At 39.6% G+C, this 72,089-nt stretch overlaps 1 protein-coding gene across 1 annotated transcript; it reads left to right on the forward strand.

The window, feature by feature from the left end:
* Positions 1-23,488: 23,488 nt before the first annotated feature.
* Positions 23,489-37,101, forward strand: LOC124113464 (myomodulin neuropeptides 2-like). Its single transcript, XM_046473818.2, has 2 exons — positions 23,489-23,808; positions 36,176-37,101. The coding sequence occupies exons 1-2, from the start codon at positions 23,754-23,756 to the stop codon at positions 36,721-36,723; spliced, it is 603 nt and encodes a 200-aa protein (XP_046329774.1). The 5' UTR covers positions 23,489-23,753; the 3' UTR covers positions 36,724-37,101.
* The last annotated feature ends 34,988 nt before the right edge of the window (positions 37,102-72,089 follow it).

Consider the following 72,089-nt stretch of genomic DNA (forward strand, 5'->3'; position numbering starts at 1 on the left):
ACGTCTCGATTATCTGGCGAAACAGAAACATTAAGGCGTAAAAGGCAAACTAGCAGTGGAAATAATATGACTGGATCACTGGAAATCAGTGACGACACTAGGTGTTCAAATAGCCCCATCTTCCCTAGGTTATGTCCATAAATTCAGTATATCGCTTTATTCGATGTCGCCTTTGGGTATCGAAGATATATAACCACTTCGCTTTCGTTAACTACGGATAGGATTATTTAAGCATTTTACGCCAATCGTGAACATAGAGTATGAACTTTAACCACGCCATTAGATGAGACAAACAGTCTACTCGTGACCACTTTACATACCTTCTACGTATGTCCAATAATCTCAAGTTGATATTTGAATAAATACGTCACAGAAAGTTATTGAGTAAACATTTGGCCAAAAATTTTAAAAAATATTATAGGATGTTCTGAAAGAGTTGTGATGTGCCCTCCCCCCAACAAAAACAAAATAAACAACATCAAAGAAACAAAATAACAATAAATAAAAACATAAAACCAAACAAAAAAAACAAACCAAAGTCACTGCTTTAATTCAATAAGTAGCACCTTATGGTTCTTTCTTCCAGACAAAAGAACAATATTGTATGTCACGAAGGACTGTAAAAAAGACTGTTCCACACCCCAGCCCTAAACCCTCAGCTAGCCCCCCCCCCCCTCCCCCCCCCCCCCCCCCCCCCCCATCAAAATAAAACAAACAAAATCACCAACACTCACCCCATAAAAATAGCAACAACACCACCACCCCCCTCAAAAAAAATATTGAATGTCATGGAGGAATGTAAAAATGATATTCTAATCCCCAGCCCCAACCCTGAGCCACCCCCAACAAATATTAAACAATTGTATGAACAAGATTGCAGATAGAGATTTGCGTACATTAGAACTAACTGCGTGTCTCGAGTTAGCCATCCTTTACTTCTAAATACCATTTAGGAGGGCTGTGCAAATAGTCCTGTAATACTACAAGCCCTGTGCCCCAAATATAGCATCGACCCATCGAGAGTACTCTACCCAGTGTATTAATAGACAAATACCCCCAGAATGGTATTTCTCATGCTTCATTTAAGATTGTCGTTACACAGCTTTTAATAGACTTGGCGCATTAACCACCCTTAACATCCGATATCCAGTAACGATTCACTGATTGTGTTAGAGCGAAGGCATCTAGCAATATAGGGCTATTAACTCGAACCATAATCAATTGTTTGTACTGGGTTTCGATGGGCTGACCTTTCGTGGGTCGTGATGACTAGGTGCGACAGGTGACTAATCGCTTGGAAAATAAGACCATTTCATATGTTTGCTGGCGAGCCTTTTTATTGAAATATGATACTAAGTGACATATTGACTACAGCGAAATCGGGTGACGCGAAGCTACACGAGTGGTGAAGGAGTTATTCGATATGGGTTTATTGACAATGGTGTTGGAGTTGAGGAGGAACACGTTCACAGACGTTATGGTCGTGGGATGAACAGATGCAGAAATCCCTCTATTCCGGGTCTTCAAGTGAGGGCTTGTCTTCCCCTAAAATAGCACGACGATTGTGAAAGAAAGTGCTCCTGCCATAGGTTACAGAAACATTTGGTTCTGTCATTTCTATTTTTTCTGAGTACCCAGACAAACAAACTAAAAACAGAATTAAAAAATATATATTAAATAAATGAATTATGTTTATTGTTTGTAACTGAAGAACAAGGAAAGAGTGAGTGAGTGAGTGAGTATGGTTTTACGCCGCTTTTTAGCAATATTCCAGCAATATCACGGCGGGGGACACCAGAAATGGGCTTCACACAATGTACCCATGTCGGGAATCGAACCCGGGTCTTCGGCGTGACGAGCGAACGCTTTAACCACTAGGCTACCCGACCACCCCTTAACAAGGAAAGAACCAGTGCAAGGGAACACTGGGCCCCTCGTCTCCCACTAAAGGCCTAGGTAAATGTTCGTTGTATTGAACATAACTGACAGATCTATCTAACGTATTAAATGTTCAAAGACAGCAGTTTCTGATTGCAGGCTTCTGAGAAAGTCTCAAACAAGAAAATTATCAACGCTGAAAAACTCAGATTTATTTAAGTCGCCAATGTTCTGTATGTGTCTGTGCGCGCGAGTGTGTGTGTGTGCGTGAGTGTGTGCGCCTGCGAATGTGTGTGCATGTGTGTGTGCGTGCGTGTGAGTGTGTGTGCGAGCATGTGTGTGTGTGCGTGCGCGTGCGCGTGAGCGTGTGTGTTTGTGCTAGTGTATGTCGGCGCGAATGTGTGTTTGCGTGTGAGTGTGTGTATGTGGGTGGTGTGAGTGAGTATGGTCCACGAGTGTGTGTTTTTGAGTGCGTGAGTGCGTGATTGCGTGTGTGTGAGTGTGTGCACGAGTGTGCGTGCGTGCTTGCGTGCTTTTGTGTGTGTGTGTGTGTGTGTGTGTGTGTGTGTGTGTGTGTGTGTGTGTGTGTGTGTGTGTGTGTGTGTGTGTGTGTGTGTGTGTGTGTGTGTGTGCGCGCGCGTGGGAGTGGTAGTCCAGCATGATTTTATTTACTGTGCCTTACTGGACGTTAAACTGTCGAAACAAGTACACCCCAAAGCAGTTCGTACGTCCCGGTAAAGCTACGATACTTGCCTCAGTGAGATAACTATCATGATACCTGACATTGCACTGACGACATGGCAATAAATGACATTCCACTAACGACATGGCGACACCTGACATTGCACTAACGACATGGCAGTAAATGACATTGCACTAACGACATTGTGATACCTGACATTGCACTAACGACATTGTGATACCTGACATTGCACTAACGACATGGTGATACCTGACATTGCACTAGCGACATGGCAATAAATGACATTGCACTAACGACATGGCGATACCTGACATTGCACTAATGACATTGTGATACCAGACATTGCACTAATGACATTGTGATACCTGACATTGCACTAGCGACAAGGCAATAAATGACATTCCACTAACGACATGGCGATACCTGACATTGCACTAACGACATTGTGATACCAGACATTGCACTAATGACATAGTGATACCTGACATTGCACTAACGACATGGTGATACCTGACATTGCACTAACGACATTGGGATACCTGACATTGCACTAACGACATGGTGATACCTGAAATTTTACTAACGACATGGTGATACCTGACATTGCACTAACTACATGGCGATACCTGACATTGCACTAACTACATGGCGATACCTGACATTGCACTAACGACATTGTAATACCTGACATAGCACTAGCGACATGGTGATACCTGACATTGCACTAACGACATTGTGATACCTGACATTGCACTAACTACATGGCGATACCTGACATTGCACTAACGACATTGTGATACCTGACATTGCACTAACGACATTGTGATACCTGACATTGCACTAACGACATTGTGATACCTGACATTGCACTAACGACATGGTGATACCTGACATTGCACTAACGACATGATGATACCTGACATTGCACTAACGACATGGCGATACCTGACATTGCACTAACGACATGGCGATACCTGACATTGCACTAACGACATTGTGATACCTGACATTGCACTAACGACATTGTGATACCTGACATTGCACTAACGACATTGTGATACCTGACATAGCACTAACGATATGGTGATACCTGACATTGCACTAACGACATGATGATACCTGACATTGCACTAACGACATGGTAATACCTGACATTGCACTAACGACATGGTGATACCTGACATTGCACTAACGACATTGTGATACCTGACATTGCACTAACGACATGGTGATACCTGACATTGCACTAACGACATTGTGATACCTGACATTGCACTAACGACATTGTGATACCTGACATTGCACTAACGACATTGTGATACCTGACATTGCACTAACGACATTGTGATACCTGACATTGCACTAACGACATTGTGATACCTGACATTGCACTAGCGACATGGTGATACCTGACATTGCACTAACGACATTGTGATACCTGACATTGCACTAACGACATGGTGAAACTTGACATTGGACTAGCGACATTGTGATACCTGACATTGCACTAACGACATTGTGATACCTGACATTGCACTGACGACATGGTGAAACCTGACATTGCACTAACGACATGGTGATACCTGACATTGCACTAACGACATGGTGAAACTTGACATTGGACTAGCGACATTGTGATACCTGACATTGCACTTACGACATCGTGATACCTGACATTGCACTGACGACATGGTGATACCTGACATTGCACTAACGACATTGTGATACCTGACATTGCACTGACGACATGGTGATACCTGACATTGCACTAACGACATGGTGATACCTGACATTGCACTAACGACATGGTGAAACCTGACATTGCACTGACGACATTGTGATACCTGACATTGCACTGACGACATGGTGATACCTGACATTGCACTAACGACGCGGTGATACCTGATACAGCCCTTACATTGCACTATCTGACATTGCACTGACATCGTGATATCTGACAATGCACTAACGGCATGACAATACATGACAGGAGGTCTCACTGTGCACCAGAGAGATATTTGTTTGGCGGTCACTGTCATTACATTAAACGCATTATGTCAATGATTTGCCTAGAGGTGACAAAAATATTTGTCAAGTATAATACCCAACATGAACCATCTATTAATATAATTAAGCAATACATTAGACATTTGCGCTTTGAAATGCTCCCCTGCAGAGGACGGGCATCGAATCAGAAAAATGTATGTGTGTTAATAGGCAGTAAACCTGATCATTCAACACTCTTAACGGGCATTTATAAGCAGTACATGCTTTAAACCAATCGATTTCTTTGTCTAGGATTGCCACCCCATTTCTATCGATTTCCCTAATTCTTTACAGGGGAAATAAGACCAGTCACCCCCAGTAATCATGCTAGTTTTTCCCCAATTGCCATTGATGTGTTTGACATAATCTTTGCATCAATCAGTGGTAATCTGTGTTTGCGAAATTGTGCTAAAATCACACAAAAAGTCGATAAATGTCGAACTCTTTGTTCGCCATACCAGCTGTTTGACACACCGTTATAGATAAGTTAGGCAAGATTACTGCAACAATCATTTACATGTAATACATAATGACGATTTGACTATATAGTGTGTATATCCAGAGAAATGATGTTAAGTTGATTTACATTTGTCCTCGCAAGTTCTGCATGCATTTCTGCATTTGTTCGGTTGGGTTTTGAATCCTTACCATCAGGGTGATGGGTGATGCGTCACATTTTGAATCCTTACGATTGGGATGATGGTTGATGGCTGAAGGGTCATATATTGAATCCTTACGATCGGGGTGATGGGTGAAGGGTCACATGTTAGGTGATTGTTAATGGGTGAAGGGTCCCATTTTGAATCCTTACTATCAGGGTGACGGTTAGTGGGTGAAGAGTCATATTTGAATACTTACTCTCAGGGTGATGGTTGAATGGTGAAGGGTCCCATTTTGAATCCTTACTATGAGGATGACGGTTGCTGGGTGAAGGGTCATATTTTGAATCCTTACTATCAGGGTGACGGTTGATGGGTGAAGGGTCATATTTTGAATCCTTACTATCAGGGTGACGGTTGATGGGTGAAGGGTCATATTTTGAATCCTTACTATCAGGGTGACGGTTAGTGGGTGAAGAGTCATATTTGAATTCTTACTTTCAGGGTGATGGTTGAATGGTGAAGGGTCCCATTTTGAATCCTTACTATGAGGATGACGGTTGCTGGGTGAAGGGTCATATTTTGAATCCTTACTATCAGGGTGACGGTTAGTGGGTGAAGAGTCATATTTGAATTCTTACTTTCAGGGTGATGGTTGAATGGTGAAGGGTCCCATTTTGAATCCTTACTATGAGGATGACGGTTGCTGGGTGAAGGGTCATATTTTGAATCCTTACTATCAGGGTGACGGTTGATGGGTGAAGGGTCATATTTTGAATTCTTACTATGAGGATGACGGTTGCTGGGTGAAGGGTCATATTTTGAATTCTTACTATGAGGATTACGTTTGCTTGGTGAAGGGTCATATTTTGAATTCTTACTATGAGGCTGACGGTTGATGAGTGAAGGGTCATATTTTGAATTCTTACTATCGGGGTGATGGTTGATGGGTGAAGGGTCATATTTTGATTCTTAATATCAGGGTGACGGTTGGTGGATGAAGGGTCATATTTTAAATCCTTAATATCAGCGTGACGGTTGGTGGGTGAAGGGTCATATTTTGAATTCTTACTATTAGGGGGGTGCTTAATGGTTAAATGGTCACATTTTGAATTCCTAACTTCAGTGGGGTCAACCAGACAACCACACAATGATGACGGCGTATACTGATGTGCTTGTGTGATTGACGTTGTATATGTCATTGGGGTCTATATGTTGCGGTGGGGAGGGGGATGGGGGACTCCATCACACCCCCTCCCGGGTCCGCCACTGCATGATTACTAATCGTCGCTATATTTTCAGTTGGCTGACCTGTAATTCTTATTAAAGTTTAAATTAAAGGTGAATTTTAATGGATAAACTATTCAAAAGTAGTTTAATGTGAGCTACATCATTACTTGGTCATGTTTGGATCCTTGTGTTTAACCCCATGGGGACGTTGTCACCATAATGTGGATCGAACCTAGAATACTGGGCGTGACAAGCGGACCAAAAGCCTATCCCTTTGTCCACGATAGTATAGCTTGAAACGTTTCTAATTTGGTACGAGTGACTGAGTTTGCTTTAATGCCGCTTTGAACAGTATTTCAGCTTATAACAGTGTGTCAGCTTCATGTGGGATGAAATCCCGAAGTTATGCAGGCCTTAGACGTCTACCACTTTGGTGAAACCCACAAGCTCGGGTTTTGTGCTGACAAATCTACAAATATAATCAGAGGAAATTTATTTGGTACGAATATTTACGGTTGAGTATGTCATATCACGTATACGAAAATATTTTATATTGACAATTTGTGCAAATATCAGTGATTATTTTAATCTTAATTTGATCCCGTTGAGGTAATCCTTCCTGTACACTGTATTATCGGATACCAGTGAGACCAAAAATCGATCAGAACCACGTTAGCACATACATTTAGCAATAGATGCTAAATGAAAATATAAAGTTTTTTATATTAACATTTGTTTGTACTGTGAGGTGGATTTACCCTGATTGTGATCTGTGGTTTGTCAACACAATACCCCTGCTCGTGAGTCACGTAGCAAACGCCTACGACATGCGTGCCTTCGGGCTCAACAATATTTCTGCCAACTTAATATTGGATGGGATCCCGAGGTGGTTCATGACACACACGTGTACTGCTTCGGTGAAACCCATGATGGTACTGCAAACCAAGGTTCATAAGCGGAACGAATATGGGACTCGAACCCAGGATCAGCTGATCCAGTACCGGATTAGGGATTCAACTGGGGCAATTGGTACTGATCCAGTTACCAATGTGACCACGACCACGTCACACTCATTCTCGTTAGATACCATTTTTACGAAACGAGTGGACTTTCATAAAAATGGTATCTAACGAGAATGAGTTTGGTATTTTATTTATTACCCACGTCAAAATATGTATTTAAGTTTAAATACCGGTTGCAAATCTGGTTGCGCATGGATATTGATAAATCCCCAAATATGGGCATTGTTGACATTTCTATGCATACGCATTAACAACATGTTCCTGCTGTTGTGTGTGCAAACATGACAGCATCAACGCTCAAGATCTTATTTTATCTAATTTATTCAATTTATGGTAATTCAAGCGCATTGTTGTTAGTACGCAAGACACCTATAAGAAAATCTAAAAATTCAATTTGTGCCGCGCTTTGAATATCGGACAGTCAGTCGGTAACTAGCACGAGTTCCCGGCTGTGCAATCAAACTTTTTCGGTTTCCTTGATCTGTCAGGTGAATTTATATCCTGTCTGTACCATTTTGGAATAGGGAAATCAGAGTGCTCACCAAAGACATTCATGTTAACTATACGACCCGATAGTGAAGACGAACTTCGAACGAAGGGCAAGGTCACCATCGGAATAAGAAAAGACAACCGTGATCTACTCACAGCGTTTTACGCTAGGGAATGTTATTGTTCGTATTTGGGATGTCCTAAGCCATAAAATCAGAAGCCAGACACAATTCAACAAATACACAATGCAAAGCAAAGCAAAGTTGATGCGTGTGACTATCTTGTTTGGTTTAATAAAGTGTTTGTAAATGTCGCTCGCTTTCATGAGATTGCTTCAGTTCTGCATTATAGTTGCAAATGGATTGACGTCTCGCGATTTTTTGTGAATGAAAAAAGTAGTTCCGGTGTGACAGAGGTCACGGTTATCCAATCAAAACGAATAAAACGAGGTCAACCTTGTACGACACACGTGTGACGTACGGATTTAGTATCTTACCACCTGTGTACGTGGGTAATAAACGGCAATATATTGTAACATAATGGCTGTCCATGCACATGTTATTTGACCCGTGAAAAGCCAGGTGAGAATTGTTCTTCAGCAACCCATCCTTGTCGTAAGAGGTCACTAACGGAATCGGGTTGTCAGGGTCATTGACTTGGTTGATACATATCATCGTATCCCAATGACGTAGATCTATGCTCGTGATGTCAATCCCTGGATTGCCTGGTCCAGACTCGATTATTTACAGACCGCCGTCATATATGAATATTGCTGAGTGCGACGTTAAACAACAATCATACAAAACATGTTATTTGGAACCAAAGTGATGTCACTCCAGGGTCACGACATGATGTCATGTACGCCCACCACAACAAACATAAAGAGACACCAACACCCTACCCTGACCCCACTCAAACTCCGCACGGACCCCTCTAATGACACACCCATACCTATATCCACACCCACATTCAAACATCCATACACTCTACACCCACACCTATACCTACATTCACACCTACAAATACAGAAAGAAAGAAGAAGAAGAAAAATAGTTTATTTAAGTGTCCAGCGGTGTATACATAAAATTACATCAATTTATACAAGAGGTAAAATATATTAAAAGATATACATCGCCCGGCCAGCGTGGACCTATTAGACACTAATGTTCTTAAAAGCACCGCAAGTGCTAAAATAGTTATAGTGGACAGTGGTTTATTTGTTAATGGTGCACAAAATACGAGATAAAAGTATAATGCTCGTACATTTATGACAAGCATTGCCATACAATGACATGTTTTATAAAATATAAAATATACAGAGGCATACAATACTGGAATGGATTTATGACAAGTTGTTATATAACCTACGTTTGTACATGGATTTAATTAGTGCAGCTACAGAATAGGATAAATTATCGCACTTCATAAGGAATGTGGTTTGTTCTATAGTGGTCATGAGACAAAAACTTGGGCAAAGAGACGACAATACATCCACGCCCACGCCCACGCCCACGCCCACGCCCACGCCCCCACAGAGTGAAGCAGGACTCAGTATAGAACTGACGTTAACGTCAGATTTGTTCCAGTTACTGGTCACTTCTTCAGCTGAAGGTCGAATCTGCTTGAGAATAGTTCATGATTTATACAGAACCAAAATGTCAACGTCCAAACCATATATTTGAATAGAGCGTAATATCTGTACCCGAAATAAACATATGATATAATAGCCCGATGATATTATCACTTGATGTTCGTTACGTTCAATACAGACGTTTAGCCAATTACCGACAGCACAATACGCGTTATCCATTTCGTGGTACCGCAGTGGATGCATAAGTAATATGTCCCATACAACAACCTCCCTATCTCTGTAGTAGTTACTAATGTAAGAATGGCGCACGGCGAAACTGTATCCAAGTGAACAAGCTATTATGTCCGAAACGATTGATAATTACTTAATGAATATTTATTAAAAGAAAGCGCTACACGCAACCTCGCACTATTTTCTACTAACTTTGTGTAATCAATCTGCATAATTCAATTAAATGGCTAAATTTACCACCAACTGAAATCCATCCCTTTCTTTCCTCTCATCCACAACAACCTTCTCGTTCTACCTGATAGTTTATTCAACCGTTTCATCTTTATAAGCAAAGCTTGGGTTCCTTTACACGGAAACTAATTTCTGTTGCAACGGAACATTTCTTATAATCGCATCACCACACATACAGTTTATGCTTTGAAGTGTTTTGTTGACGCAGGACAGAGGCAGCTGGTTGGTACCTTTGTGGTCCTCCCTTGGTGTCTACCTGCCAGGTAACCTGCTGAAGAAGTTAGTTTGTTTCAAGTATTTATCAATGTATAAACCTATATCAGATTATTGCTCTTTCATTATTTACACTGCAATAGTATTATGTAAGACTAACCCCGAAAAGGAGCGGTGGGGTAGTCTAGTGGTTAGGTTCCCTCCCATAACGTAGACCTCCAAAATGCAGACCTCCCAAAAAGCAGTTAAAATTAGCTCACTAATTAATTGGGCCATGCTGGTCACACCTAATTAATGAATGGACTGGTCCCCTTCCCCTGCTATGAGGGATTATCAATATGTTGAGACAATAAGCAGTAGTGGACAACAACAACAACATTGTCTTAAAAAAACTCCTCCTTTCTTTAATCTGCTCCCGGTACATCACAAATCTTATTCAAACATTACCTTTAAACAAGTTGTGGGATTTGTCTAAGAAAATACCAAATGTTCTCAATCACTAATACTTCCTTCTCTTGTGTATGGTATAACATATAAATATATTTGAACATGAGCTTCAACCTCGTCCAATTCAGCTATTCATAAATAACAATGAAATAACATTTGAATAAAAAATCTGTCTTGTTACATGGGTGATACCATTTTACTTAATCAAGGGTACAGGGTACTAATTACTGATGCAACCAGCCATAACGAGTGTTGTTTTAACGGGTCTGCGTTTTGGCAGGTCTAAGTTTTGGGAGGATACCAGTGGTTAAAGCATTCGCTTGTCACGCCGATGACCCGGGTCCGATTCCCCACATGGGTACAATGCGTGAAGCCCATTTCTGGTGTCCCCGCCGTGATATTGCTGGAATATTGCTAAAAACGCCATAAAACAATACTAATTCACTAACCCCGAAAAACGCTGTCCCAGACTTAACGTTCGACTTTAGTGCTATAAATATGTTAACTCATATCGTATGTCCATGTCTATAAATAACGATTCATTTATCATGCATGCTCCCGAAACAGTCATAACCATCCTTATACCTTTCATTTATAACATCAATCTTTCTATCATCCCTCGATATATCGCCTTTAATTATCCACCATCTGTTATATGAATCCATCTACCATGCGTTACATCCATCGTCCATCATCCTCCCATCTGTCACAAATTACCATCCATCTGTCACCATTATCTCCATCTTCTACCATCCATCCATCTCCCATCCATCCATATATCACATATTCACCATCAATCACATATCTACCATCTACCATCATCCATATATCACCCATCTACTATCCATCATCTACCAGTCATCCATATATCCCATAGCTACCATCCATCTATACATCCACCTTCTGCCATCCACCATCTACAGGGGCGGTCGGGTAGCCTAGCCCAGCATCCCGACATGGGTACAATGTGTGACGCCGTGATATTGCTGGAATATTGCTAAAAGCGGCGTAAAACCATACTCACTCGCTCACTCCATCATCTACAGTCCATTCTATATATCACGTTTCTCCTATCCATCTATCCATATATCACACTATCTTTAATCAATCCATCTATGTATCACCCTTCTACCATCCATCATTCTACCATCCACCACCCATCCTTATATCACATATCTACCATGATCTATATACCACCCATCTACCATCCATCCATATGTCACCCATCTACCATCCATCCATCTACCATTATCCTTTGTTGCTTGTAATCGAACACTATTTTCTTACGAGTATACAAATATATATTTTCGATTATTATTTCTTTCGGGGAAAACAGTACGTTTTCTTTTTTGTAATGTATCGTCAATTTTGTTTCTTTGAGCATCCTTTACATTCTAGAAACAGATGTTAGAGTTTCTTTTTTTGACAAATATCACATTCCTCATGACATAGCCCATTTTCAGATAGTGTTATGTACAAGTACTGTGAGCCTATGGTTTCTTTACCAAGGTTGAATAGAGTGGATGGGGAGATTGGTGACTTCGATTTGTCATCAATTCTAATATTTGGAAAGGATTGGTAATATATTTTAACAGGTCGTGTAACTCTCGAAACTCAATAAATTAGTATTAACTTCATAAGATGCTTTTGATTTCGTAAAAGTTAGAAACTATTCAAGTTCATAAATCAAATCATCAAGGACGCTGTGAATTGTATCTAAGTTATGTCACGGCGTCTCAGTTTGGTGTGGGCGCGATAGCGACGAGCCGAAAACTAGGTGCTTTTCAGCGTGAAAACGACATTATTAACTCATACAAGGTACTTTTGTGTCACTTTTAGCTTGATAATGCCATTTTAGGTTTTCTATCAATGTATAACCTTTGCGTGGTGACTATATTCTGATATATGTAACCAAAACAAATTTGTATATCGCGCCAGATGACACCAAAATTAAAGATACAAATATCGAACTTTATATTGAGTGTCGTATACAAATACTACATCGGTTGCGGTTCGGAGGACCTTCAGTGCAAGAGATAAGTTCTATTTAGTTCAAAATATTAATTAAAAGGGATCATGCGTCATGTGCTCGGGTGAATTCATATTTTTTACTGTCCACCGAGAAAATGGTAGTTGCTATCTACCAACTTGGCATGGGCAACGCTTACCCTTGGTGCCTTATATCATGGCATTATTAACGTATAAGCACCGCATCTGTTTGAGTCAACATGATCGTAGACGTTGATCAGGTTTTCATGAAGTCAATTCCGTTTACCAACACGATTTTCGTGAAGTATTGATGAGACCATGGATTTCATGAAAATGTCATTACGTTCAGGGCGGAGATACGCTGAAGTGTGTACAATGAAGGAGAATGTTTGTCCACAGACACTCCCAGCAACGGAGTTTCCAAGCTTGAGACAAGAAAAAAACACACTCGACTAACCTTCAAAACCATCCACAAAGCAGCCTGTTTAAAAGGGAATACCTCAATTAAGCAGTAGACATTCGTATGTGAAACCCCACGGGATCTCAGAGCCGACTAGAGACAGACTAGATGCAGATTAGATGCAGCATACTACGGTTATAACGAACTCAAAGGGACCACTAATAATAGTTCGTTATAACTGTAATTCGTTATAAGCATATATACAACATATATGCAGCAAATGGCCGGGGATAAAATACACAGTTCGTTATATCCGTGAATTCGTTATAAGCGTGTTCGTTATAAACGTAGTTTACTGTAAACGCTTCTCGCAAAAGCTGACTGAAATAAAGATCAGCTTGTTACCATATGTGATCAGGCGATTGTGTCATCGTTGTTCGTGCTATTAATATATGTCATGTCTAATCGAGATTCGTTTATCCACATGCAGTCACGCTACAGGTTGAATAGTATTTACTACGGCGTAAAACAACATTCACCCCCTCACTTTTACACAAAAACCTAAAGCAGTTACGTTCGAATGTAACTGATTTTCCGTTTGTTTAAATGGCCACGGACGGAGCACAAAGTGTCTTGTTTCACAAAACACGTATTGTTTTCAATAGCTGAAACTGGTTCCTGTTCCTGAAAATAATGAGAAAATTGTTTGAGCTAACAAACACCAGAGTGTTGATCAGGTGGCCACAGCGGTTGATGGGTATTTGCAGTACCTGTCGGCGACCGACAGGAAAGCCTTTCTTTTTGAGACCTGTCTGATTGTGTGTACTCGTTGTCCTACTGGTCGGACTGTAGATACATTGAAATTGTTCATGACGACAATCTATCCTTGGCTAACTGCGAGACCACGCTATACTATCGATAGTTTCGATAACCGTAATAAAGTTGTTATTTACTAGTGATATTTAGTTGTACGAGGGGTGTTCATTAATGATTTCCCCTGACCAACTTCCGATGGACCTAGTGGAATAGAACTTGGCATAGGTATTAGTCTTTCTCCACATAGGAACCACCAAGAGTTACACACTTCTCCCATCGTTTTATGCAACTATGGAGACCTCGCTTGTAAAAGCCCTTATTTTGCGTCTCAAACCAGGACTTGACTTCAGAAATCAGTGTTACATCATCTGTGAAACGTTTTCCCTTCAAAAATGACTTCATGGTTGGAAGAAAGAGGTGGAAGTCAGATGGTGCAAGGTCAGGAGAGTAAGGAGGATGTGGAAGGATTTCATAGCCACTGGACCGCGCTTCTGTCTGGGCAACATGAGAGTTGTGTACTGGAGCATTGTCTTGCAGGAGACGGACACCCTTGGTCAGCAGGCCACGCCTCTTAAGCTTGATAGCGTCCCGCAATTTCCGCAGCAGTGAAGCATAATAAGCTCCTGTAATTGTGGTACCCTTTGCCAAGAAATCCACCATCACTACACCGTGCTGGTCCCAAAACACCGTGAGCATGACCTTGCCTGCAGAGGGTTGGACACGTGCATTCTTTGGGGGTGGTGACTCCACATGCTTCCATTGCATCGACTGAACTTTAGTCTCAGGATCATAGTGATGGACCCATGTTTCATCCTGTGTGATAAGTCTGTCAAAAAAGTTTGCCTGGATTTTTTTGCACACGTCCAAAAGATCCTTTGAGCAATTGACTCGTTCCTGCTTTTGGAAAGGTGTGAGCAACCTTGGAATCCATCGTGCAGACACCTTATGCATGTTCAAATTGTCATGGATGATTTTTTCCACAGACCCTGCACTGATCTTGACATCTTGTGCTAACTGGCGAACAGTTATACGTCGGTCTGCCAAAATGGCGGTCTCCACTTGATGGATAGTGTCCTCATCAATGGCTGAATGGGGGCGACCAGCTGTTTCCACAGATGTCCGACCACACTTAAACTGGCGATGCCAGTGTTACAACGTCATATGATGGGGCATCTTCCTCATAAGTTGCTTTCATTTCATCGAAAGTTTACTTTGGTGTGCGACCTTTCAAATATCAAAACCTAATCACTGCTCGGTATTCTACTGTCTCCATTGTCACACCCTACTCGATCATAACACCTGTAAAAGTGGTAAGATTAACAGTTCGGTGCTGCAAATTCAGACATAACCCATAGATACATGTATCATTACACATGTGAAATTTTAAACAAATATGATAACCCTAAGTGGTTTAGGGGAAATCTTTAATGAACACCCCTCGTATATCATGTTACACTAACCTCTCACTAAAACGGTCATGACATTTTTCTAATTTCGGCACGGGTGGCCAGTCGTCTATAACAACGCAGAGTTGCCTCCCTGTGCTTGTCAGAAACCTATGATTGTGGGTTCGAATCCTGGTTTTCACTGATTATGTTTCAAGGTTTATCAGTATCATACATGTGCTCGTTGGTTTCACCAAAGTGATACTCGTCTAAGACCTGCTTCACCAAGGGCTTCCCCTCAAGACAAGCTGACACGCGTGATAATCTACGTTTATAACGAACGCGCTTTTAACGAATTCACGGATATAACGAACTCTTTATTATTCCCGGCCATTTGCTGTATATATGATGTACACTTGCTTATAACGAATTACAGTTAAAACGAAATTAAATTAGTGGTCCCTTTGAGTTCATTATAACCGTAGTTTACTGTAACAGACATACTGTTTAAAGCGGCGTTAAACCCAAATCATTCACTAATCGTAATAAACAGAATCATTAAACTTAGCCTGTGGTATTGGCATCTCGGAGACAGGCGCTCTGAAAGCATATTTCTTTACTTCAATCTTCAGTCTATATATAAAATTCTGCTGAGGAAAGATAAGAAATCTGGATTCACTTAACCGCTAAGTGGGGCCACTGTTATGATTGATTGCGACTCGTGTGGCAGTGGAAGAAATGTCTGTGTCGACATGAAACCGTAACTGATGCATTAAGTTGGAGCATATTGCTTGTAGAAAATAGCTCCGGCAGACCAGCGACTCGCAACCAAATCTAAATAAAGTCTCACAAATTGGGAAGGGTCGACTTAGGTTAAGGGTGTATTCTGATAGTCTACGTGTTCCCGAGTGAGTCATGGAGATAATAAGCTCCTCACTATCGAAATAGACGTTTGGAGTTGATGCTTTAATGGACTGATTTCCTGAGGGTTGGTGGTGGAGAAGACAATTGATGAAATGCATCCCTGTGTCGTTCATTCACATATCTCTCATCTGGCTTCTTTATAATCTGAATTCTCACTGTCTGTCGTTCTTTCTTTTCACAACCTGACACCTCACTATGTGCCGTCTAACTTTCACTATCTGACACCTCACTATCTGCCGTCTTACCGCCACAATATGACACCTCACTATCTGACATCTCACTATTTGACACCTCACTATCTAACATCTCACTATCTGACACCTCACTATCTGACACCTCACTATTTAAACATCACTATCTCAAAACTCACTATCTGACACCTCATAATTTGACATCTCACTATCTGACATCTCACTATGTGACAACTCACTATCTGACACCTAACTATTTGACACCTCACTATTTGACACCTTACTATCTGATGTCTCACTATCTGATCTCTCATTAACTCACATCGGACTATCTGATACCTCACTATCTGACACCTCATTATATGACACCTCACTGACACCTCACTATCTGACATCTCTCTATCTGATGTCTCACTATGTGACATCACACTATCTGACACCTCACTATTTGACGTCTGTAATGTCGCTATCTGACATCTCACTATCTCACAACTCACTATCTGACACCTAATTATCTGACACCTTTCCTTTGCAACACATCGCTATTTGACATCTCACTATCTGACAAATCACTATTTGACATCTCACTATCTGACATTTCACTATCTGACAACTCACTATTTGACACCCCATTATTTGACACCTCACGATCTGACACCTCACTAATAGACTTCACACTCTCTGACTTCTCACTATCTGAAGTCTCACTATCTGACAACTCACTATCTGACACCTAATTATCTGACACCTTTCCTTTGCAACACATCACTATTTGACATCTCACTATCTGATAAATCACTCTTTGACATCTCACTATCTGACAACTCACTATCTGACACCTTACTATTTGGACACATCACTATCTGACAACTCACTATCTGACAAATCACTATTTGACATCTCACTATCTGACATCTCACTATCTGACAACTCACTATCTGACACCTCATTATTTGACACCTCACGATCTGACACCTCACTAATAGACTTCACACTCTCTGACTTCTCACTATCTGAAGTCTCACTATCTGACAACTCACTATCTGACACCTCATTATTTGACACCTCACGATCTGACACCTCACTAATAGACTTCACACTCTCTGACTTCTCACTATCTGAAGTCTTACTATCTGACAACTCACTATCTGACACCTCATTATTTGACACCTCACGATCTGACACCTCACTAATAGACTTCACACTATCTGATATCTCACTTTCTGATGTCTCACTATCTGACACCTCACTATTAGACTTCGGCCTCTCTGATTTCTCATTATCTGACACATCACTATCTGACACCTCACTATTTCACACCTCACTATCTGATACCTCACTATCTGACACCTTACTTTCCGAAACCTCACAATTTGACACTTCACTGTATGACACCTCACTATCTGACACCTCACTATCTGACCTCTTACTATGTGACATCTCACTATCTGACGTTTTCCCTTCTTGACATCTCCTTATCTCAAATGTCATAACTGATATATTTCAACTCTTTAACTCTAATCTCCCTATCTGACATATACATACTAGTATATGGTGCATCGTTATCTCACATCTCCCTATCTGACATATACATACTAGTATATGGTACATCGTTATCTCACATCTCCCTATCTGACATATACATACTAGTATATGGTACATCGTTATCTCACATCTCCCTATCTGACATATACATACTAGTATATGGTACATCGTTATCTCACATCTCCCTATCTGACATATATATACTAGTATATGGTACATCGTTATCTCACATCTCCCTATCTGACATATACATACTGGTATATGGTACATCGTTATCTCACATCTCCCTATCTGACATATATATACATACTGGTATATGGTACATCGTTATCTCACATCTCACTATCTGACATATACATACTGGTATATGGTACATCGTTATCTCACATCTCCCTATCTGACATATACATACTGGTATATGGTACCTCGTTATCTCACATCTCACTATCTGACATATACATACTGGTATATGGTACATCGTTATCTCACATCTCCCTATCTGACATATACATACTAGTATATGGTACATCGTTATCTCACATCTCCCTATCTGACATATACATACTGGTATATGGTACATCGTTATCTCACATCTCCCTATCTGACATATACATACTGGTATATGGTACATCGTTATCTCACATCTCCCTATCTGACATATACATACTAGTATATGGTACACCGTTATCTCACATCTCCCTATCTGACATATACATACTGGTATATGGTACATCGTTATCTCACATCTCCCTATCTGACATATACATACTAGTATATGGTACACCGTTATCTCACATCTCCCTATCTGACTTATACATACTAGCATATGGTACATCGTTATCTCACATCTCCCTATCTGACATATACATACTGGTATATGGTACATCGTTATCTCACATCTCACTTTCTGACATATACATACTGGTATATGGTACATCGTTATCTCACATCTCACTATCTGACCACTCACTATCGTGTGTTTATCTATCATCTCACTTCCCCGCATCTCCCTATCGGACATCTCTGTATACTGTGCATGTGACCAGTGTATGGCTAAAATATTGCCGATGCGATGATGCAACCAACTTACTCATCTCACTCTCTCACTATTCCTTATCTTACTACCTCAAATCTTACAACCGCCATGATTCGTATGACAGAGATTCCGTGCCAGAAACCACTGCCTGTGCGTTCGAATCTCAGACTCGATCTGAACACCATTCTAAGTTTGTCAACACCATACCTATGCTAGTCAGCGTTAAACGTCTACTACTTACGTCATATCAGGCTTTCTCCCACCATCACAGGGCGGTGGAGTAGCCTGGCTGTTAAAGCGTTCGATCGTCACGCCGGTTCGATTTTCTACATGGGTACAATTTATGAAGCCCATTTCTGGTCTCCCCTGCAGCTCATTAAGAAGAGCTGCGTAAAACCCATACCCACTCGCTCATTTCCAACATCACACTGGCTCGGTGTCAAAGGAGTCAAATCCAACTTTGTCTTGCTATGGTCTACTTAACTTATATTTATTACATCGCACACTCTCCTCACCCCTCACATTTCACGACACATAAGTCACACGTTGATATTTGTCCGGTCCTTTCTTTCTGGCAGCCGTCCGAAGAACATGGCTGTTTTTAATCTCACCTGTCCGCAGGAGCATCATATCTGAAAAACGATCAATCTCATTCAAATCAAATATTGTACTCCTACACGATACCTCTCTGCGTGAAAATCTCAGGACACCCTCCAAAGGTCGCGAACTTTGACTCCCCAATCAAACTGAAGGATGTGTGCTTCCTTGAGCCAATCAGATGTCGCCCTTCTAAAACGATACTGCTTCATTTCTCTACCACGTCGATTAGAAAGTTTGTATTTTAACGAAAGAAAACCTACACAGAGCAGACATTGTCCTTCGTTGGTACTCCCTGTTGGGTTTAGATGCCTTAAAACTAAAACCCGGCAGAGTGTATACAATGTCCGCAACTATAATGGCTAAGCCTATATAAGTTACATTCAGAATAGTCCGATTAACTTCGTTTCCGCGATACAGACATCAGGTATATATGTTGGCCTAATGCTTCGCTAGGAAATAACCAAAAACAAGGAGGCACGGGTTGTCTAGAGGTCTATGGAACCACAATTCACCGTGCAGAGTTGCTCCCTTTACCCAGGGTTCATGCCGATTATAACCCTGTAAGTCATCACAATATCCGTTCTCGTAGGATTACTAACAGTGATAAACGCAAAGACTAGCTCAATTACTGGCGTTTTAGAAAATTTTGTCTTTCGTCTCACATCAGTAAACCATGCCAAGACAAATAGGGACCGCCTCCGTGGTCTAGTGGTAGAGCGCCCGCCCGGAGAGCGGAAGGCCCGGGTTTCGATCCCCGGCCGCATCATACCAACAGACGTTAAAGATGGTACATATTGTTACCCTGTCTGGCGCTCGGCTTTAAGGTGCCAAAACAAGGACTGGTCGGCTCGGAGTCAGTAATGTGTTTGAGTGGGGTATTCATGTTAAACTGCAACATGGTATCTCAGTGTGCTAGCACTATAAATCGGCATCAGTCCGGACTAGTACAAGCAGCCACACACACACACACACACACACACACACACACACACATTTGGACTCGACGTTAAACCCAATTTCACCTCACCTCACCAAGACAAATAATTGAAGTAATTTTCGACACGATGTCAGACACAGCACAATCCCACCGCCTGTTGACGGTCAGCCACCCAAGAATGTAATTGAAAATGTACGCGTGTTCATACGTTTTACGACCGCCTCCGTGGTCTAGTGGTAGAGAGTCCGTCCGGAGCGCGGAAGGTCCGGGGTTCGATCCCCGGCCGCGTCATACCAAAAGTAGTTATAAGATGGTACTTGTTGTTACCCTGTCTGGCGCTTGGCATTAAGGGGCTAAAACAAGGACTGGTCGGCTCGGACTCAGTATGCTGTGTTTGAGTGGGATATTCATGTTAAACTACAACATGGTATCTCAGTGTGCTAGCACTATAAATCGGCATCAGTCCGGACTAGTACAAGCAGCCACACAAACACACACACGTACATGCACGTCGCTATATAAGTGCAATAATCTTGGACGCGACGTTAAACCCCATTTCACCTCACCTCATCTCACTTCATACGTGTTACATGTGCACGAACCTGCATTCCTTTGCATCATCCGTATGGGGATTTCGGATTATATTGCTAAAAACAAGTTAAAGAACACCCACAACTGGAAGGCTGTGTGTTTCAATAACCACCAGCAATGACAGATTAACTCAAGTCATGTGAACAAAATCGGGTGTTCCTCTTTTGAGTACTCTACTAATGGAGCTCGGCTGGCTAGGCTCTGATACGTGGGAGGTAGTGTGTTATGGTAACCCAACAGATTGGGGCGGTGATCTTGCTATCACCCATCAGATTGACGCAGCAATATTACTGACAGCGGCGTAAAATAACATACAAGTGACGAACGACACGCTGAAAAGAGAACTCTAAAACGAGTATTAGACTTTGTGTATTTCTACCTTTGCAACTTTGGGACCACACACTAAATGCGACACGTGTGATCCAAGTGAGATCTAAGTGTCGACTTGTTCATCAGACAAAAAACTCAGACACCCCCTCTCTGTTGAATTTCCATGACGGTTCCTGTAACCACTATTACGTAATAGAGAAATCACTCGTTGTATCTGTATACTTTCAGAATCATGAGATTCGAGTGATTTCTCCATGTTATGGTTGATGTATAATTTCTCTTTCATTTGGAGTAAACCTATGGTTTACCTGTTGTTTACCTGTTTAAAACGCGCGTTCAGAATGGCCAGGAGATTCCTAGCCCAGGATCAACTACAAGAACAATAGTGTGACACCATAGTGGTTTAAGCATGAAACTCACGTACATCGCATGGTCCTGTGAACTTAACATCCTGCAGTAGGCGAATCGGGATGTCACGTAAATGACGACCTATCATTGTACAAGACCGTATCGTGGCTAAAGTATGTATTCAGGTTTAAACAGTTGTCAACAGTAAAATATAACTATTTCAAGATAATGCGTTACAATTCTAAGCAATACAAATGCTTGACTGGCAATATCAATTCTATAAGTTTTAATATCAGTTCTATCAGTTTTAATATCAGTTCTATCAGTTTCGATATCAGTTCTATCAGTTTTAATATCAGTTCTATCAGTTCTACACGTGTCAAAGGAACCAGTGAGCTATTTCAATGGCGGATCCAGTATAATTAAAAGGATGGGGTCGAAAATGTCAAAATCAGAACTCATGCAATGTTAATGCCAACAACACACATCATTTGGTTTCTAATAGGTGGGGGATCCGGACCCCCTGCAACCCCCCCCCCCCCCCCCCCATCCCTTACAACATACACACATTTGCAATAGGATTCAGCAGTGGTTAACTATAGCTCTGATGTGTTCATGAATCATCTTGGGATGGTAATAAATAGTCTGTCAGATGAAGCAGAAACAGTTCAGTGTTGCCGAAATAACACAAAATGTATACAAAATGTATACAAAATGTATTAAAAAATGACATAAACTGGGTGCTACATGGAATGCATACCCGAGTCAAAATACACCCCCTCTGTATCCATAAACACCCCACCCCCTCGCATTACACCCTGCTGACCAAACCGCCCCCTAACCAGGACATATGCAGACGACGTTTTGTCAGTGATTTTGTCAGTGAGATAAAATAATTCTTGCCAATAACATGTTTTGTCCGCGCCCCCAGCGAACTGTCAGTCAAACCGGAAGACTTGATGGAGCCAAACCTTACCGACCCCGTCAGGATAAATATCCAAAATAGAAAAAAAGATTTCGTTTGCAAAGAGTCAATTACCTTGTTTGATGGTATGGCTTTGTAAGTCAGTGATTAAGTAAGTTCTTATGGTTGAGTGATCGTCAATGAGTTTAGATACATTTGTCAGCAGGCAGAGTGGAAAGAATGCGTTTCGGGATTTTAAAATAATCGACATATATATTTGCACCTGCGCAACTTCAAAATCGATTTTATAATAATGACCGAACCATTAATGATCGTTGATATTACCATCCAATGATGAAGAAATCAATTGATACTAGATCATATCTGCAAAAGATGACATGATATTACCTCTCTCAGTTTTGTCAATTGGAGCAAAAAATACCATTTATTCCATGCCAAAATAGCATCCACGTATTCCCTCCGTTTGAATCTGTGATGTAGGATACCTCGCTGGCCATGAAAACGTGAAGAGTGCGTCTTCTAGAACTAAAACAAATCACTTAACGTAATCGTCAGGATCAAAAAAAGACATGCGTTACGTCAGGAGTTAAACCATTCATCTAGGTACTTCTCTCGGGACATACCCTAAAGTAAAAAACGGGAAGACTGATAGACCGTCCAACATCAAACCTCTCTGTGTGCACCAAGTGAATGGTTAATCATTGATTGGTGAGCTTAATCCCCCGCCCGCAGGAGGCAAGATCTCCACCCGTTGAGAGCGGTGCTTTGGGCTGGGCCAGAAAGACTATTCGCTTAACGAATGATAAATAATAGCCATCGTAGAACCACTGCTGTTTTCGCCAATGCTCCGTCGCGTGGGCAGAAAACAAGAGCCGTCTCCCGGGTGCGTGGAATCTACGCAGGCGAATTAATATTCAAAACATCGTAGCGGGGCTAAGTTTTGGCGGCGGTTCGGGCGATAGTTGGATGAACATTTAAAAGTGCTTGTGTTCAAGGTTCGTCCATTTTGAGCGCGGTTGTAGCGAGGAAGGCAAGCAGGACTGTGTGGACCTCACAATGATGCAACTCTACCATCTGTGTTGGCTTGGACTATTAGTAATCGTATATACAGGTAAGTAATACTCCTTGTAGCAACTGGCTTCTGTTTTGTTTGGATGATAGCACGAGGAACCTTATCCAGTTTCTTTCTTATATGTGTTTTGCTTGTGTGAATCCTTCTTTATCGAATATCATACGACCCGAAAAATTATTTGTTAAACATAGAAGCGGAAAGTTAAACATGTGAAGAGGTTGTCCCGTATTCTTAATATATACTTCAAGCCTTGTTTTATTTCTAAATCGTAAGCATATTAATGTACATATTTGGTGTACTTTATGTTTATGTATATTATCTAACAAATATTAGTTTTTGCCACTTTTTAAAAGAAGCTTGTACGCAGAATCCGTATATTTCCCAGATTGCTTACAACATATATTGATGATCATATTGTCACATTTACATCATTCACTCCGTGTGTAAGGTGTTGAGAGACAACGTTGAGCGACAAATTGATTATTACATATATTTTTACAATATACCAACCCACAGAAACCGATATGAAAGAATAAATAATTGCGATATAGAGATTTGTGGAATAAGGTTTAAAATGTTTTCGTACTAAAGCAATCCAAAATTATATGTGTTCGTGATTACCAGATCAAAGTTTCCTTAAATCGTGATTTGAAAGTTGTTGCCTAGCTAAAACGCAGATATATTGATCAGGAATTAACTCGACAAAAATAAAACAAACTAGTCCATGCTGTCCTACAGATATCAACGTTTATTTTCATGTGCTATTCATCATGGGGAATCGATAATAATTCTTCTTCTTTTTTTGATAGTTTGAGCTTGCAGATAAATATTTACTAAAAAACATGCATAATCCGCCGGGTATTAGTATTTGTATTATTTATAACCATATAGAAGGAGTAATGTATACCTGCTTGCGTATGTCCGAGAATCAAGGAACACAGGTTCCAACGTGTATACAGTGAGCCCGTGTTCAGTTTATTAACATACAGTAAACTACGGTTGTAACGAACACGCTTATAACGAACTGACGGATATAAAGAACTTACTTTTTTGGTCCCGTCTATTTGCTGTAGTTATGATGTATATATGCTTATAACGAACTACGGTTATAACGAACTAAAATTAGTAGTTTGTGTTCGTTATAACCGTAGTTTACTGTACATATCTTCTTGTACTTCTTTTAATCAGGCAACATGGCGATATACTAACGTGATGCTGACTTATCAAAATTACATCAACAATAATTTCTAAAATGTTTAGCAGCTGCTCTGATTTGATTTCCCTATGTTCTGTAAAGATCAAACGTCAACGCCAGAGAATAACCAGTCTCGATTATCCGACGCAATAAATTCCATTGGGCGTGAAAGGCCAAATAGCGGTGAAAATGACATAAAAGGATTACTGAAAATGAGTGATGACACCAGGAATTTCAACAACAGTAACTTCATATCAGTTAAAACTATTGTTTCAAAACTTTATACCCGTTTTTTATAGACTTGTTGCTTTATGGATTATATTTTTCGGCCTTAAACACTTGGAGGGCATGGAATCACGTAGTTATTCCTAAAAATATAGTTCATGAACTCTACAATTATGTATATTACCATATTAACGTTCAGTATATGTTAGCATGCTGCATATTTTCAGTTGAGTGAGTGAGTGAGTTGGGTTTAACGCCGCTTTTAACAATATTCCAGTTATATCACGGCGTGTCAGCTTAATGTGGGAGGAAAGCCCGAAGTGATGCAGGTTATTTTCAGTTGAAACGACAACACCTATCAAACTTTGTTTCACTGTTTGTAACAGTAACTTAATGCGGCCGACAAGTTGAACAAATATAATTTACTAATGTCAATAATTCTGAAATTAAAATCAGTTGTAATAATAATAAATTCCATTCGCTACATCCCTGTACTATAGTATTTAACACTAGTACATGTTTTGTTTAAAAAAAATACCCTTACCATATATATTTAATGGTTAAAAACCATCAGTATTATGTAATCAGCTGTTTTCATATGGTATTTTATTTACATAATCGAACATCAATCATTCATCGACGAAGCCTCAGCGAACTGTTGTTTTTCCTTCGAGAAAGTGATTGAAATGCTTATGCTGATTTGCGTCGACGTAATTGATATGTTTAAATATATAAATATTCAATTTCATTTCTCAAATGTAATATGGAGCTTAACACACGTCAGAATTCCGGTATCATGCTCTGAACTAATTACGTTTTCTCAAGTTTGAAAGGCTTCCTTAGAATTAAATAATGCTGTCCTTGTCTGCAGTTCGGTATGACTGCTATGTCTACACATACAACAGGCGACGCCAGGCCGGTCCACGTGTCATTCTGAATTACTGACTAAGATGAACCAGATCAATGAATACGAACGCCGGCACATATATCGCGTCATCAAAAGCATCCATGACGTTTTCGCCGTTAAATATGCGTAGAACCGAACGTTATCAGATTTGAGTTTGAGAAAAATCGTTAAACACGCATCAAGGTTGGTTAGATTGTTTATTCGTATAGATTGTATATTTGATTAAGCATAAAGCAATCTGTGGTCGTTGGCACCTCGACAGGAGGTGTCACTGACAGCTGATTGTGTTTATCAGATCATGAGTCCCACGTGATTATTCTTAAAATACTTATTACTTTTTTAGGTCGTGGATAGACCAGTGGTATTTAGGATAAGTGAATAACAACGCCACTTAGACGTTTGAAGCGAGAATAGAATATGAATAAAACTATTTTCGAAAGATGATATTTTCATAATTATTAGAAATCTCTGCTAAATGCTGGTTTATCATATCCATGTGTTAATGAATCACTATCAAATAGTGATGACAACAGGTGCTTGCGAAAAGGTGAGCGTGTCCTGCCTCACCGGTGGCATCACCCGACATCGTTCACCTGAAAAACACGGGACCATATGGTACAAGTCAAAATAGGGAATTGCATTTGACATTATGTTTGTCCCTGACGCGTCAAATTTGAAATGTCCTCCGCATGTCTACCATAAAACTCTTTGAAGCTGTACTAAATACTTGAATGGTGCAACCCTGATCAAACAGTTTTTGAGCTCGCAACGCGCTCTCTGAAATCTTCGTAGCAAGATGTAAGTGAAAAAATATTGTTAGATCTATTTATGATATTTTTGTCTCTCTAGATAGACGTATTTTTGTCTCTCTAGATATGTTTGTTATCATTTATCGAAATATGTGGGGGATTTATGAATACATACTAACAGCAAGAAAAAATCATTCCATTCCTGTTGTGGACGAAAATAAGCCTCTATGTGAAATACTCCATATGGTGATGACGTCATCTGGCACATCATCAGAATATTTCATTTGTTTCCTCTCCGATATGCTATATATAAGAGGATTATTGTGAAGCGTGTTGATTATTTACGGAAAGAGCGTCGGAGTTGGAATTTCCCATGCGAGAGAAAGGTAAATACGTGACACAATTATCATAAATATCAGAATATACGGATAAAAGCTGAGGAGAAAAAGTAAATATACCGAGTTTGCTTTTTATGTGAGCAAAATTGAAAGAACTTAATTTGGTGTAGAAATAAACTGGTTCAATGAAGACTCGAGTCAGAAATGTATTTGTATCCACATGACCCTACCATGTTTGAAATTGTGTAAATTCGTGAAAAAAGGAAATGTATTGATTTTTACAAATACGATTCCAATCTACTGTGTATTAAGCGAAATGTTTATTTTTTTAATTTAAAAGTTTCAAATCAAAGTACATCTAATAAAAATACAACCATGTAGAAAAATTATTTGCGTGATGAGTAATCGCCAGTACAGTTCAGTAGGTGAATATATTTCAATTGAAAATAAAATATGCGATAAAATCAACTAAAAGGTTTCTTTTGCTTCTTATTTTAATTATCAATATTCACACTTTATATTTAACTGTAGTGAAGAAATAGTGTTATTTGTATTGAAACTCGCACCGAGAATTTAAGAGGGTCAACATGACGTCAACAATGATACGTGACGTCATTGAACATTAAGGGTATGCATTTAAAGTGTAATCCTACAAATATTAGTTTGTGACGTTTTGGACCACAGATGACGTCATCTCGTTGTGTTACCAATGGAGGAACGTGACGTCATACCGCAATAATCAGTCGTTGAAATGCGTATGTTCAAACATTAGAAGGTTATGCACCCAATCTTAATTCCCTTACGTTCAATATTGAACTGTCTGAAGCATTGATCATTTAATCGACTTTAGCCACACGAACAAAGGTTTAACTTAATGGAATTGCTGAAACTAGTTTCAATTGCTTAAGGATCAATGAATACAGTTGGACATGTACACTACATGTAACGAGTTAAAGTACACTAAAGTTTGTCATATCACTATGGTTAATCTGTCATGGCGTTAAACGTCGAGTTCAAGAATATTCCATTTATGCACACGTCTGTGTGTGGCTGCTTGTACTTGCCCGGATTAATGCCGATTTTATAGAGCCAGCCCACTGAGATGCCATGCCGCAGTTTGACCTTTAATGCCGAGCGCCAGGCAGGGTAAGGACAAGTGCCATCTTATAACGTCTTATGGTATGACGCGGCCGGGGATCGAACCCGGACCTTCCGCTCTCCGGGCGGACGCTCTACCTCAAGACCACAGAGACGGCCCCATATAAAAGTTATTAAATATGAACATATGAATTAGAACATGCATGTTTTGGATTGATAACACCAGTGAATGCACATGTAAGGCTAGAATGTCTTAAAAAGACAAATTTAGACGGCTTTTTAGTATTCTTAAAAAATATTTTAACATGAATCTTTGACCCAAGCTAATTTTATAAAGAGATGTAGACAACGGCAGTGCAAACCCATGGTGCAAACTTATCTTGGATCATAGTTAAAGGTTCCCTTGAAGTTGGAGAAATCGGACTTTTTCACTCATTTAGGTCATTCTTATGTATTTGATAATGACAGAAGTCCAGGTGTAAGAAATCAAAAAGGCTGTTGTCAGATAATTCTCTTACCAGTATCTCAAAGGTTTAACGTTACATTTCCAGTGAGCCGTAAAAGGCCCGAGTCTTTTCTATCACATGTGTCCCCAGGAAACCCGAGTATGATTTGTTTGTTGTTTAACGCCGCACTGCCTCCGTGGTCTAGTGGTAGAGCGACCGCCCGGAGAGCGGAAGGTCCGAGGTTCGATCCCCGGCCGCGACATACCAAAAGACGTTAAAAGATGGTACTTGTTGTTACCCTGTCTGGCGCTCGGCATTAAGGGGCTAAAACAAGGACAGGTCGGCTCGGACTCAGTATACTGTGTCTGAGTGGGGTATTCATGTTAAACTGCGGCATGGTATCTCAGTGGGCTAGCACTATAAATCGGCATCAGTCCGGACTAGTAGAAGCAGCCACACACACACGTGCATGCACGTCGCTATATAAGTGCAATAATCTTGGACGCGACGTTAAACTCCGTTTCACCTCACCTCACCTGTTTAACGCCGCGCTCAGCAATATTCCAGCTATATGACGGCGGTCTGTAAACAATCGAGTCTGGACGCCATGGACATCGATCTACGCAATGGGATACGATGACATACATCAACCAAGTCAGCGAGCCTGACCACCCGATCCCGTTTGTCGCCTCTTACGGCAAGCATGAGTTGCTAAAAACCTTTTGTAACCCGGATCTTCACGGGTGAATAGGTCTACGGCACTCTTCTTCTGTCGTAACTAAATTTGAAGGTCAGTGACTTGGTTGATTGCGAGTCCTCGTACCCATACAGCGTTGCTCATGGTATCAATCACTAGTCTGTCTTCCCCTTGTTCGTATATTTATAGGCTTGTCACATTGATTTGTTACCTGCCAAGGAATAACAATGTATGGCACATGTAAAGAAATTTGAAGAAAGGTAAAAAAAGAATCATGGAGGTTTAACCGACATCAGAAAAAAATATATTTTGAATCAATTTTGCATGTTTTGTAAGTCAATAATTTTGCAGCTATCTAATCTTAGGGTGTCACTGCGTTGATAAATCTTTAGATAAAAACGTGACTGAAATTCTTTAACTAATGTGCCTGCTAATATTATCCTACTACCGTGCTAGTGATGTCATTATCAAAGTAAACTGTATGAAATCTCTTCACACCGTTGCGACAGCCCGTGTTCTGTTATGTTATGATTAGGATGCAGCACGGACTTGACGTTGTTGCCACAGCCAACAATATAATCATTCCAGCCTTTTCCTTTCGCAACAAACACAGTCAACAACAAACTAGTAACGGTTTATACCAGATTTGGCAGTTGCTTACAGAATCATGGCGGAACTGCGAAACACCTTTCTCCGGCCACACGTGCAGTCGGTCAAAGTGCATCAATGAACCAGTGATTGATAGCATGACTATCTGTCGATGCCGTCAGATTATGATGACACACATTCAGCCAGGTCACGCCAGGTGACTAAAGCGTTCGTTTGTCATGCCCGAAAAGCCGGGTTCGATTCTCCACATTGATGTGTTGTGTGAAGTTCATTTCTGGTGTCCCCCGCCGGGATATTGCTAAAGCGGCATAAAACCGAACTCACTCATATCAGTCTTTTTTTACGACAAATATTCGGAACTGGACACCTATACTGCCTGGAATCCCCGTGGTTGCAGCTATATGAGATCCAATTCAGGCTCTTAACGCTCATGTGCGCATCTATTAACATTCCAGATATCGCGAATGGATTGCATATGCCCCCTTAGCTTCGTTATAACGAGGATGTGGCTCATACAATAGCATTTTTTCTTGGACAATTGGACAATTTCCTCTGATATGTTAATTTAATTATTTGAATTCGTCAGATGTATCAGCGAGACATCGGAGTTAATTAACGCTAGAGCGGCCAATAGCGGGAAATGTCGGAAGAAAAAAATATTTTTGAAGAGCAGCATAGTTTTTTACATGTCTGATATAATCGAATCAGATACTAGACACATTTATATTCTATAACTCCTACACTTATGAAACCTGGATAGAGGTGAAAGACACCTTCTTGCGAAATAAAGTTCACTTTCATAACGTCATAACTCCAACCCTATAATGTTATAATAATCTGCGTTTGATTATTCCGTTTCCGATTCTGAACAAGTTCGTTCTACTACAAAGTTGCATTTTATATGAAACCCATATGTCAACTTCACATTGCCGTCTGTGGCACTCCATGTGCTATATTGTAAACAACGATGACAACAATCTGTACACTGTAGGTTACACTCCATTTTGTGCTACTTACCGAACAACTTATGTTGCCCCACATGGACCTCTGCTGGCGCTTGTGATTCTAAGGACATATTTTAAAACACAATTTATTCAAACTGCTAGAAGGAGCCAAGTTGGCAGACAACTGTTTTCAGCTACTTGACTAAACTGGTACAATAATATACCTGGGTTCGAAAAAAAGAAGAAAACTGAATCAAAGGATGGTCACAGCTTTGATAGAAAGCATATCTGACTCGGCACAGTCTATTAATATCTGTTGTAAACGGCATCCAGGAATAGATTCGGTGTTATCCATGAGCTGCACTCGTATCAGCGGCGCTTCCTGTTCTCACACGAGACCTTCTGTGTCCGCTTCAAGCACGATGTCACTGCAATCATTTAAATATTTAAGTAATTTTAAACATGACAATGTATACATAGATAAGAGTTTTAAATAACATTGCAAAAACGCAGGATTCACTGATTCTATAAACATCATTATGTGTATTAAGAAGCAACAAGCTTCGTTGTTGGTATTTGTTCTAAAAACAAATTTGCCCCAGCTGCTATCTACATGCAAGTGGCTATTTTGTAATAATTATTGCATGCTGCCAGAGAAAATCCTCCTGAGGCAAGGGTGTTAACTTACTGTTAATGCCCAGTTTCCTCTCTTACCAAACTAGGCAAGAATTTCTGGATTCGATCGTAGCGCCACCAGTGGCTTTCACGGGTTATGTCCCTTCTTTGTCCTCCCTATTGACCAATCAGGTTCCACCACTCATATCACTTGCATTTGCTTCAAACAAAATGGCGAAGCCCAGTTAAGACGACCTTATCGATATTCAAAATCTATATTGTCATAAAACGGGTCTCACTTGCGAAGTGCATCAAAGCACGTGAGCACCTTGACTAAAAAAATAATTAAAAATTGGAAAGTATCTGTTGAGGCCGACCTGGCGGTACACATGCTTTGCAAATCCTGCAAGCGACCGAAATGTGCACGGCAGTTTACGAATTGGATGTCGATTTTGTTAGGCGATTTTGATTGGACTATGCATAGACACGTTAGTCCAGCCAAAATATTACTCCACAATTCCAGCCTCGTTCGGCAAGGGTGGAAACTGGACTTTTATAGTCAGTTAACTCCTTTGCCTCGGGAAGATGCCAGATAGTTGCGACTGCAATACGGTTGCATGATGTTGGATTAAACGTAAAATACCCACATTAAATTTAAGTGTCATAGTTAAGGGTTCATTTTCCAATCACGATTATGCCAGGTACGCATCAAATATAGTTCCTTGCATACTATTTTTAGCATCAACAAAATAAATAAAAGCAGTTTATTCAAGATTGTGTTTCTCGGAACTAAAACAGCATTTACTTTGTCTTAGCTCTTTAGTATTTCATTACTTGACATCCTTGTCATAATTCACATCACATGCAATTATCTTTATGAATCATAATGACTGCATAACAGAGATAATCAATATTTCAAAAACCGAAACTACGTAAATAACAAATTATTGACCTAATCAGACAAAAAAGACAGCGTTGACGTCAATCCGACAGTAATGAGAAAAAATATCTTTTAATAATGATAAAATGATAAACAATATTTGACCTTTAAATATGAGGCTTTGCCGCGTGCTGCATATGTCGAGAACGCTCTAAATGATGGCAAATACATGACGATAAATCTCACCAAATGATCACCATTTTAACGGTGGTCTTAACCAGGCCAATTACCTGTGTCCAATATCCGCTGAAATACGGCTAGTTTTCCCAACAGTATTAGGAAGGCTAGCCTCGCTCAACTTGGCAACAATACACTCGCTAATTCGCCCTTAAGTAATGCTGATACGCTAAATTTGCAGGAAACTCCCACAGACAAATAAATACTCCTAAATTGGAATGTAAAAGATGGTTTGGGAGATGCGAGACATTTAAGGATGTTTTTTTCTATCCACTTAAGGTGGTTCTTTCTTACTGCATGATCTCTGCCGCGTTATGTCGAGGGTGTTATATGGGATAAAAGTACATTTTACATAGGCAACCCTGGTCTAAAGCAGTACACCAAAATAAACATGATAAACGTATTAACATATTGTGCCTCACCATTTTAGTTTAGTCTGTTTTTTTAAGGGCATAGGTGATCCCATCATTTGAGGCGCCAAAATTAGCAGTGCAGAATAGCGTCCCTTTGGCACACCAGAATCCCGTGATCGCCCTTTGCCCAAAGTCCCGTCCAAGGTCCAATATCCCGTCGCAGGACACCAGGAGTCGGCTCAACACATTATTTAACCCATAAATCGAACCTACACCTACGAAACGACCAGCGAGCGCTTAAACCACTGGACTATCTCACCGCGCCCACAACGCTCTGAACAATTTCAGAAAATTTCAATTTAAGTCACGTTTTTAAAAAGTGATATCAATATGCAAAAGAAATTTGTAATCATCATACAATTTACTTTAATCAAAATTCCTTACGAATCAGAAAAAAATAATTTAAACCAATTTCCCTTGCTCCTTTGCTTCAAAGGATCGCTAACAATCGTCTATTTAGCAACACAGCAACACTCATCAATACTGAATTTATCACCATTCTCATAATACAACGAAAGTCATTCCGCCCAAAGAGCATTGTTAATTCATTAAACCTGCATCAAGTACTCTGTAGGAGTTACAGCACATGGTGTAAGAGATATTGTCCAGTCTGTGAGTTACCAGGTAGCACAAAGTGGCCCCTGCAAATCAATTCTATCAACATGCAGTCGTCTGGCCTGATTTGTCGTTAATTACAGATACGGCACTGTCAACACCAGACTTGACGACAGGTTGGCTGTTAAAGTGTGTACATATTGAACCATCAATCATTGTCGCAGAATCACTGGACATGCTGAACGGATATCACACAAAGCATTGATTGTAACGTCTTAATTACGATTTCCTTTACTTTCTGTGAACGCCAAATCCTCCCACTGTTTGATTGTGTTGTAACAATCATTAAGGCAAACGGTGTACAATTAATTTTCGTTTAAGTTGACAGATATGTGTAGTTAGTTACCGCGCCTTCAAATCCGCTTTGACGCAGAAATCACTTAAATAAACCCAAAGTTGAGCGGAATATTAAGTATTTGAACAAGATTTAAAGTTAGTTTTATTGGGGCAGAACATGCTTACCCTTTTCGCGAACACCTGCTGTCTTCATAGTTTTTCAGCGATCCTTCAAATAGTTTTCACCGCTATTTTGCCTTTCACGCCCAATGGAATCTGTTTCGGGGATAATCGGCACTGGTTATTCTCACCGTTGACCTTCAATTTTAGACGTCAAGAATGCTGCTCACATTTTGCTGAGGGTCAACGTTCATGACAACTATCAATCGTGCATGTTGCACTCTATTTTATGTTTTATATAATAAATTAATGAATCTGTTTGGAGAGTCTGTGCGACTTTAACATACGCAAAAAGGTGGAATGAAATGACGATTGGGGGGGGGGGGGGGGGGGGGGGTGTCCTTCGCTTGGATGAGGTCGTCTGGCCTGAAAAGTGAAACAGAAGGCTTTCTGTTTGCTGCTCAGGACCAGTCACTTCCCACTTGAAACCGTCAATGTGTGATTTTGCATCAAAATGTGAATATGAAATGTAGATTATTTCATGAATTTAATGAGGCTGTCCAACACATTATGAGTGGATGCCCAGCTTTGGCACAAACACAGTCTCTTAAGCGACATGATGGGTTGGCTCGAACATTTTATTACCGTCTTCGCAATTCTTGTGGTTTTGACACAGTGGTCCATCCATGGTACGACCCGGAATATGTAGAGGGCGTCATGGGAAATATCAAATACGAAATTCTTTGGAATAGGCCCATTTCCAGCCAATAAACCTGATCTTGAATTTTCTGTCCCCTTTGACACTAATGTGTTTGACAAGATTGAGGAAAAAGATGGCAAATATGCGGACCTCGCTTTCGAAATGTCACGCTTGCATCCTAAGTACCAAGTTGTCCGACTCCCCATTTTTATCGGTGCCTTAGGTTTGGTACCTCCCAATCTGTTGACTGACATTGGGAGAGTCCTCTGGTTTGCTACCAGGAATACAGCCCTTCTGACAATCTGGGTAATGCAGAAGGCTGCAGTTTTAGGGAGTCTTCACATACTCCGAAAAGTTCTGAATGGGTTTGACTAGGTAGCGCTTCCTGGGAGAAGTCCCATTCGCTGTCTGGGTTGCGTGTAAAGGGGGCAAGGGCCCTGAGCTGATGATGAGCCTAACCAGCCTGACTGTGCCAGGATCACCCAAAACCTCTTAGCTGCATTTTTTATTTTAATAATAATAATAATAATAATAATAATGATAGTGATAGTAATAATAATCTACCGGCCTTCGTGAAATAGTTCGAATAACCCAGCTTCAACTTGTCACCGCATCTGTCTCTAATACATTGCAGAATTTCTGCTGTGTTCTATCTGAACGATGCTGGCTTTACGACGTCACAATGTATGGCGTACAAGTCCCGATATAAATGAGACGAGGTTAGCTGGTATTTAACACCGGTGCCGATAAGGTTTAAGCATTATAGCATATATTTACCCAAGGTAGAGTGAGTGAGTGAGTTGGGTTTAACGCCGCTTTTAACAATATTCCAGTTATGTCGCGGCATGTCAGCTTAATGTGGGAGGAAAGCCCAAAGTGATGCAGGTCTCAGACGTTTACCACTTCGGTGAAACCCACGGGCACGGGTATGGTGCTGACAAACCTAGGAACATAATCGGGGCGAACCGGGATTCGAACCCACAATCATAGGTTTCTGGCGTGCCAAAGGGACGCAACTCTGCACAGCGAATCGCGGCGCCTTATATGACGGGGCCACCCTCACGCAGGGAGACACCAGAAATATGCCTCACACATTGTACCAATGTGGGCAATGAAACCCGGATCTTCGGCGTGACGAGCAAATGCTTTAACCGCTAGACTACCCCATCGCCCTGAAGTGTATAGGGTATTAAATATAGGTTTTACATATATTGCCGCACTTAATAAAGGTTCATTTTACAAGTGTTATACAACAGTCATGCTTATCATTGTTATCTTAATTTGTATATCAATTAGAAGATTTTAGTTTGGAAAGTTACTGAATCCTTGTGTTTTCTTACAGGAAGCTGCTACGCCGCAGCAAGTGATGACGAAAGTGAGGCTGAGACTAGTCATACGAGAGTGAGGCGAAACGGCTGGAGCATGTACAGACTGGGCAGAGGTCTACAGATGCTCAGGTTGGGTAAGAGAGGATTGCCTATGATTCGACTGGGCAGAACACCATCCAGCGACAGCGCACTAACACCTGAAGAAATACGATACCTACTGACTTCCATAATGGACGACTCTAAGACTTTGTCCAGTCGACAAGTCCCGGTGCCAAGGTACGGCAAGGACCTAGACTACCAGACGGCTTACGAACAAAGTCTTGGCGATGAAGAGGACGAGAAAATTATGCGACGTTCAGCGAGTCCCCTCGAAATAGATGAGGGTGTTCCCCGGCTGCGCCCAGCTCCCCGAGGAGGTCGCTTCCGTCGGTCTGTCCTCTCGCAGTTCACGAGACTTTCCGAGAAACTCAAGGAATTACAGAATCGCGAGAGAGCGGTAGCTCTTCCAAGGATTGGACGCTTTTCAAAGGAAAGAGCAGTGCCTATCCCAAGAATTGGCTGAAGTAGACGTGTACACGAACATGATTCTGAGGGTGCATTTGATGTATGTAATATTAGTCTCAAGCTCAGTGAACAAACGATACTCACACCGCGATATTATAAAGTACATCGCTCATAAACCATTCGTTATGCATATGCATATGTTATCTTTTCTTTCATAGTATTTTCTTGCACTGAATAAGTCACAATCACAAAGTTCTTTTGTAGATATGGTTAATTTCCAGGTGCCAAACTCTACAGTACCCCAACCGAGCGAAGAGACGTAGGTTGAATCAATGTTAGAGAAACTCTAGAGTTTTTATCATGAACGATTTTCCTTTCGTGAAATGAAACTCAAAGGAAACATTTTCTGAATGTGAATAAAAAAAATGTATTTTCATTATGTTTTGCTGTAATTGTTTCGTTCGGACAACGGTCAGTGCGTTTGCCTGATATTTTGGCGATTAGGTTAGTTGATAAAATGACCAACGGCCAGTGATTACTGGACTTTGGTCACTTAGCCCCTTCAAGACCATCTTTCCATTTTATAGACAGAACATTTCCGGTGTAGTTTCGGAGCGCTCGGATAGCCTAATGGTTAAAGCGTTCGCTCGTCCCCGAAGACCCGGGTTCGATTCCCGACGTGGGTGCAATGTGGTTTCTGGTGTCCCCCCGCCGTGATATTGCTGGAATATTGCTAAAAGCGGCGTAAAACCATACTCACTCCTATGAAGTTTCATTTGTGAATACCTGGCCATCAAGTTACATGCTCAGCAACGGCGCCATGCACATAACTCGTTGGAACAACACGTTTCTTCCTTAAATGTTTCACATAATACACTATATACTACTCACAAGAGATTAAAGACCATCCGACATGGGAGATTAACTATAGTCAAATGAAAACATCGGGTGTTCTTTAAATTCTTTGAGAAGTATATATCTTCTGAAATGAACAGGGGCGGTCGGGTAGCCTAGGGGTTAAAGCGTTCGCTCGTCACGCCGAAGACCCGGGTTCGATTCCCGACATGGGTACAATGTGTGAAGCCCATTTCTGGTGTCCGCCGCCGTAATATTGCTGGTATATTGCTAAAAGCGGCGTTAAACCATACTCACTCTGAAATAACCAATATTACACACGGAAGACCACATGTGGGTACACTATATCAATCCACCATTTACTTCCTCATCACCCACAATGTTGTTACAGGAATACATCCACATCTACATCTTGAAAGCAACTGTATGGTAAATCACATTAACTTTATCGTATCATCATATATCAAGGATAAAGCTTGTATTTTAAAAATGAATCTTTCAAATATATTAACAAAGTTGGGCTCTTTAGATGTGGATCGCTTTGGTGATAACAATAATCTTCTGAAAAAAAATTACTTTAAAAGTTTTAATAAATGACAAGGTAAAACAAGATATCCCGATAAAAAATACATCTGCATTTTTTGTGATGTATACCTGCATACCTAATTGTTTTTGTTTTGTTAATTTCTGATACCTATGTGTTTATGTTTGTTAATATCTGTTAAAGAACTGCCATTCAAAAACAAATATACAATTTATAATTAGATTTGACCATTAAAATAGGCTGAATGTCTGGTGTCTTTGAACCAACACAAACTGATCATGATAATAACTTCTTTACTGATTACCTCAGTATCGAATAACCATTTGTTGTTTGTTTTCATTTTAAACCACTAATAATAGATATACATTCCTTTGCCAGGCAGTTTACTTTCGAGATTTAAAATATTGTTAACCACCTCGAAGCATGTTTACTGTAGCTCTTAACACACCCTTCATCATTGATCGACCCGCCTCATTCCTGGTGTGTACACAGATTCCTTTAGCTCCGCACAGCATTATCTCGTTCGCTTCTCAGATCGCAATGATTGTGTCATGCACTACAATAATAGGATAATAACGAATATTTTTGGATTTGTTCTCTCATTATAGAACTTGGTCAAAACAATAAAATCTTTGGAAATCTGATCTTGCACCCAAAATACTCAGGGAATAATCACACGGAGTTGCGAATTATCTGACGTGTGTACGTTTCAACATTATTTACGAAGGATGGATGATCTGTAATTCCGGCATGTTTCTCTGTTACACATTTAGTCTCCTTTCCAGAACAATTTGAAACATGTGCATATTCTGATCCAGTAGAAACACCATCTCAGTCAAAGTGGTGAGCTACATGGCAATTATGGTTATGAAAATATTGCTACAAAATTTATCACTGAACGTGGGTTCGAATCCCAGGATCAGCCTTATTCTGTTTCTAGGTTTGTCAGGACCAAAGTGGAAAAACGTCTAAGACCTGCGTTACTATGGACTTTCCTCCCACATCAAGTCAGGCCGTGATTTGAATGAAATACTGTACTGAAATGCGTTATCCCAATCTATCCACTCTTCTTTATCAACACATGAAATATAAAACTAGCAATATATTTACACACGACATCAATTGTATTTTAAGACAAGCGTTTATCAAAGACATTTCGTTACATTAATGAGGGACGTCTGCACTTGATTGGTAAACTGGTTCTAAGGTAAGCATACGCGGCAAAACTCGGCGACACCATGCATTACTCGACTTATACAGACACGTGATGGCGCTTTATTGGTTGTTTTGTGTTCAATAACTAAAGCAATATTTAAGCATTTTTCCACAAATCTATTGTCTCTTCAACATACAACATTGTGTTTTGCGACACGGTGATGCCGCCAAGCAAGGTTTTCTTGATGACACTGAAGCTACCAAATGCTATCTGTACACATAGAGACAGAAAGGGGGAATAACTCCATGTTATAAAGGGAGACTACTTCACCAACATTTCAGAGGAAGCCATGTCGTTGAAGACACGACAAAGTTTTATTGTTGGAGGACGTTTCCAAACGTGACGCATCAGTGACTAATGTGGCGTCTGATGCGGTTCCATGTTTTGACTTGTACCCTAATGACGTTCCCGTGTTTGTTCAGGTGAAAAATTGACTTGATTTTTTTACACTGCTTTAATATAGGCTCACGTTCGCCCACATTATGTTCGACAGGATCGTCAAAAGTTCATCATTGTGAACACAAGAGTAAACATTGCCGGTCGAGTAATGAGCTTGACTTGATTTTAGCTTTTACTTCGTCGTAATTTTATTTCCATTTGTAAACGTACATCTATTACTGGTCACTATAAATGAAACACCCGTGCAGCTTCATTTATAGTAACCAGTAATAGATGTTCATTATATTATCACGTGGACAATAGGGAGGGATTTTCGTTCGATACAAATTACGTTTCGTGTCATTGTTTTGTCACAAACCATTTCTTTTAATGACACCAGTGATATACTTTTTTTGGCAAACATAATACATCATGAAACCACCATCTGATTTCTTTTGTCCTGTATTCAAATATCATTTTTCTCGTTTTGTAATTTTCCTTCCGGGATGAGCTTTTTTTGTACTGTGTAGCACTCCGGAACAGTGCACCAGGATGCCCTCGGTAATAACCTCAGTCAGTGCAGTGGTGGTGGTGGTGGTAGATTTTCGTGGATACGGTGAACATACGTGACGTGTATGTGACATCAACCACAAGTAAACTATCATTAATAGTCTACTTATAAATTGCAAGGAAACAGATCGTTGTCACAGTTTGGTAAAATATAAACAGACATTGGACTTCAGAACTGTTGCTGTGAAAGTAATCTAAACGATAGTTAGACCTTGTGTTGCAAGTGACAGTTGGGGTCGATGGTGTAACTGTTTGTTAAAGCGTTGGTTCATCACGTCGAAGACCCGAGTTCGATTCCTTACACGAATACTGTCTGTGAAATAATGGTGAAAGATGCTTAAAACCATACCATGTCACTAATCATAAGTTGGCTTGTCTTTGTTTGTTTGTGGTTTAACGCCACACTCAATATTCTAGCTATATGGTCCGTAAATAATCAAGACTGGACCAGACAGCCCAGTGATTGCCAACATTAGCATCGATCTTCGCAATAGGGATACGATGACATGCACTAACCAAGTCACCGAGCCTGACCACCTGATCCCGTTAGTCGCCTCAAACACGCATGTGCTGCTGAAGACCAATTCTAACCCGGATGTCCACGGGCTTGTCGTGCAGTGCCTTACATTGACGTGGACCATGATGTATTATGTGGACCTGAATCCAACCTCTCTTTATACCGAAATAATCCCCTGGACGTTACCACATGAAACACGACTGCTGCTAAAATTATAAAAAAAAATTACGAAATACACTTGATACCATTAATGCATAATCTTCAGACAGTAACAGAATATATGATCACTTGAACAATAAAAATTAACTTGTATTCCTTACAATAGCCAATGAAACCTTTAATGCAAATTTCAAGTGCATGTTTCTTGTAATGATTGGTAACCGGGTAAAGATAGGCCTGAAAATGTTACAATCAATGGTTTAACAGTTTGGTTTGAACAATATACCGGTATTTTCCCAATTGCTTCACAGACGTCGTGTCCATACACGTCATATCGGAAGAAGAGGAAGATGTTTGTTCTTATGAATCCCTTGGTGACAGAGAAGTTGACAAGCAAAAACATATATACACCGTAATGAACCAATTAGTGGAGCATGCACAATCCCCATTTAATATAATGACCTAACCTTTAAAGAAGATGTTTATAAGGAAATGACGTACCAGAAATATTCTTTTCATTATTTGGATAGCTACTATAGAAGCAAAGATGCGGAGCCGGTTCCACAACCACTGTATTAAAGACTAGTTTCTTATAGGCTTTAATATAGGCTAGTGGACACTCGTGCCTCTGGAACATGTGTCCCCGACAATCCAAATAATTCTTAGCTAACAAAGACGTTGTTGGAGTTCTGTTTGCAGAAATAGAATTCACTGTTCGTTACAGTACTATGTACGTGTTAGGTTAAGTTAACTTCACAGGAACAAAATTAAGATAAAACCAAAGCAGTGTCTCTCTCTTGTGTCTCCATAGAGACCTATACGAGCACACATAAAGGTCAGTTATAGTCAACACCTTGTTGCACATGGCCAATTCCTAGCAATTGCTTTTATCTGGGTTTAAAATATCGTAAATGTGAGATCCATCCATTTCTACACGGGGCAGATTCTATGCCCTTTAATTATTTATAGCACCGTAAATTACCACGTTGTCCAAAATGAGCGGCAACACGAGAGGGTAGCCATGATAGCTTATCCTATCTAGTGGCCCATCTCACAAACCGGAAGTAGTTCCGCATTGAAGGGAAAACTACACAGTGACTGGGAGTAATTACCGCCATCGGTGTTCACTCGAAGAAAATACCTTCCGTTGTGTTGAGAGTTAATTGCAGGCGGATAATGCGGCTCGTTTGATGTCAGTTCTCAATAATACCTTCAGGTTGAAATGCCTGGGTATTTGGAATAGGCCGTGATGTCTCGGAGGACATATGTCGTGTCATATTAACTGCAATGTATTTCTTATCGTGGTATACAACTGATGAATTCTAAATGACCAATGGTAGAGATATGTTGGTTGTCTTACGAATTTTAGGTGATTACGGAAGTGCAGGTGCATTAGCGCACCGCGATAACGTAACGACATTACGAATACGCCACATCGATACTTCTACGTCACTAATGACAACATGTAAATGATAAAGCCTTGTTGTAGGGTGTGTGTTAGTGTAGATTTAAGATAATTAAGACTTTGCTCTGACAAAGGTCCTCTAAATATGAATCTTGAAATATCATAAACTATTCAGAGTAAACCATTCGTTAAATGTCAGTGCCAGGAATGAAAATAACACCATTTAAATTTACACGGATCTGGAAATGTATTTTCGCGAACATTTGGTGTCATCACTGAATTTCAGTCACATAATTGTCACCGCTATCCTTTCACACCCAATGGAATCTGCTTCGGCGGATAACCGAGATGGTTAATGGTTATTCCTTGACGTTGACGTTAAATATTTAGTGACAACACAGCGCCGCATTCTATTCAGGTGATGCTGAAATAAATGTTCCTACCTACATTACTACTTCCTGGGAAGGGATACGTGGGTCTTGGGTGCTTGGAATATTACAAGAAGGGGAAGACATTGCATGTGCAGGCCATGTCACTATCAGAAGCACGGTAGTCGAAAAGTCTATTAACGTGTGTGTCCACCATTGGCCTGAACGACTTCACGACACCTTGCCATGGAACCACCAAGCCTTCGAATGAGTTTGGCGTAATTGTTGAAGATGCTGTGGCCTTGGTTGACGTAAACGTCTGTCTATATGTAGTTCGTATGTTGGGTTGAGATTCGGTGACCTTTATGTCCGTTAAATCTCTGAGCTCTCAAAAACAGTACCGATTCCTGCTGTGTAGGGGAATATGGCGCCTTTTGAACCAGGACAACGTGAGGACGTAGGGTCTGGCCACGATAACCCGCACCTGTCGATATGTCGGGTGTGAGGCAAGTAGAAGATGATCGGTACTGACAGCTGAAACTGACACATTTGTGTCGATATGTCGGGTGTGAGGAAAGTAGTTACTGTATATGACCGAAACTGGCAGCTCATTCGTGACAAACTCGTGTTATTCCGGGACAAGCCGAATAGCGACTCGTGCCCGTCTCGTGGCCATTTTAGCGACCGGGTTCCGTCTTAGCGCAAACGGGCATACCTAACACAATTGTCAACTCGTTGCGTAATGGTTCACATATATTTCCCCATATGTTATATATATTTCAGATGTAATTTAAAGCACATCGGGACATGCGGAACTATACAGTATGATTGAACACATTTAACTGTGTCTTTGGTATATTTTAGAATGCCAGACATGTGTAAAATCAAAAATGGTTTCAGAGGGATTCTTTGACAAACAACTTCAAATCATACGCGCATTCTGATTGGTTTGTCGTATTGTCGCACACAACATTCATCGATAGGGGGACGATTCTTCTTGCAGGTTACGGAAAGGGGCGAGTGGTGACGAATGAATGGCAGCTGAAACTGAAACATTTGTGTCGATATGTCGGGTGTGAGGCAAGTTGTATATGATCGGTACTGGCAACTGAAAGTTACACATTTATGTCGATATGTCGGGTGTGAGGCAAGTACCATATGATCGGTACTGGCAACTGAAAGTTACACATTTATGTCGATATGTCGGGTGTGAGGCAAGTACCATATGATCGGTACTGACAGCTGAAAGTGACACATTTATGTCGATATGTCGGGTGTGAGGCAAGTAGTATATGATCGGTACTGGCAGCTGAAAGTGACACATTTATGTCGATATGTCGGGTGTGAGGCAAGTAGTATATGATCGGTACTGGCAGCTGAAAGTGACACATTTATGCCGATATGTCGGGTGTGAGGCAAGGAGTGTTTGATCGGTACTGACAGCTGAAAGTGACACATTTATGTCGATATGTCGGGTGTGAGGCAAGTAGTATATGATCGGTACTGGCAGCTGAAAGTGACACATTTATGTCGATATGTCGGGTGTGAGGCAAGTAGTATATGATCGGTACTGGCAGCTGAAAGTGACACATTTATGTCGATATGTCGGATGTGATGCAGTACAGTATAATCAATATTGACACAGCTGAAAGTGACACATTAATGTCGACATGTCGGGTGTGAGGCAAGTAGTATATGATCGGTACTGGCAGCTGAAAGTGACACATTTATGTCGATATGTCGGGTGTGAGGCAAGTAGTATATGATCGGTACTGGCAGCTGAAACTGACACATTTGTGTCGATATGTCGGGTGTGAGGCAAGTAGTATATGATCTGTACTGATAGCTAAAGCTAACACATTTGTGTCGATATGTCGTGTCTGGGGATGGTATACAAGGACTGAGTTTGGTTGCCCGGATGTCAGACATGATTCATAATAAGCTGAATACCAAATGTTTCTTTTTTGCCGAAATGCAGTAGATTTAAAGCTTGTTCATCTCGTTCTCGTGCTTTTGGATGACAATTCTTCAAGGCACGTATCAATTAAACATGTAAAACCTACATTCGTATATCAACACAAAATAACACGTCAACAAACAGGCGTATTTTCAGTGACTGTAATATCGAACGATATGAAGGGATCCCGTGATTGTTTCCGGAGCACTGGAATAAATGACCATTTACCGTCCACAGGTTATGAAGAAAGGTGTGCCGACTAATTCTCCCATGAATAGCGCAACACGGACACTCCTTATCACAACAAGATCACAGAACGTATGATACATTAATAACTAACCCGGGCTCAAGGGCTGCAGGGTCGCCATGAATGGACCTGGAAATGGCAAGTAATTTTGAGTCCACTTGCACCTGGAAGAAGTCCTACATTGAATAATTCAAGGGCTGTCGTTAATACAACATGTTAATGAAATCCTTTTAAGGTAATTTTAGATGTGGAAAATACTGCAATTTGGTCAGAAGTCATTTCCTTCGAAGAGGCAGCCGTTGTATGTTCCACCAATCCAAGTTCTCACTGACTCGAAATAACACCAGCCTTGAATAGACATTGATTTACATTCAAGACATCCAAGAATTATCAACCCCTTAAATTGTCCGTCGGCATTTATAACAACAGAGACAACAACGAACTCCAATATCTGGAGTATTAGTCCAACATGGCGTATAATCCTGTGGTAATAGGCAAGCGGACAAACCATGTAGAATTGCATGTAAATATTTAACATCAACGTCATGTCTAAACATGTAAAGGACTTTCATAACTTGGTGACGAATGTGTTTGCAGTGCATTGATATACATCTCACACTAGGATATGAAACAAGAAGATATTATCTTTCAACGTACTGATCGATGGTTGAAAGAAAAGTATTTGCTGACCATACCCCCGAACTATAACAAGACGGAGCACACAATCTGGATGACTTTTCTCTGGAAGCAGAAGAAATCCTTTTTCTCATGAATCCCAGTTGTGACATAGAGAAGCACAAGTAATAAACTTCTTATGAATTCAACTAAAATGATATCGAAAATTACATTTCTAACATTAATCAGCGAGAAATCATAATCTATGTAAATATATTGGGTCAGGTTCTTATGAAATTCGTGCCTTGTGCCACCGGGTGGGCAGGATACGCTCAACCTTTCACGAACACCCGGTATCATCATTATTTTGTAGTGATTTAGAACTCCTGGTATCATGATTGTTTTGTAGTGATTAAGAACACCTGGTATCATCATTATTTTGTAGTGATTTAGAACACCTGGTATCATCATTATTTTGTAGTGATTTAGAACTCCTGGTATCATGATTGTTTTGTAGTGATTTAGAACACCTGGTATCATCATTATTTTGTAGTGATTTAGAACACCTGGTATCATCATTGTTTTGTAGTGATTTAAAACACCTGGTATCATCATTATTTTGTAGTGATTTAGAACACCTGGTATCATCATTATTTTGAAGTGATTTAAAACACCTGGTATCATCATTATTTTGTAGTGATTTAGAACACCTGGTATCATCATTATTTTGAAGTGATTTAAAACACCTGGTATCATCATTATTTTGTAGTGATTTAGAACACCTGGTATCATCATTATTTTGAAGTGATTTAAAACACCTGGTATCATCATTATTTTGTAGTGATTTAAAACACCTGGTATCATCAGTATTTTGAAGTGATTTAAAACACCTGGTATCATCATTATTTTGTAGTGATTTAAAACACCTGGTATCATCATTATTTTGTAGTGATTTAGAACACCTGGTATCATGATTGTTTTGTAGTGATTTAGAACACCTGGTATCATGATTGTTTTGTAGTGATTTAGAACTCCTGGTATCATGATTGTTTTGTAGTGATTTAGAACACCTGGTATCATGATTGTTTTGTGGTGATTTAGAACACCTGGTATCATCAGTATTTTGAAGTGATTTAGAACACCTGGTATCATGATTGTTTTGTAGTGATTTAGAACACCTGGTATCATCAGTATTTTGAAGTGATTTAGAACACCTGTTATCATCATTATTTTGAAGTGATTTAGAACACCTGGTATCATGATTGTTTTGTAGTGATTTAGAACACCTGGTATCATGATTGTTTTGAAGTGATTTAGAACACCTGGTATCATCATTATTTTGAAGTGATTTAAAACACCTGGTATCATCATTATTTTGTAGTGATTTAGAACACCTGGTATCATCAGTATTTTGAAGTGATTTAGAACACCTGGTATCATCAGTATTTTGAAGTGATTTAAAACACCTGGTATCATCATTATTTTGTAGTGATTTAAAACACCTGGTATCATCATTATTTTGTAGTGATTTAGAACACCTGGTATCATGATTATTTTGTAGTGATTTAGAACACCTGGTATCATGATTGTTTTGTAGTGATTTAGAACACCTGGTATCATGATTGTTTTGTAGTGATTTAGAACACCCGGTATCATCAGTATTTTGTAGTGATTTAGAACACCTGGTATCATGATTGTTTTGTAGTGATTTAGAACACCTGGTATCATCAGTATTTTGAAGTGATTTAGAACACCTGGTATCATGATTGTTTTGTAGTGATTTAGAACACCCGGTATCATCATTATTTTGTAGTGATTTAGAACACCTGGTATCATGATTGTTTTGAAGTGATTTAGAACACCTGGTATCATCAGTATTTTGAAGTGATTTAGAACACCTGGTATCATGATTGTTTTGTAGTGATTTAGAACACCTGGTATCATGATTGTTTTGAAGTGATTTAGAACACCTGGTATCATGATTGTTTTGTAGTGATTTAGAACACCTGGAATCATGATTGTTTTGTAGTGATTTAGAACACCTGGTATCATGATTGTTTTGTAGTGATTTAGAACACCTGGTATCATGATTGTTTTGTAGTGATTTAGAACACCTGGTATCATGATTGTTTTGTAGTGATTTAGAACACCTGGTATCATCATTATTTTGAAGTGATTTAGAACACCTGGTATCATGATTGTTTTGTAGTGATTTAGAACACCTGGTATCATGATTATTTTGTAGTGATTTAGAACACCTGGTATCATGATTGTTTTGTAGTGATTTAGAACACCTGGTATCATGATTATTTTGTAGTGATTTAGAACACCTGGTATCATCAGTAGTTTGAAGTGATTTAGAACACCTGGTATCATGATTGTTTTGTAGTGATTTAGAACACCTGGTATCATGATTGTTTTGTAGTGATTTAGAACACCTGGTATCATGATTGTTTTGAAGTGATTTAGAACACCTGGTATCATGATTGTTTTGTAGTGATTTAGAACACCTGGTATCATGATTGTTTTGAAGTGATTTAGAACACCTGGTATCATGATTGTTTTGTAGTGATTTAGAACACCTGGTATCATGATTGTTTTGAAGTGATTTAGAACACCTGGTATCATGATTGTTTTGTAGTGATTTAGAACACCTGGTATCATGATTGTTTTGTAGTGATTTAGAACACCTGGTATCATGATTGTTTTGTAGTGATTTAGAACACCTGGTATCATGATTGTTTTGTAGTGATTTAGAACTCCTGGTATCATGATTGTTTTGTAGTGATTTAGAACACCTGGTATCATGATTGTTTTGAAGTGATTTAGAACACCTGGTATCATGATTATTTTGTAGTGATTTAGAACACCTGGTATCATGATTGTTTTGTAGTGATTTAGAACACCTGGTATCATGATTGTTTTGTAGTGATTTAGAACACCTGGTATCATGATTGTTTTGTAGTGATTTAGAACACCTGGTATCATGATTGTTTTGTAGTGATTTAGAACACCTGGTATCATGATTATTTTGTAGTGATTTAGAACACCTGGTATCATGATTGTTTTGTAGTGATTTAGAACACCTGGTATCATGATTATTTTGTAGTGATTTAGAACACCTGGTATCATCAGTAGTTTGAAGTGATTTAGAACACCTGGTATCATGATTGTTTTGTAGTGATTTAGAACACCTGGTATCATGATTGTTTTGTAGTGATTTAGAACACCTGGTATCATGATTGTTTTGTAGTGATTTAGAACACCTGGTATCATGATTGTTTTGTAGTGATTTAGAACACCTGGTATCATGATTGTTTTGAAGTGATTTAGAACACCTGGTATCATGATTGTTTTGTAGTGATTTAGAACACCTGGTATCATGATTGTTTTGAAGTGATTTAGAACACCTGGTATCATGATTGTTTTGTAGTGATTTAGAACACCTGGTATCATGATTGTTTTGTAGTGATTTAGAACACCTGGTATCATGATTGTTTTGTAGTGATTTAGAACACCTGGTATCATGATTGTTTTGTAGTGATTTAGAACTCCTGGTATCATGATTGTTTTGTAGTGATTTAGAACACCTGGTATCATGATTGTTTTGAAGTGATTTAGAACACCTGGTATCATGATTATTTTGTAGTGATTTAGAACACCTGGTATCATGATTGTTTTGTAGTGATTTAGAACACCTGGTATCATGATTGTTTTGTAGTGATTTAGAACACCTGGTATCATCATTATTTTGAAGTGATTTAGAACACCTGGTATAATTAGTAGTTTGTAGTGATTTAGAACACCTGGTATCATCATTATTTTGTAGTGATTTAGAACACCTGGTATCATGATTGTTTTGTAGTGATTTAGAACACCTGGTATCATGATTGTTTTGTAGTGATTTAGAACACCTGGTATCATGATTGTTTTGTAGTGATTTAGAACACCTGGTATCATCATTATTTTGTAGTGATTTAGAACTCCTGGTATCATGATTGTTTTGTAGTGATTTAGAACTCCTGGTATCATCATTATTTTGTAGTGATTTAGAACTCCTGGTATCATGATTGTTTTGTAGAGATTTAGAACACCTGGTATCATCAGTATTTTGTAGTGATTTAGAACACCTGGTATCATGATTGTTTTGTAGTGATTTAGAACTCCTGGTATCATGATTGTTTTGTAGTGATTTAGAACTCCTGGTATCATCATTATTTTGTAGTGATTTAGAACTCCTGGTATCATGATTGTTTTGTAGTGATTTAGAACACCTGGTATCATCAGTATTTTGTAGTGATTTAGAACTCCTGGTATCATGATTGTTTTGTAGTGATTTAGAACACCTGGTATCATGATTGTTTTGAAGTGATTTAGAACACCTGGTATCATGATTATTTTGTAGTGATTTAGAACACCTGGTATCATGATTGTTTTGTAGTGATTTAGAACACCTGGTATCATCATTATTTTGTAGTGATTTAGAACACCTGGTATCATGATTGTTTTGTAGTGATTTAGAACACCTGGTATCATCATTATTTTGTAGTGATTTAGAACACCTGGTATCATGATTGTTTTGTAGTGATTTAGAACACCTGGTATCATGATTGTTTTGTAGTGATTTAGAACACCTGGTATCATGATTGTTTTGAAGTGATTTAGAACACCTGGTATCATCAGTATTTTGTAGTGATTTAGAACACCTGGTATCATGATTGTTTTGTAGTGATTTAGAACACCTGGTATCATGATTGTTTTGTAGTGATTTAGAACACCTGGTATCATCAGTATTTTGTAGTGATTTAGAACTCCTGGTATCATGATTGTTTTGTAGTGATTTAGAACACCTGGTATCATCAGTATTTTGTAGTGATTTAGAACACCCGGTATCATCATTATTTTGTAGTGATTTAGAACACCTGGTATCATGATTGTTTTGTAGTGATTTAGAACACCTGGTATCATCAGTATTTTGTAGTGATTTAGAACACCTGGTATCATGATTGTTTTGTAGTGATTTAGAACACCTGGTATCATCATTATTTTGAAGTGATTTAGAACACCTGGTATCATGATTGTTTTGTAGTGATTTAGAACACCTGGTATCATGATTGTTTTGTAGTGATTTAGAACACCTGGTATCATCATTATTTTGTAGTGATTTAGAACACCTGGTATCATGATTGTTTTGTAGTGATTTAGAACACCTGGTATCATGATTATTTTGTAGTGATTTAGAACACCTGGTATCATGATTGTTTTGTAGTGATTTAGAACACCTGGTATCATGATTGTTTTGAAGTGATTTAGAACACCTGGTATCATCAGTATTTTGTAGTGATTTAGAACACCTGGTATCATGATTGTTTTGTAGTGATTTAGAACACCTGGTATCATGATTGTTTTGAAGTGATTTAGAACACCTGGTATCATGATTGTTTTGTAGAGATTTAGAACACCTGGTATCATGATTGTTTTGAAGTGATTTAGAACACCTGGTATCATGATTATTTTGTAGTGATTTAGAACACCTGGTATCATGATTGTTTTGTAGTGATTTAGAACACCTGGTATCATGATTGTTTTGAAGTGATTTAGAACACCTGGTATCATCAGTATTTTGTAGTGATTTAGAACACCTGGTATCATGATTGTTTTGTAGTGATTTAGAACACCTGGTATCATGATTGTTTTGTAGTGATTTAGAACACCTGGTATCATCAGTATTTTGTAGTGATTTAGAACACCTGGTATCATCAGTAGTTTGTAGTGATTTAGAACTCCTGGTATCATGATGGTTTTGTAGTGATTTAGAACACCCGGTATCATCAGTATTTTGTAGTGATTTAGAACACCTGGTATCATGATTGTTTTGTAGTGATTTAGAACACCTGGTATCATCAGTATTTTGTAGTGATTTAGAACTCCTGGTATCATGATTGTTTTGTAGTGATTTAGAACACCTGGTATCATGATTGTTTTGAAGTGATTTAGAACACCTGGTATCATGATTGTTTTGTAGTGATTTAGAACACCTGGTATCATGATTGTTTTGTAGTGATTTAGAACACCTGGTATCATGATTGTTTTGTAGTGATTTAGAACACCTGGTATCATGATTGTTTTGTAGTGATTTAGAACACCTGGTATCATGATTGTTTTGTAGTGATTTAGAACACCTGGTATCATGATTGTTTTGTAGTGATTTAGAACACCTGGTATCATGATTGTTTTGTAGTGATTTAGAACACCTGGTATCATCAGTATTTTGTAGTGATTTAGAACACCTGGTATCATGATTGTTTTGTAGTGATTTAGAACAACTGGTATCATGATTGTTTTGTAGTGATTTAGAACACCTGGTATCATGATTGTTTTGTAGTGATTTAGAACACCTGGTATCATCAGTATTTTGTAGTGATTTAGAACACCTGGTATCATGATTATTTTGTAGTGATTTAGAACTCCTGGTATCATGGTTGTTTTGTAGTGATTTAGAACTCCTGGTATCATGATGGTTTTGTAGTGATTTAGAACACCCGGTATCATCAGTATTTTGTAGTGATTTAGAACACCTGGTATCATCATTATTTTGTAGTGATTTAGAACACCTGGTGTCATCATTTTTTTGTAGTGATTTAGAACACCTGGTGTCATCATTATTTTGAAGTGATTTAGAACACCTGTTATCATCATTATTTTGTAGTGATTTAGAACACCTGTTATCATCATTATTTTGTAGTGATTTAGAACACCTGTTATCATCATTATTTTGTCGTGATTTAGAACACCTGGTATCATCATTATTTTGTAAGGATTTAGAACACCTGGTGTCATCATTATTTTGTAGTGATTTAGAACACCTGTTATCATCATTATTTTGTAGTGATTTAGAACACCTGGTGTCATCATTATTTTGTCGTGATTTAGAACACCTGGTATCATCATTATTTTGTAGTGATTTAGAACACCTGGTATCATCATTATTTTGTAGTGATTTAGAACACCTGGTGTCATCATTATTTTGTAGTGATTTAGAACACCTGGTATCATCATTATTTTGTAGTGATTTAGAACACCTGGTATCATCATTATTTTGTAGTGATTTAGAACACCTGGTGTCATCATTATTTTGTAGTGATTTAGAACACCTGATATGATCATTATTTTGTAGTGATTTAGAACACCTGATATGATCATTATTTTGTAGTGATTTAGAACACATGCTTATGATATTGTAATCGTACAACGGACCGTACTTTTAGCAGACATGTCTTATGATTATGGAAAGAGCTTTGCTGCGGTGGTTTGTGTGAAATTCAGACGGTTTTTCTTATGATTATTGAAAGGGTCTTGCTGCTTTCATTTTTATAAAATCGTGTGGTCTTATGTTAGTATATTAATCTAAACTAGTATAAATAAATTAAAGTGTTTGTCTCAAATGGCTAGGACGTCCAAAGTTAACTATTTTTAACTCACTTGTGTCTGTCACCAGCAGGGCAACTGTGTCAGGCTGTCTGAATTTCATGTCCATGTTTAGTCTAACATTTGGGCATTATCTGTGTATAGTCAGGGGGGCACGAGGCGCACAGTCGTCTAATTTGCGCCCTTAAGAAGTGCCAGAAACCCATGACCGTGGGTTCGAATCCCGGTTTGTCCCAATTTATTACCAGGCTTGTCAGCACCATACCCGCTTTCGTAGGTTTCACGAACGCGGTAAACGTCTGAGACAAATATCACTTCAGGCTTTCCTCCCACTTTCAGCTGACATGCTGTGATATAACTGAAATACCGCTGAAAGCGGCGTTAAACTCAATTCACTCACGCTGTGTAGGTCGGAAAGACATTAACTATTTGACTGCTATAAATAAACAATAATTGCTTAAAAAAAGTAGGATTGTAAAGTTGCACGACTCTAGTTTATTATCAATCGTATATCCTGTCACAGAATTGAAGGATACACTCATTTGACACGAGTTCATGTCAATAAGATGCTAAGAGAAATGCTCGCATTAGAGACAATTCTCTCGTTATCAACAAACAACAACATCAGTTCCAGCATGATCCTGTCATATTAAACTAGATAGCGTCTTAAGTCAGTTGTTAATATGGCGATAAGAGCGTTTCACAGCAATGCGAGGAATCGTAGGACACAAGCGACCCCGCCCCAGGGAGGGGGCTGAATCCCCTGGGTGAGGTGGAGAGTGCAGGGACGGAGATTAGCATCTGTGAACCTGAAATGTACGGTGATGACAATGTGATAACGGTTGTGTTTATTCGACTATTCGTCACGTCGTTCAGTAATCACATCAGTGATAAATATATGACAGACCCAAACCCCGCGAACCCGATTTTCCATGTCAACATTTTATTCTTTAACAATGTATCACTTAGGTCTCATAGAGGTTGTTGACCCATATACTTCGCCCATTATAGAAATATAATATACTAATTGCGACCACTGTGGAATGAACCACTGGACAAAACAAGCTAAATTGGATGTGAAAAACTCATAAACATTGCCATTAAGCGTAAAATAGTGTGTACGTTGATACATTAGGTCTGTTTAATGAAGAGAGACACGCCACTCAAGACGATACGGATGGCTTCATCTCTGATGCTCAGGTGAATCTATTGGTCACATGATGAGGGATGTAAACTGACTGTGCATCCCTAATGTATAAATCTATTCTATTCCGCTTGAATGAAGATGCACTGCCGGGAGACCCTATATTACCATTATGAAGCAAAAATCAAATTACGTTTCGAGAAAATGGTCTTCTCCGTGGTCCGTTATTACCTGGGGCGGTCGGGTAGCCTAGTGGTTAAAGCGTTCGCTCGTCAGGCCAAAAACCCGGGTTCGATTCCCGACATGGGTACAATGTGTGAAGCCCATTTCTGGTGTCCCCCGCCGTGATATTGCTGGAATAGTGCTAAAAGCGGCGTAAACCCATACTCACTCACTCACCGTTATTACCTGCATTGTGGCGAGCCTGGGAGGTTATGAAGAGATTGTTTTTTATCTCAATGATGCTGATCTGTTTCCATCCTTGTCTGTTGGACCGGACACTTAAAACATGCTACTGACAACCGTTTTAATGTCTATATCGTCGATATTAATATTTAAATTAGGCCTTAAATATGCGTGGTTGGGGCTGCGGAATATCTCAATGTTTCTATCACAGGGGCATAGCGACTCGGTCTACGTCCTATATTAATTTATAGACTGGTACCAAGTATTTTAAACTTTAACATGTCATGAAACAAGTCATCTACACGTTTCATGTCTGTCAGTCTCGCAGTCTCAGCCGTAAAGTGGGTTAAGTGTCGTGACCCGTATTGTAATTTGAGTTAAGTGTCTTGATAAGTTTTCGTAAAGTGAATTAAATTTCGTGATACGTATCCTAAAGCGTCTTAAATGTCGTTACCGTAATCGTAAACGAATTTAAGTGTCGTGACCCGTAACGTAAATTGCGTTTAGTGTCGTAATGACTATAGCAAAGTGGGTTAAGTCTTGTGACCCACATCGTAAAGTCATTAAGTATCATAACTCGTATATATATATTGACTAATTTCTAACGCTTCTTGCAGTGTGTAATATTGTGGTAAAGCTGTGACTGTACCAACCATTCTTTCAAGCAACTGTAGTAGTACTATATGGACTGAAAAGAAAGTCCATTTTAAACCAAAAGGATTAGCCTCATGTACTTGAGATTTCATGGAGCATTTACGATTAAACAGTGAGTGATTAAATAATGTTTTACGCCGCGTTTAGCAATGTTCCAGCAATATCACAGCGGGGGACACCAGAAATGGGCTTCACACATTGTACCCATGTCGGGAATCGAACCCGGCCTGACGAGCGAACGCTTTAACCACTAGACTACCCGACCGCCCCTACGATTAAACCAACAATTCAGCACAGCCATAATGTACATTTGGAATATTTTTCTCCCAAAAAAGACTATTTCAATAATCCGTCTTATCATTTACATATGAGGAAAATCTTAAAAGCTGATGATTATGCTCTTGCCGAGACAACTTTTGTTGCTGACAAGACATGTTTCCAACATTTTGGTAATTCTTTCCCCGGCTAGACATACTCCTATCTATATTAACCGACCACCACACAAGCTATCCATGCAATGTCAATCTTGGATACTCTCATGTTTCCAGGCCGTCTGTTATTGATTATGTGTTCTCCATCAGTGGAAGTGTCCTCCCACATCTTTGTTTATTTACATACCCACGCAAATGTTGATCCTAAAGCCTTCATCGATATGTCACATCCGAATTCGGAGTTTTTCTAATAACAAACTGTTGATGACGTTTGGTGGTCGCCCACGCCATATGTGCCTAAAGTTGACTCAAGTTGGAACGCAGTCAGAGGGTTAAACCACTTTCTTAAGCTGCATATGTCTCTGGCGTGATGTATTCCTAAAAAGTTCTTGTACAATTAAAGTTCCAAACTGGCTTCAATGGGTTCGCTTGGGTAAGATCGATTTCTCCAAACTGCAGCACAACGCTTTGCAGACCATTGTGACGTCATCAGTAACCAGTTGGCTAGTTGTGTTTGTTATACTCAAAGCACTGGTTATAACTGTTGACAAACAGTTGGAAGAACGGTTTTGGATGAATAATATAATCTCACACTTGTAATCTCTCGTTTGATATCACATATATCAACCTTCGTCGAAACCCTTGGAGGTTTAAACTTTTGTCGACTCGTGTTGATATATTTGCAATGCAACACAACATCACAACATAACATAGCACAACATAGTTCAATGATACATAACACAACATAACAAAGCTCAATATAAGACAGCACAATGTAATACAACAATGCACAACACAACACAGGGCAATACAAGGCAGTGTAATGAAACCCCCGCACCATACAACACAGTGCAATACAACAACGCACAACACAACACAGGGCAATACAAGGCAGTGTAATGAAACTCCCGCACCACACAACACAGTGCAATATAACAACGCACAACACAACACTGGGTAATACAAGGCAGTGTAATGAAACCCCGCACCACACAGCACAGTGCAATATAACAACGCACAACACAACACTGGGCAATACAAGGCAGTGTAATGAAACCCCCGCACAACACAACACAGCACAATACAAGACAGATCAATGAAACCCCGCACTACACAACACAGCGCACTATAACAATAATGCACAACACAACACAGTGCAATACAAGACAGTGCCATGAAACCCCGCACTACACAACACAGTGCAAGACAACAATGCACAACACTGTCCAAGACAACTCAGCACAATACAAGACAGATCAATGAAACCCCCGCACTACACAACACAGCGCACTATAACAATAATGCACAACACAACACAGCGCAATACAAGACAGAGCAATGAAACCCCCGCACTACACAACACAGCGCACTATAACAATAATGCACAACACAACACAGCGCAATACAAGACAGTGCCATGAAACCCCGCACTACACAACACAGTGCAAGACAACAATGCACAACACTGTCCAAGACAACTCAGCACAATACAAGACAGATCAATGAAACCCCCGCACTACACAACACAGCGCACTATAACAATAATGCACAACACAACACAGCACAATACAAGACAGAGCAATGAAACCCCCGCACTACACAACACAGCGCACTATAACAATAATGCACAACACAACACAGCGCAATACAAGACAGTGCCATGAAACCCCGCACTACACAACACAGTGCAAGACAACAATGCACAACACTGTCCAAGACAACTCAGCACAATACAAGACAGAGCAATGAAACCCCCGCACTACACAACACAGCGCACTATAACAATAATGCACAACACAACACAGCGCAATACAAGACAGAGCAATGAAACCCCCGCACTACACAACACAGCGCACTATAACAATAATGCACAACACAACACAGCGCAATACAAGACAGAGCAATGAAACCCCCGCACTACACAACACAGCGCACTATAACAATAATGCACAACACAACACAGCACAATACAAGACAGAGCAATGAAACCCCCGCACTACACAACACAGCGCACTATAACAATAATGCACAACACAACACAGCGCAATACAAGACAGTGCCATGAAACCCCGCACTACACAACACAGTGCAAGACAACAATGCACAACACTGTCCAAGACAACTCAGCACAATACAAGACAGATCAATGAAACCCCCGCACTACACAACACAGCGCACTATAACAATAATGCACAACACAACACAGCGCAATACAAGACAGAGCAATGAAACCCCCGCACTACACAACACAGCGCACTATAACAATAATGCACAACACAACACAGCGCAATACAAGACAGTGTAATGAAACCCCGCACTACACAACACAGTGCAAGACAACAATGCACAACACTGTCCAAGACAACTCAGCACAATACAAGACAGAGCAATGAAACCCCCGCACTACACAACACGGTGCAATATAACAATAATGCACAACACAAAACAGCGCAATACAAGACAGTGCTATGAAACCCCGCACTACACAACACAGTGCAAGACAACAATGCACAACACTGTCCAAGACAACTCAGCACAATACAAGACAGATCAATGAAACCCCCGCACTACACAGCATAGGACTCTACAAGGAAGTGTAATGAAACCCCCGCACCACACAACACATTGCAATATAACAATGCACAACACAGGGCAATACAAGGCAGTGTAATGAAACCCCCGCACTACACAACACAGCACAATACAAGACAGATCAATGAAACCCCCGCACTACACAACACAGTGCAACATTGCAATGCACAACACAGGGCAATACAAGGCAGTGTAATGAAACCCCCGCACTACACAACACAGCACAATACAAGACAGATCAATGAAACCCCCGCACTACACAACACAGCGCAACATTGCAATGCACAACACAACACAGCACAATACAAGACAGAGCAATGAAAACCCCGCACTACACAACATAGTGCAATATAACAATAATGCACAACACAACACAGCGCAATACAAGACAGTGCTATGAAACCCCGCACTACACAACACAGTGCAAGACAACAATGCACAACACTGTCCAAGACAACTCAGCACAATACAAGACAGAGCAATGAAACCCCCGCACTACACAGCATAGGACTCTACAAGGCAGTCTAATGAAACCCCCGCACCACACAACACATTGCAATATAACAATGTACAACACACGGCAATACAAGGCAGTGTAATGAAACCCCCGCACTACACAACACAACACAGCACAATACAAGACAGATCAATGAAACCCCCGCACAACACAACACAGTGCAATATAACAATGCACAACACAGGGCAATACAAGACAGAGCAATGAAACCCCCGCACTACACAGCATAGGACTCTACAAGGCAGTGTAATGAAACCCCCGCACCACACAACACAATGCAATATAACAATGCACAACACAACACAGCCCAAGACAACTCAGCACAATACAAGACAGAGCAATGAAACCCCCGCACTACACAGCACAGGACTCTACAAGGCAGTGTAATGAAAGCCCCGCACCACACAACACAGTGCAATATAACAATGCACAACACGACACAGCACAATAAAACAGCAGATACAACAGGGGGCATTGGAATACACCCCATCACAACACAACCCACAGTACAACAACTCACAGTATAATAGGACATCACAACATAGCTCAATGGAACAGCACAGCACAGCCGATCAAAAAAGGCGTAGGGAGATAGTCAATGTTTCAATAACGTGCTCCACAAATCATTGGAGTTAGACGATGCGCTCGTAAAATACATAAAATCAGCACGGCAAACGCGAACGTGCTCTAGAGACTTTTTTCTTCCATTCATTCAGAGCCTCCAATTTTCCGAATAATACTAATGACTTCGATTCATGCATCAGCTATTGCGCCAAATCATGTACCAAATACTAATTTCCTGTTTTCATTGAAGCAAAATGCCAACTCACGTCTAATTTAAACTTAAAATCTAAAATATGCTTTGATGACAACGGATGTTTGATAGTTGTGAATTTCATAGCCTCTGATGCGTCTGTAATAGCGCATGGGGACGAGTCTGTGTGCTTTAATTACAGCACCAGTGTCATTATGCAAGTCATTAAAAGACGAACAATTCAGGATTCAAAGTTAATACTGCAAATTTTATTCGAAAATCTAATTAATGCAATCAAACACAAATTTCGTCAAACACACACCTTCTAAATTTGTTAATTTGAAACGAAAATGATATGGCAAATAAAATGTTAATATTGACAAATGTGAAAGTTCGGCAAGTACTGCCGGTACACACGGGTGATTTCAACACAGTGTGGAAGCGTTAGGTTATTGATCAGGCTGTCTCACGTGTATAAGACACACACGACCCAAACCAAGCGTTTAGTAAATTCCACCCACACAGTGTCAATATTTACGATCGCCAAGGCAACAAATGGGAAAATAAGAGATATTCATGTTGTTTTCATTCATTATAAAAAAGACAAAGAATATCAAAATACACGATTAGCACATGACGTTAATGAGCATATGAAAATAAAATTCTTTTTGGCATATAGTTTTTTAATCAAGGGGATTTTACATCCTTACCGTGTTTTTAATCATTTGGGTTTGTCCGTGTTTGGAGTTATCTCCCTTGGAATGAGATCCCGAACCGGATTATTTTGCATTGACTTGTATGTGGACAGACTTGAGATAATGTTTATTTGTATTTTGTAAACACATTATCGGAACTTTAATCAAGAGGAATCGCTTACAATATCCAGATTTTATTGATCACTTTATTTCCAATTCAATTAAAACTAATATCGATTTTTTTTTTCAAACGTTTTCACTGATGGATCTATCATTTACTTTCGCAACATCCTCGGACTTGTGCTATAGAGGGAGAATGTTCTAGAATATAGAGAAGTTCGCGGCTTTCTGGAAATGTATGGTAGAATTGCACTGTCGTAAAACCGCCTTTCATTATAAACGCTATTAATCATGTCTCGCTGGCATATTGATATAGTGACCTTTTTGATAGACTGTGCTGACCTCTTGTCCAGACTCTGGTCATTCATCATAGTGATCCTCAAGTCAGCTGACCACTTCAAGTCCCGTTCTTACCACACATCGACAGCCCTTGTCAGCCACGCTATGGCCAAGCCTCCCAACTTGAGATTTGTGAATATACCACCAGTGTTGTCAAATGATTGATAGAGGAAAATCACGTTTATATCATACTTCTAAATTTGACCAAGTGAGTAGGTGTTTAAGGACTGTAATACTTGATGCATGCTATAATATGGCTAAAGAATCGTATTTTATTAATACAGGGAGAGTAAATCGTGTCATGAATATGGCATTTATCTTAGTTGAAGAGACAAATGACATTTCCTTCAAATATTACCTGGGAATAGGATCAGAAAAAAGTAACAATGAGCATATGTTTCCCATGAGAACGAAATATCCCTTCACAAACAGTACCAAATGAGATACTAACAAGCGCTAAACGGTTTGCCCCTGAATCACTCGAATGTACTCGTATATTCGGTAATTTACAGTAGTAGTCTGAGTTAAATAACATGTGTCATCCCCTAAATGAATACCATATAAGGCATCATGTAAGTGGTCCGACATCAGCAGCATCTAAACTGATGCCATTAAAATCGTGCTAGATTAAGAACAGCATCGTGTCAGTCACATCAAACGCAGCCCCAGTGGCCTTTCAGTACAAAGAATTATTTGAAGAGCCTTTTCCCTTCAATTTAGTGGCACTTCTTAGAAAAGCCAGAAATTGATATATATTGTATTTTATCAAAAATATATATTAATGTGACGGAACTCTTTTCGTGCAATCAAAGAACTTGCACAATGCCAGTATTACCAATGTTTGGTATTTCCAGCAGCATCTTTGAGGATTTGTCCTTCTATTATCCATCACAAACATCTCCCATTCCGAACTCTGGGTGATCTCACGTTCCTTTCAAGATGAAACCCAAATGTAAAGTTTGGTGATGAGGACCAAGCACCAAGCCAAATCCCGTATTAGTTTTCATTTCCCATTTCGTCAAATCAATAAACATAATACAGTCAGATTCTAGCCCTTACTAAAACAACAATCATGTCTATCTTCTATCATTGCCTAGCATCACATTCTTTCTGAAACTGAGATTCATTTACTGTTCTATTTGTGTTCCATCAATAACAATAATGTTTGATTTCCTATCAGAGTTTCAATCAAAATATGGCTATTTCTTAACGTGATGAAGCGCTTGGTGTGTAGCTGCTTTGTCGAGGGTTACCTCGACATGGCTGGGTAGAATCAAAGGCATGTCTATATCACCACCCACACACGTAGATTATCTGTAGACAGGGCCTCTCCCACACGTCAATCTACAAATGACACCTACTTCATACAGGATTGTTCTCCGTCAACTTCAGTATTTGCAAAATGCATTATACATCCCTTCATGATATGTGCTGGTGGTTAAATACACCGATCTCCACATGGCAGGGATGCAGTGCTAGTGATATATATGAAGTTGCAAGATGAAGAGGCACGGTGTTCATCTCGTATTTCATTTTCTGTATTCTGATGGGAAGACCTCTCCTATACACAAAAAATATTTACCTTTCGTTGCAGTGTATCTCCAAACAGTGGGGTGCACCTGAAGGTTGCCATAGCATAACCCAGTGAGCGAATGAACCTTCCCTTTATTTGATCAATTGCCTCTGCAGCCTATGTCATAAAATTTAATAAAAGTAATCGGCTGTGACAAAACCTTCTCAGAGGCGGAACCAGAGTTCTGATTAAATCGGGGTAAACAGTACCACATAAAAGTGACAAAACATTTCCAGAATCATAAGAAATGTCTACTAAAAGCAGAGTCTCTTATACGTGTACGATTCCCACTATATCATAATCATGTGTTTATGAATCAGTATCAATAAGAGATAATACCAGGTATATATACCTATATATACCCCCACCCACCCACCCCCCCCCCACACACACACAATGACACACGTCATAGACACATACAAAGGAAAGTGAAATGTTCGCCTGAAACAGATCGGGATTATACGGTCCAAGAGAGTGAATTGGATCGGATATCGTATTTGTCACTGATGCGTCAGATTTGGAAATGTCCTCCACAGGTCTACCGTTAAACGTTTTGAAACCTTTACAGGGGCCTTGAATGTTGTATACTTGATCAAAGGCTCTTCGACATCTTCATAGAAAGAGAATGCTCGGTTGTACCTCAAAAGTTGTGAACTCCCTTTGAAGGTTGAAGTCCCCCCTCTTGTCACACATCCTTTTGTGGATACTTTAATGTCACACTGAATCGTTATGGAGAGATCTAAATATGAAACAAATGAGTCGGTTTCGCTGTTTTCTTACATTTCTAGTTCAGGTGGGTATATCAGTGGAAGGGAATTAGCTATTTGACCGTTATGAACGATATCAGATCATCGACATACCAGAAGCTTAAGTTAAACTTCATGAACAAATTCCCTTTGTTTTGATTCTGACAATCCGAACAAAATTCCGATTCATATGCATAACAAACATATCAGCAAGAAGAGGAGTGTGGGATAGCGATGTACAAAGTTAAAAAATGAATTATTTTGACATAATTGAACTTGTTCTTTTCGAAAAAGTCAAGCAAATGTTTTTGTTCTCTTGAAGAATCCACATGGTGTTAATTCACTTGTCTCAAATACTTTCTGTGAATATATACAAAGCCCTTCTTTTATTGTATTAAGGATGAACTTTTCAGACATGGATTCGCTGGTACATTTGCTAGACCAAGCAATTATTCCTCTCTTTGTATGGATTATTATGGAATTTGGAATCTTATCTTATCTTATATACACTTATTTCCAGGTCTCACGAAGGCAGCACCGTTTCACAGACAGCGAACGACACAATGCCAAATAGTTCACATTCGCCAAGCTACCGTGGAATTACTAATCTGATGACACAACAAGGTACCGATCTTAAATCATGGCCGATGTCTCGTGGCGATAGCAGGACGCCTCAGGGGCAACAATGGCCATAACAGCGTGAAACATCACACCAATAACACATAACAAATTTAACACCATTCTCAGATTTATGTGAAGGGCTTGGAAATAAGTCATGTTATTGATCAGAGTTATGAAGCCCGTTTTTACATTTTATATTCATTCTTAAGTTTTATAACCCAATACTTGTTTCTACATGGAGAAACACGTCTCCCTTGTGATTTGTCGTTCAGAAAGAAGGATATTACAAACATAGTTTCATACAATAATACATTAGAGGGATCGGGGACTTGTTTAGTCTTCATTCAAATTGTATGCTCCCTTTATAAAGTAACACTTTTAGAACATTTGTGTGGAACTCTTATTAGGTATTTTACACAATGAAAGGTATCAATAACGAAATATTAATTAACTGCAACTACACTTAACGCTTATCAAGAAGGAATCACATTGGCACCAACTGTCCTCTCCTCCTTACTGTTCTGTCTCTGTTCGAATAAGCGTCAAAATTTCTGCTCGGATTGACGAAATATATATATCGTTCAATAATTGTTAAATAACCATTCCCTTCCACTGATTTGGCCACCTGCAATAGAAATATAAGCTACCAGTGAATCAGAGTATCATTAAATACTATCCACAAGACTGTATAACAAGAGGGATGTCATTCCAACAGTCAAATTCCATTTACGTAGAGCAATATTTAAGAGAAACATCTTCATCGCCCATACGACCGCCTCATACCAAAATACGTTGAAAGATGGTACTTGTTGATACCCTGTCTGGCGCTCGGCATTAAGGGGCTAAAACAAGGACTGGTCGGCTCGGAGTCAGTATACTGTGTCTGATTGGGGTATTCATGTTTTCTGCGTCATGGTATCTCAGTGTGCTAGCACTATATAATCGGCATAAGTCCAAGCAGCCACACACAAACGTGCATGCACGTCGCTAAATAAGTGCAATAACCTTGGACGAGACGTTAAACCCCCTTTGACCTCACCTCAACCATAAACATAAGTGACAATAAGGTTTCAGTTCACCTCCTGAGCGAGAACAGAAGTTGGTCAGTGTCCACCAAGCCTATGTAATTTAACTTATATATAAGTCAATTAATCAATTACAAGTATAAGTCATGTAATGTGGAATGCAATCTCATGCCTGAAAGCACACAAGTTTCACCAAATGCATTCAATCAAGAACAATGCTTTTCAAAACGGCCATACTTTATTTGCCTAATAGCCACAATTGAGGTTGACGGTAAATTATATGACTGTTTATTAAAGCGCGCGTTGTCTGTTCTTAGCTTTATTAGAAACCCATTTTTCTATATCATTAAGATATTTATATCTTGAATTTGTTACCGAGATACATTATGGATTGAAATTGTAAAATGACATTTCTAAGAACTTTTGAAAACTCAGTTGTGATAGTCCTGCCAAGACTTATCTTACTGCTATCAACCTGGTGGTCATAACTGACAGGTGACTCTTTGACAATAACAGCATTCTGGCCCAAAATATCGTGAGCAGCCTACTACCAATTGGGATTACAGCTTTAAAATCATCATGGAAGCTGTCGAAGCACATGTAAAAATTCACAAAACAAGAAGAGAAACCTGTTGAATGTCTTAAGGAGTTGGTTAAATCAGTGTGTGATGTTGTCAGTGGTAGACTGTACAAATTGAAAAAGAGGAAACAAAATTGAAATAAATTCATTCTGACCCAGACAGCTGTCATTCAACGTTTTCCTGACATTCAACGTTTGTCTCTTAAACCTGAAGACATGTCCATTCCTCTTTTGTACTGGATTCCAACGCTCCATATAGATTTAAAAAACGAAAGATATATTGTGGGGTCCAGAAAATGTACCACCGAATACTTGTCTTGAAGATTAACCGCATTCATTAATACACTGAAGGAGGATTGTCTTTATATTCACAGCAAGTAGTTGAGACATGTGGAGTTAATATCATGTGGATTCTGAAAAACTCAAAGGATTTGCTAGATTTTGCAATCACAGAAAACAACCTCTATCCCGCACGACAAACAAAGAAAACATTCATTCCTCAATCCATGGGGCGTTTGGTACTGAAGAAGGTGAGCACAGATATGGTGAAAACTTTCGACGTTCAAGGTATCCTGATATTTGGTGAGAAAACAATATGAGAAACATTGGTGTTCCTCACAGATAGCATCTATGTGAGATGTAGACAAGAGGACATTTATGCAAGAAGTAGGCATCTCTGTGTACCCCAACTGTGCCCCCGTTGTAGCTGATATGTGTCTGTGCATATGAATCGGAACTTCTGCTCGGATTGGCAGAATCATAAGAATGATATCATTCGACGACGGCCAAATAGTCCTGTCCCTTCCAAGGTTGCTGTCATGTTTCTGGAATATTGCCGAGTGCGGTGTTGAATAACAAAAAACATACACACAAGAGACTCATCAACGGCAGTTGGGAGTTGTTGTTTTCCCATTATAAAAAAAAATACGTAGTATCTCAGACTTGTCTTTTTGCAGCTTTAACTAGATTAGAAATTTAGAGGAATTCAAACAATTAGAATTGTTTTCTTCATAATTTTAACAAGAGATGACACAGAAAAGAAGACATTCGTGAAGTGAATGAGTGATATGTTACATATATTGTATCACATTAACTACCTTTCTAACGAACAAGCTTACAGGGTACTGACGGATATAACGAAGTGTTTTAAGTCCCAGCAATTGGATGTATATTTTATCATGATATTTGAAGGACCTGACATGTGACAGATTTTACATTATGCACATGGGGAGAATGACTCACATTTCACATATACTGCATTATATATTGCACTTCATGAAGTGAATGACTGACAGATATTGGATTATGCACAACCTCTTCATGAAGGGAATTACTCATAATTCATTTATATTGTATTATATACAGGCACTTCATGAAGTGAATGACTGACAGATATTGCATTATGCACAACCTCTTCATGAAGGGAATTACTCATTATTCATTTATATTGTATTATATACAGGCACTTCATGAAGTGAATGACTGACAGATATTGGATTATGCACAACCTCTTAATGAAGGGAATGACTCACATTTCACATATATTGCATTATATACAGGCACTTCATGAAGTGAATGACTAACAGATATTTGATTATGCACAACCTCTTCATGAAGGGAATGACTCACATTTCACATATATTGCATTATATACAGGCACTTCATGAAGTGAATGACTGACAGATATTGCATTATGCACAAACTCTTCATGAAGGGAATGACTCACATTTCACATATATTGCATTATATACAGGCACTTCATGAAGTGAATGACTGACAGATATTGCATTATGCACAACCTCTTAATGAAGGGAATGACTCACATTTCACATATATTGCATTATATACAGGCACTTCATGAAGTGAATGACTGACAGATATTGCATTATGCACAAACTCTTCATGAAGGGAATGACTCACATTTCACATATATTGCATTATATACAGGCACTTCATGAAGTGAATGACTGACAGATATTGGATTATGCACAACCTCTTCGTGAAGGGAATGACTCACATTTCACATATATTGCATTATATATAGGCACTTCATGAAGTGAATGACTGACAGATATTGCATTATGCACAACCTCTTCATGAAGGGAATTACTCACATCTCACATATATTGCATTACATACAGGCACTTCATGAAGTGAATGACTGACAGATATTGCATAATGCACAACCTCTTCATGAAGGGAATGACTCACATTTCACATATATTGCATTATGTACAGGCACTTCATGAAGTGAATGACTAACATGTTACATATAGTTCAAGAAATAGTTACCATATCCACTAAAGTTTAGGATCCTCAATCACATGTCACAGCATATTTCATCTTGAAGTTTGTCGCTTCTATAATCAACATGAAAAACAGGCCGAAGAGTTCAGAAAATATAAACTGTCAAATCAAACCAGAAAACATATCCTTCTCCAATCCTTCTTGCACCAAATCGATATAAATAATACACCTCACTTTTATCTTCAAACAAATGATCATTCTATTGCAGCATGGGCAGCTATCATAAAACGCAAGGCATCAAATTCTTTCTGAAGTTAAAATTTGTTTGATTTTCATATTTTTTACATTAATATGAAAGTTTGATTGATTCTGATTCAATTTTGAGCAAAGATGTAGATATTTCTATATGCAATAATGTCCTTAATTGGCGTAGTTGTGTGGCTGGTTAGATTCAAAGGCATGACAGTTTCACCACCCACGCACGTTGACTAGCGCTGCCCCTCCATCCCACACATCAACATACATATGAACCGTTCATCGTATACGGGATCGCTCTTCAGGGTGTAATAAATGCATTAAACATCCCTTCATGGTGTATGCTTGTGATTAAATACGACCTAAACCTATCTACGGTCGGTTGTAGGTTGCATCACGAGGATGATACAAGCTGTCAATAAAATCTTTGCCAGCGAATAGGAACTGCAATTTCGGAAAATGCAGAGATTGAAAGACACTGCTCACATGTCAATGATTTGTGTTTTTTCAACGCCACACGTAGCAGTATTCCAGCCATATGATGACGCGTGGAAATGGAGTCTGGATCAGACAAACCAGTGATTGATATTGTGAGCAAGGAGCCACGCCGCATGGGCACGCTAACACGCAATCAACCAAGTCACCAAACATTCATACATTTCGATCCTCGTAATGAACTATCCAACAAATGTTATACTCTTGATTGAATAATTTAATTTCTCATAGGAGGCACGGGTGGCCCAGTCGTCTAAGGCGCCACAATTCGCTGTACATAGTTGCGTCTCTTGGGCAAGCCAGAAACCTATGATTGTGGGTTCGAATCCTCGTTCGCCCCGATGATGTTTCTAGGTTTTTCTGCACCATACCCGTGCTCGTTGGCTTAACCAAAGTGGTAAACGTTTGAGACCTGCATGACCTGGACTGTCCCCCAACATGATGCTGCTCAAGCGACGTTAAACCCAACTCACTCATTCAATCATATACTCGCACAATGCATTGGTGATGATTATCGAAGTCGCTATGAAATGTCCTTTCTCAGTAAACAGTGATCGGTAAACACAAATTGCTGGACTTGAGGCTTTGGTAAATTTCTTTGCTTTGTCTTCCACCCCTTTTATGTTACGGTATCAAAATCCTCAAACATTTGTGAGGCTTTGGAATTAGCGATTTTTATAATTTTCCTTAAGGTAATTTCACATTCTATTGCTACAAGTCCAACAATGTTTAAACTTTGTACATAACCTACTACTACAGATATCAATACCATAGCTTCTATACTACTGCTACTGCAGCTCCTGTTAATAGGTGAGGTGAAATTGGGTTTAACGTTTTGTTTTGTTACTTCACGAGCTTGTGTGTGGCTGCTTGTACTAGTCCCGATTTTTAGTGCTAGCCCACTGAGATACCATGCTGCAGTTTAACATAAATACCCCATTCAGACATATCACACAGACTCATAGCCGACCAGTTGTATCTCCTTTATACTTTTACGTCTTTTGGTATGACGCTGGTACGAACCACCGTCTATCCAGTACACAACGGGAGCGGCCACCTGTTAATATTTATAAGCAGTTGACTACTGCGCAGCCTTCGATGCGAATAACAGTCATCATTTACTCGTTAAGGCCATGGAATCATTAAACACATATCGAGTTATCCGTTGTTCGTTACAAGCGGGGTGCTGCTATTCGATCACGGAACCTTTTAGGATTCTACTGTCACCAGTTGCTTCATCTTAAACGATATATGGATCTTGGAATATGCGGTTTCACGTCAGGTCTCATATTTTATGAGTTTTCCTGGTCCAGGGTCGATACAGGTTGACGTCATAGCTGGGATATTACAGAAATAAACAACAAACAAACCAACAAACAAATAAATACGTAATTTACATTAGAAAAAATACTAACCCATTGCATTGTTTGTTTGTTCGTTTTTTTACGCAACACTAGCAACATTCTCGCTTTATGACGGCGGCTGGGGAAGAATCGAGTCTGGACCAGACAATCCAGTGATTGCTATTATGAACAAAGATCCAGGCTGCCCGGGTACAATGACAAGCAACCAACCAAGTAACCGAGCCTGGCCACCCGTTCCAATTGGTAATCTCTAACGACCAGAATAAGTGGTTGGGGATCAATTCTAACTCGGAGTCCCCACGGGGTAATCACACTGTACCTTCTGAACGTATCAATATTTAATCTAATTAATTTTGTCTTCTGATGATAATAGACAGACAGACAAACAGACAGACAATTATATTCAGTGTAGAGGCCAGTGGCCCAAAATACAAACATGTAAAGGTATCTCTCACTCACTCACACACACACACACACACACGCACACACACACACACACACACACACACACACACACAGACACAGACACACACACACACACACACACACACACACACACACACGCACACACACACGCACGCACGCACGCACACACACACACACACACACACGCACATACACATGCACATGCACATACACACATATGCATATACACACATACACACACACACATATATATATGAGTGAATGAGTGAGTGAGTGAGTGAGTGAGTGAGTGAGTGAGGTTTCACACCTCTTTTAGCAATACTTCAGCAATATCACGGTGGGGGCCACCAGAAATGGGCTTCGGGAGAACGATTTAACCACCAGGCTACCACTAGGCTACCCGACCGCTCCGGCACCGTTGTAGCATACTTATAGTATTTGTCAGTTGGGTCATACACTGATACGTTTCATTGTTAGATGGACCACTTAACGATAGATCAAAGTCGTCCATTTCTGAGACATTCATCATCATATTTCTCAAAGAATCTGAAACATCGTCTCACAATACTGAATATATTATAGTTCACATTGATCAGCTGATCAGGGTAGTTGCCGGTTACACGGCAAAATATATGTGTAATTCATCACTTTTTGTCAGCTAATACGTGTGTCCATTCAAAACATTACATACGCATCAATACATCACAATACGTTTACCTTATTATATTGTGTGAGGTAGAAAGTCAAGAAAGTATACACCCATGTTTGATAGTGGCAAAAATGGTTTTTCGATGTGATATTTGACATGGGTATCATAGTTATGTTCTGGACCTTAAGTGTGGAATGGTACAGCGACTGTGTTCAGTCTAGTCACGTTCTCACAAGCTTTTGATATTGGTTGCTCAAATCCAATTCATGCATGCTCTAATTAATTACAGCACAACTGTGTACGTTTCACGCAAGGCACCAATTTCAAGTCTTGACCTCGCAGCAAACCTTGGCTCATTGTTTCCCCTCAAAGACCCAAGGATACATGTAGCAAACGTGATGCAGTACAGATCGACATCCAAGTGATGAGGAGGCATCATGATGTCTTGCTAACGGCTTTCTCTGGAGACCGATATCTCTGGCTATATATGAATGACCTCCAGGGTGATCTCCGTCAGCACACACTCGTTATCAGCAATAACAGCACAATCACGGCATTCACAGCGGGTTCAGAAACGGACGCAGAAAGAATATCGTGACAAAATTCAATAGAGCATATCAATGAAAGCACTCAGTAGTCGTATAAGTGTAAGTACACGTTTGTGAAGGTCTATCCCAGTGAGGCGTCAGTCTTAGTGTGAACATATTGGTCAGTCTTTGAGTTTTATTAAGTGCATTGTCCCGTACCATCATGAGCAACACACACTGGGTATGTCTACGTCCACGCAATATGTAATGTAACAGACATGATCATCTCATTTGTACATTGGTGAGACGTGAGGTCGAGGTATGATAAAGACCGATTCTAGCTCATTAACTGTCATACGTAATGTCACGTCACACTTTAATATGTTGATATGAAAATCATCAGATGAATAAAAGCGACAAAGCTGTTTCTATTCATACGAAATATTGGCTAAAAGCAGAGTCGATCGTACAATTCCGACCATACCATAAGCATGTGTTTAAGAATCACAATCAGAAGATGATGATACCAGGTGTTTTAAAATTTTAAAGTGTGAGCGTATGATAAGCCTTTGTTTCCTTTCCTTCTCCCCTATTTGATAGGGAATCATTACCCCATGATTATGATATAGTCATACAATAGAGATTTCTTATGATTGTTTGTTTTGTCGCTGTTATTTACCCTTGCAGGTTTTGGACTTCTGAGTGAGTGAGTGAGTGAGTTTGGTTTGACGCCGCTTTTAGCAATATTCCATCAATATCACGGCGGGGGACACCAGAAATGGGCTTCACACATTGTACCCATGTGGGTTATCGAACCCGGGTCTTCGGCGTGACGAGCGCTTTAACCACTAGGCTACCCGACCGCCTCTTTTGGACTTCTGACATGATCAGGTATGAGAACCAATAAAATGAACGATTATCCAACTTCATGAGAAAATCTTACTATAACAAGTCCGTAGTCTGTCATACAGACCCTGAAACAAATATGTCCAATACAGCCCATGCA

The sequence above is a fragment of the Haliotis rufescens genome, unplaced genomic scaffold, assembly GCF_023055435.1.
Source record: "Haliotis rufescens isolate VD_foot unplaced genomic scaffold, xgHalRufe1.0.p SCAF_6, whole genome shotgun sequence".
Taxonomy (NCBI): Eukaryota; Metazoa; Mollusca; class Gastropoda; order Lepetellida; family Haliotidae; genus Haliotis; species Haliotis rufescens.

Excerpts from the sequence above, each read along its gene's own strand:
- LOC124113464 (XM_046473818.2), top strand. The coding sequence starts at position 23,754 with ATGATGCAACTCTACCATCTGTGTTGGCTTGGACTATTAGTAATCGTA. Across the intron at positions 23,809-36,175 it reads ATTAGTAATCGTATATACAG|GAAGCTGCTACGCCGCAGCA; the intron begins GTAAGTAATACT and ends GTTTTCTTACAG.